Source organism: Patella vulgata, chromosome 1, assembly GCF_932274485.2.
Source record: "Patella vulgata chromosome 1, xgPatVulg1.2, whole genome shotgun sequence".
NCBI lineage: Eukaryota > Metazoa > Mollusca > Gastropoda > Patellidae > Patella > Patella vulgata.
The window spans coordinates 91,875,236-91,947,324 of NC_065879.2; the positions used below are offsets into that span (position 1 = coordinate 91,875,236).

A 72,089-nucleotide genomic window follows, 5' to 3' on the forward strand; every position below is an offset into this window, starting at 1 on the left:
CATGACAATATTCATCTACATCATCAGTTTTCTCTTCTTTAACATGACAATATTCATCTACATCATCAGTTTTCTCTTCTTTAACATGACAATATTCATCTACATCATCAGTTTTCTCATCTTTAACATGACAATATTCATCTACATCATCAGTTTTCTCTTATTTAACATGACAATATTCATCTACATCATCAGTTTTCTCTTCTTTAACATGACAATATTCATCTACATCATCTGTTTTCTCTTCTTTAACATGACAATATTCATCTACATCACCTGTTTTCTCTTCTTTATCATGATAATTTTCATCTACATCAACAGTTTTCTCTTCTTTAACATGTATTTTATTGTGTTTTTCTAAATCACCATATGGTAGAAAAATCACATCACATACAACACACTGATGGGGAATTTTTACATCATCAGTTTCCTGTAATATATAAAAGTTATAACATCATTAGTTTCCTGTAATATATAAAAGTTATAACATCATTAGTTTCCTGTAGTATATAAAAGTTATAACATCATTAGTTTCCTGTAATATATAAAAGTTATAACATCATTAGTTCCCTGTAATATATGAAAGTTATAACATCATTAGTTTCCTGTAATATATAAAAGTTATAACATCATTAGTTTCCTGTAATATATAAAAGTTATAACATCATTAGTTCCCTGTAATATATAAAAGTTATAACAAAATTAGTTTTCTGTAATATATGAAAGTTATAACATCATTAGTGCCCAGTAATATATAAAAGGTACAATATCATTATTTTCCTGTAATATATAAAAGTTATAACATCATTATCGTCCTGTAATATATAATCTTGTCACATACAACACATTGATAAAATGTTTTAATATCATTAATTTCCTGTAATATATAAAAGTTATAACATCATTAGTTTCCTGTAATATACAAAAGTTATAACATCATTAGTTTCCTGTAATATACAAAAGTTATAACATCATTAGTTTCCTGTAATATATAAAAGTTATAACATCATTAGTATCCTGTAATATATAAAAGTTATAACATCATTGGTGTCCTGTAACATATAAAAGTTATGACATTATTAGTTTCCTATAATATATCAATCAGGGGTATAAAAATCCACTAGCCAAACGTTACCAAAAATAACTTACAGGCTAGTGACCTATTTAGCCGTACTAGTCCTGAAGGGAAAAAACAAAATGCGTGGGAAAATAACAACAACATGGTGACCATATCTGTATTACATACAGGTGTTGATGCTACGCCGATGTAATTCTAAAATACCATTTTATAAAGAAAAAAATGTTTCAACATCACGAACTATGCTTTCATTTTCTGACTTATAAACGAACGGTATTTCGACATCACAATCTATGCTTTCATTTTCTGCCTTATAAACGAAGAAATGTAATACTGGAGGAATATTACTGACTTGGATTTGAAGCGAGTGCGGGTTGGTCGCTTTCATTCTATCGTGTAACTATAACACGTAATTTTGTAGGGATATTATTTACATAAGGGCGGTTGGATGGCCAAAAGGTTAGCACATTTGCGCTGTTTCATAAGGTCTGTCATTGAGTCAACTGGCGTGGTTTCGAATCCCTGGTTGTACGTAACAAGTAGTAGGGTTACCTGTCCAACCTCGTTGGTTTTCTCCGGGTCCTTCGGTTTCCTCCCACTATTGAAATAAAATTAAACCATATATTAGTCCCGAAATGAACTAGTCTGTGTCGAGTGGACGTTAAACCCCATTTCTCTCTCTCTCTCTTATAGACATAAACTTAAATACATACAGGAATTAAATATGACATGCTATATCAAGAACACATGCTATATAACAAAAATATTTCTAGTTGAAATCGATCAGAGGGAAAGGAAGCTTATTAATGTTATTTCCTGAAACTGACGACTTCTTGTGACCTAATTCTTGCCTCTATAAACCCGATGGGCAAAATTATAGCTGGAGGGAGAGAGAAATGTGGTTTAACTTCAGATGAAGATTTCAGTGTTCCACTATTTGTAACATAATTACTTATTTCCATGCAAACTGTGATGATATGTGTTTAAAATTTTGCAGCTGAATCTATTTTACGTGCGCAAAGCCTCAAATAGTGTATTAATTGTAGCCTTGAATAAGATAATTATCATGGCTCACAAATATTGCAGCTAATTAATAACATCATCAACACAATTGCCCACCCAGAAAATAGCATGCCGATTTTCAAATAAAGTAGTGAGTACCAGTATTAATTAATTAATCATTTTATTCATTAAATAATTACCTATCTTTCTTTGTTTTGTTTTAAAATAAAAATCGATACGTGTTGATTTGTTTAAATCAAAATCACCTCACCATCATTTTGTTAATAATTTCTGTTGTCTATTTGTTAAGCTGTTCTGACTGAATGTTTCTAATAAAAACAGATCAGAATCTGTTTTCACAGGGGTATTGCAAAAAGTCTTGTAGTGGCCTAGCTGATCAGTGTGATGTCTTCGCAATCTGTTTTACAGACCTAATGCGACATCCGTCTTTTATCTCTGTCCAAGATGACTGGCCTTTAAAAGGTCAGACCGCTGTAGTTCTAAGGGTGACGTCACATCACAATGTTTACCAACAAAGCAAGATGGCATCGATAACGCCAAAAAAGATTACTTCTGTGGCTTGTAAACAAACACGAGCAGGTCAATCAGATTAGACGGTAAAAAATGTACTTCTGAAAGAATTCCGAGTAAACAAACAGAAAAAAACGTCAAATTGATGGTCACACGTGCGTTGTTTACATCGAACGTAGTAATATGAACTGGTACGGGCAGAATTATATCGTTTTACCCATATTACGCCTCTGCGTACTATTTTCTGTACCTATTTACGCTAATTATGGAATATTTTTTATCAAGATATACTTCAAACACCTTTATTTATTTTTCTAATACTAAAATAAAATGTTTCAGAATTTAATTTGTCGAAAGAAAAAAGTTAATATTTTGTAGTCATTAAGTCGCATCGATGTCATCCTTATCAGTGATTGTAGTGGCCAAGTGAATATTCACTGCGGATCAGTGTGATGTCTTCGCTGCAGTCCAAAGAAACGTCCGTGAAAAAAATCGTTTACGGTAGCAGGTTGTATATTTAATACAGACCGGGATCTTTTCAACTCGAATAACTCACAATAAAATGAAATTCAGGGCGTTCAGAAAACAATGAATGGATTTAAATGGGGCTTAATGTCCTATCGTCTGCTCCGACTGGGATAATGAAGACAGGCATACGTCATACAGTGTCCTTGTCAGGCTCTCTGTCATGCACAACTGACAAGGGGAAACAACGCCGGGCAACACCGGGATCGAACACGCGACCTCCAGACTAGCAAGCCAGAGTCTTACTCACTTAGCCACCGTAAATGAAGGAATGAATGTCCTATTTTTCAGGTAACATGATGTACCCAAATCTTACCCAAATCCACCATTATTTCAAGTCATATCATAATAATTTATAGCGATATTTGTCTTGTTGCCAAATTGTTATTTTTAATATAACCAGTGGCTGCCAGGCAGGATACGCCCACATTTTCGAGAGATGGATAGAGAACAAGCTAAAAAGAAGGTGATTTTTCATACAATCAGGGGCCATAATTCAGGAAGTTACAGTCCGATATGCGCGAACATCGAAAGGGACCGAGATCTTTGGGTTATAAACTTATATTTTAAGTTTCAACAAAATCGGATAAAAAATTGTGACCTCTTTAGGGTCCACAACCTTGAAATACTATATTTTTACGCTATTTGAGAACGAAGGGCGGCCATTTTGCCTGTCAGTTTTGAGCCGATTTTCACGAAATTCGAACTCAGTCGTCCTTAGGGTGTAACAGTGATATAATAATACGTTTTTTTTAAATCCGATAAAAATTATGACCTCTATAGGGTCCACAAGCTAAAAACGTGATTTTTCGTACAATCAGGGGCCATAATTCAGGAAGTTACAGTCCAAAATGCGCGAATATCGAAAGGAACCACGATCTTTGGGTTATGAACTTACATTACAAGTTTCAACAAAATCGGATAAAAATTGTGACCTCTATAGGGTCCACAACCTTGATATACCATATTTTTATGCTATTTGAGAACAAGGGGTGGCCATTTTGTCTGTCAATTTTGGGTCGATTTTCACGAAATTCAAACTCAGCCGTCCTTAGGGTGTAACGGTGATATAATAATACGTTTTTTTAAATCAGATAAAAATTATGACCTCTATAGTGTCCACAAGCTAAAACGCAATTTTTTGTACAATCAGGGGCCATAATTCAGGAAGTTACGGTCCGATATGCGCGAATATCGAAAGGAAACGAGATCTGTGGGTTATAAACTTACATTTCAAGTTTCAACAAAATCGGATAAAAATTGTGACCTCTATAGGGTCCACAACCTTGATATACCATATTTTTACGCTATTTGAGAACGAACGGCGGCCATTTTGTCTGTCAGTTTTGGGACAATTTTCACGAAATTCGAACTCAGCTGTCCATAGGATTTAACAGTGATAAAATAATACTTTTTTTTAAATCGGATAAAAATTATGACCTCAATATGATCCACAAGCTAAAACTGCGATTTTTCATACAATCAGGGGCCATAATTCAGGAAGTTACGTTCCGATATGCGCGAATATCGAAAGGAACCGAGATCTTTGGGTTATAATCATACATTTCAAGTTTAAACTAAATTGGATAAAAATTGTGACCTCTACAGTGTTCACAAGCTAAAAACGTGATTTTTCGTACAATCAGGGGCCATAATCCATGAAGTTACAGTCCGATACATGCCAATACCGAAAGGAACCAAGATCGTAGGGTGATAAACCTATATTTCAAGTTTCATTGAAATCGGATAAAAATTGTGACCTGTAGACTGTTCACAAACAATTGTGGACGGACGTCCGGACAGACGTCCAGACGGACGGACGGACAGGGGCGACGACAATATACGTCCACATGAAAATGTGGGCGTATAAAAATGTAATTCTAGGGTACATACGATATTGTGTGTCTGGCATGTCGGGGGATTATTTTACAGGACCAATACAGTGAAACATGTTTTTTTTAAATGTTAATTTAAAGTAGCTAAGTCTCTAACTCAATATCATCCAAAGTCTTCCACATTGAAAACATAAATTATTTGTCAATTTAAATCAGCATTGATGTTGTGTCTTTTGCTCAATAGGTTGTCAACTCACTATTATACGTTCATAGGTGACATTCTCCCACTTCAAACTCATTTACACCGGAAATAATAACACAATTACCTCCCAATTAGCTCGCATGTTTTCTATTCTCCACCATGGAGTAGCTATCTTCAAACGTTGGAATTGGAAGTTGAAAATGATATTTTTGCCAATTTCTACACTGGCAATAGTGAATTATAGGATTAATAGGATTATTCTTTAACAAGGTAGGACTGTTTATAGATACCATCTATTTTAGGGCTTTATTTTAATATATTTTAAAAATATAACTTAAAAATATGAAATTGTAACTTTAATGGGAAAAGATGGGCTTCTGATAGTCAATATTTAAGAAAAAATAAACATTTTACCATTGGTACACGAATCATGTAAAATAACACGTTGTTATAAGGGACTCGAAGAATGAGGCTAGACATACTCCAGAAGGGTTAAATCTATTTGTTAAGGCCAGCTCATTTTTGGTCAAAGTCACTGAGATGTAAATAAGGTTAGGGCACGTGACTGTTGGCAAGATTGTAGGTTAAGGTAAGCATTGAGGCTAGGTCCAGGGTTAGGGTTAGGGTTGGGATTAGTGCTAGCCCTGTTTACATCTCGTGACCTGGCCTCATCATTTAGCACTAACCCCCACAAGTAATGTCAAACAGAGATGCCATATTCTTATCTGGAAAGCATACGTAATAGACTGGAATAACCAGACACTAGGTCCCATATATTAGCAATTTAGCTCCTTTAAGTAACAACAACTACCCAAAGTCAAAACATAATCTTTATTATTTATTTAAAAGGACTTGTGGCACATACATTGTATATATTCAAATAAATATATAAAATTCCAAAGTATGTTAACGTCAGACACCAATGTATTGGAATATAAAATATCTCTTCTATGGGTCTAGATTAATGCCGTATATACATTTGAGCCCAGCCATTCTCAAGAGGAAATGAAAGAAAAAAAGGAAAAGTCTTATATGTCTCACATGCCCATGATTTTGGTCTGTTTATGTTGAAAAATGCTGTCAGAAAGCACAAAAACATGAAAGCAGACAAAATACATGTCACTTACAAGCTGTCAATCAAGCAGGCTAACGATGACATCGAGAATTGATAACGGTCTAGATAAGTTAATTAATGTCTAATTAATAATTCAGATAACATTTCAGGCCTAAAGAAAGACCTGAAATAGGCAGATTTAGCTCTTGCATAATGTATGTTTAACTATTATAGTGAGAACTGTGAACTCTTTATCAAATCTCCCATGATGCTTCTTAAAATAAATTACCACATACACAGTTGACGGTAAAATTTGATGGCGAATTCTTAATCTATATAACGTTCACCTACGAACCCCAACATTTCACAAATATAGACTGACCAGAAGGCATAAAATCAGAACACTAAAATCGAGTCATAGAATAGTAGTTTCAAAACATGCGAAAGGGTACCTCGATTCAAAAGGTAAAATCTCAGTCAATATTAATGCTAGAGTCATTTCACACTGGGGGGTTGGATGGCCGAATGGTAAGCACGTGCACGCTGTATCATAAAGCCTGTCATTGAGTCAACTGGTGTGGTTTCGAATCCCTGGTTGTACGTGACAAGGAGTAGGGTTTTCTCCGTGTCCTTCGGTTTCCTCCCACTGCTAAAGACCCCTAAGCGCAAGCGAATTATTGGTCCCAAAATGACCTAGTTTGTGTCGAGTGGACGTTAAACCCCATTTCTCTCTCTCTTACTTAACACTGCAGTTTTACATAAGTTTGTATGAACTATAAGATATATTTTTTTCATTTTTATAGGAAGGGGTCACATGACAACCTTCTGAGAATTTTTGTCCACTGTTATGTATGTGGGGTTGAGTGTGTTACAGGGCTAATGAGTGGACTTTAAACCCCATTTCTCTTTCTCTCTCTCCTATGCCTCTATAGATGAATATTGGAAGTAAAAGATTTTCTACACACAAGACAAGCACAAGTTTTGTCACCAATATGAGTTCTCATGTGTTGGCATAACGTACCGTTTTCTTTGAATGATTTACTACAAACATCACATTTATATGTGTTTACGCCAGTATGATTTTTCATGTGATTCTTTATACCATAACTGTGTTTGAATGATTTATTACAAACATCACATTTATATGGCATCTCTCCGGTATGAATTCTCATGTGAATCTGTACAGTACAACGCTGACTAAATGATCTACCACAAACATCACAATTATAAGGTTTTTCACCAGTATGAATTCTCATATGTTTCTGTAGACCACTATTCTGATGAAATGATTTACCACAAACATCACACTTATAAGATTTTTCACCAGTATGAATTCTCATGTGTTTCTGTAGACCACTATTCTGATGAAATGATTTACCACAAACATCACACTTATATGGTTTTTCTCTGGTTTGCCCTTGTTGACGAACATGTATTTCACAGTGTTTTTCTAAATCAGTTTCTAAATTAAATTCTTCATCACACAAATTACACTGATAAACAGTTTCAATATCAGTTTTCTCTGCTTTAACATCAAAATTTCCATCTACATCATCAGTTTTCTCTTCTTTAACATGACAATATTCATCTACATCTTCAGTTTTCTCTTTTTTAACATGACAATCTTCATCTAAATCATAAGTTTTCTCTTCTTTAACATGACAATATTCATCTCCATCAACGGTTTTCTCTTCTTTAACATGACAATATTCATCTACATCATCAGTTTTCTCTTCTTTAACATGACAATATTCATCTCCATCAACGGTTTTCTCTTCTTTAACATGACAATATTCATCAACATTATCAGTTTTCTCATCTTTAACATGCATCTTATTGTGTTTTTCTAAATCATCATATTGTTGAAAAATCTCATCACATACAACACACTGATGAAGAATTTTTACATCATCAGTTTCCTGAAATATAAAAATGTTATAACATCATTAGTCTTCTGTAATATATAAAAGTTATAACATCATTAGTTTCCTGTAATATATGAAAGTTATAACAAAATTAGTTTCCTGTAATATATAAAAGTTATAACATTATTATTTTCCTGTAATATATAAAAGTTATAACATCATTAGTCTCCTGTAATATATGAAAGTTATAACAAAATTAGTTTCCTGTAATATATAAAAGTTATAACATTATTATTTTCCTGTAATATATAAAAGTTATAACATCATTATTGTCCTGTAATATATAAAAGTTATAACATCATTAGTCTCCTGTAATATATAAAAGTTATAACATCATTAGTTTCCTGTAATATATAAAAGTTATAACATTATTATTTTCCTGTAATATATAAAAGTTATAACATCATTATCGTCCTGTAATATATAAAAGTTATAACATCATTAGTTTCCTGTAATATATAAATGTTATAACATCATTAGTTTCCTGTAATATATAAAAGTTTAACATCATTTCAGTTTCCTGAAATATATAAAAGTCATAACAATTAGCTTCATGTAGAACCCATGTGGCTAAGTTGGTAAGACGATGGCTCGCTAGCCTGCAGGTTGCATCTTCGATCCCTGCATTGTCAGTGGTGCAGGATTGCGGGCCTGACAAGGACAGCTGTCTAGTCGTTCAGATGGGACTAAAAAGCGAGGTCCCGTGTACACATTGGCTTGCGCGTAAAAGATCCCTTGGCAGTTGGAATTCTATAAGAGTAGGCCATAGTGCCCGGGCAAAATTTCCATCGTAGCACACTGTATGGTGTATGCCTGCCTGTATCATCAAGTCTGTCATTGAGTCAACTGGCGTGGTTTCGATTCCTCGTTTGTACGTAACAAGGAGTTGGGTGGCCTGTCTAACCTTGTGGGTTTTCTCCAGGTTCTCAGGTTTCCTCCCTTTGCTAAAGACCTGTATGCGCAAGCGAATTATTGAAATAAAATTGAACAATGTGTTAGTCCCGAAATGACCTAGTTTGTGTCGAGTAACATGTTATAAATTGATCCACTATGAGCCGAGAAAGAAGCAGGTGAAATTTTTGCATAGTCTCGGGCATCATTACTAAAATCATTAATATAAACAGCATAGTCTCGATTATCCACTTTTTCTGATTTAATTATCAAAGGCCGTTAGCGGCATATAGGAATCTAATCCAGCCAACATCGATGGCTAGCCTTGACATCGAGAGTTTATTATGGTCTGGATAAGTTAATTAATGTCTAATTGATAATTTAGATAACATTTCAGGCCTAAAGAAAGACTTGTAATAAGCAGATTTTGCTCTTGCATAATGCATGTTTAATTAGTATGTTTAATAAGCAATAATTAACCTGTTGTAATTTAGCCGAAAGTAGATTGATTTATGATACCATAGTGGTTGGATCATTGTTTTAGTAATCGACTGGATTAAACATCAATCGGCTAACGCTGACATAAAACAACCAATTAAGAGAGAAAGAGAGAGATAGAGAGAGAGAGAAATGGGGTTTAATGTCCACTCGACACAAACTAGGTCATTTCGGGACTAACACATGTTTCAATTTTATTTCAATAATTCGCTTGCACGTAGGGGTATTTAGCTGTGGGAGCAAACCGGAGAAAACCCACGAGGTTGGACAGGCGACCCTACTCCTTGTCACATACAACCAGGGAATCGAAACTCCACCATTTGACTCAATGACAGACCGTATAATACAGCACGCACATGCTAACCATTCGGCCATCCAACCCCCCAGCCAATTAAGATCAGTGTATTCAAGCCTATATGGTAAACAAGCAAGACGGCGATGATCGGCAAAATATAGTTCTCATCAGAATTTAAAAGGTGATTAAAATAAAAAAGTTATTGATTTATTTGGTACCGGTAGAAATTTTCTAGTCTCTACAACCACAGGCCTGGTATAGGTGCGAAAGTAAATAGCACCATGCTGAAAAAACCCATACCAAATAGTTTTTCACACATAGCTGTTATTTCTTTTATAAAGAAACAACCCATACCAAATGGGGCGCTATTGTACTTTACACCTCTACTAGTCAGGAGCTAAATGAAATGAAATGAATGGGGTTTAACGTCCTACTGTTTTGCTCCTAAACTGGGCTAATGAAGACGGGCATATGTCATACAGTGTGCTATGAGGGAAATTTTGCCTGGGCAGCAGCGCTATGGCCTAGTCTTATATCGAATTCCAACTGCCAAGGGATCTTTCACATGCTAGTCAATTTGTACATGGGACCTCGATTTTTTGTCCCATCCGAACAACTAGACAGCTGTCCTTGTCAGGCCCTCTGTCCTGCATCACTGACAAGGGGAAACCACGCCAGAAAATCTGGATGAACTTTCTCGGCCAATGCAGGGATCGAACACCCGACCTCCAGACTAGCAAGCCAGCGTCTTACCCACGTAGCCATGTGATCCCCCAGTCAGGGGCTAAGTGAGAGGGGTGCTATGCCATGCTTTGCGCCATGGTTTTGAGTTTTGGCACCTCCTCGCAAATGGCAAAAATCATGCGTTTTATTAACACTGTAATTAAATTTGTTTGTCTTTCTCTTTAGGTTAGGGTTAGGTTTGGGTTAGATTTGCCATAGTGGAACTTTCAAACTATTTACTAACTTTCACTTTTATAAAATCGGCTGAAACACCTCAGTCTGTCAAGAAAATCCTGCTTTCAAGTGGCGGGAGGATTAAAGGAGCTAAATCGCTAATATTCTGGACCTAGAAATTGACACCAATGGGTCACAACGCATATAATAATGTAATATGAATGTATATAAACTGATTTACATTTAATCATTTCTCTTGTTACATTAAATTCTAATCAGTTATGTTCGGCGAATTACGCCAGAAGTCTCAATCAAATGGCAATCTCTAATGTCTGGTTATTCCAGTCTATACCAATAGTATTTATTGCGCATGGTCTCCAGATAAGAAAATGGCATCACCGTTTGACATGACGTGTGGAATATGTCAAGCCTCATTTTTTTAGTCCCTTGCTACAAATGGCACTAAAAGTCATTATGATACACGATTCGTGTACCAATGGTAAAATGTTTGTCTTAAATACTGGATACAAGAAACCTATCTCTTCCCGGTAAAATCACAACATCAATGTGGATTTAAATTGACAAATAATTCGTGTTTTCAATGTAGAAGACTTTGGATGATATTGAGTTATGCCAATACTCACCATTAATTTGTGTGTAAAGTTCTGCGACTGTTAGCCAAGTCAATCGGTGGTAAACACTCTGTGATGCATCTGTCCAATCTACAACCCTTAAAGCGATAATTTCATATTTTTAAGTTATATTTTTAAAATAAAGCCTTAAAATAGATGTTATCTATAAATAGTCCTACCTTGTTAAAGAATAATCCTATTAATCCTATAATTCACTATCGCCAGTTGAGAAATTTGCAAAAATATCATTTTCAACTGCAAATTCAAACGTTTGGAGATAGCTATATTCCATGAGGGGTATAGAAAAATGAGAGAGGTAATTGTGTTATTATTTTCGGGTTGAATGATTGTTAAGTGTGAGAATGGTACCTATGAGTATGATCGTATAAATCTGAGTTGACAACCTATTGAGCAAAAAAAGGCATAGAAATGATTATGTTTTGACTTTCGTAGAAAATATGAAATTCTCACTTTAAACGATACACCATACAAGTTATTTTATTTGTAAATTCTGCTACAGCAGGCCAAGTACATCGTCAAACTGTCTTTGTTGGTGGTGTAGTTCAGCTTCCACTGAGCTGTTATTTTTCAGAAAGAAAACAAATTGGAAAAAAATTCTTTAGTTGTTTCAGAAGTTCATTTCCGGTGAAGCCCGGATACGGAAATGAACTTTGAAAACAAAAATCGGAGTCCGGTTGTATATTGACTAAAGACCTAGATCAATTCAACCCAGGCAACTCATAAACGTCATAGATGTATATTCTGGGCACCAGTGGATCTAATACTATTTTTACCTACGGACGGGTTAAACATTCATTATGCAAGAGCTAAAAATGTCTATTGCAGTTCTTTCTTTAGGCCTGAAATGTTATCTAAATTATTAAATAGACATTAATTAAACTAGCTAAATCTCTAACTCAGTATCATCTAAAGTCTTGTACATTGAAAACACAAATTATTTGTCAATTTAAATCAACATTGATGTTGTGATCTTACCGGGAAAAGCTGGGCTTCATATATCCAATATTTAAGACAAAATAAACATTTTACCATTGGTACACGAATCGTGTACCATAATATCTTCAGCGCCATTTGTAACAAGGAACTCGTTGTAACAAGGAATGTAATCGGCAATTCATTCCAAGCCTTCGGTGCGCTGTGCATAAATGCTCTATCCCTATGTTTTATTGGACTTTCTAGTTGGCAAGTTGAGTCTGACAGCTTCTGATGATCTTGTTAAACGTTTCGGTGTTTGTATGCAAATCAGTTCTTTTAAATACACAGGAGCAGAAGGATAGAAAATTATTTTAAAAATGATTTTTTCGTTTGTTCATTTTTTGATCATTACACGAAACTTCATCTGGAAATATCAACTATGAGCTTATCAAGTTAGCCTTGAACAGTAGGGGTTCTCTCAATAAAGAAAAGATAAGGCTTTTGCCCGAGGCTTAGGGAGAAAAAGGAGAAAAAACATAGCTATAGCGGGGAACAGAGGTGTAACCGTGAAATATATTTGGGGGGGGGGGGTCCACAAATGAAATTATATAAAATGTTGACAATCTGTGATGTAGCGCGATAGGGAGAGTGTGGGAGGGTCACCCTCATAAAAAATTTCAGTCTTCTGTAAACACTGTTTTGGCATATTTTATGGGGTTAAAGCAGCGGACTAGTTCACCACTCTTAAATTCTATGTGTAAACGACTTCTTGGCCTATAAGATCTTCTATCACAGAGATTCGTGTATTAAAGTCCTGGGGCCTGTTTCACGAAATTTTAACTAAAATAAAATCCAAATTTTAGTAATTTGATTGGATAATATTAGATTGATTTTAGTGCTTAGCCAATCAAAATTGAAGTATCTACTAAAATTTGGATTTTATCTTTAGTTAAAATTTCGTGAAACAGGCCCCAGGTGTGTTACATTTGACTATCAAGGTGTGAAATGTTTAACGTCCTACTGTTCTTCTCCGATTGTGGTAATGAAGACGCGACGGGCATACACCATACAGTGTGCTATGAGGGAATTTTTTCCCGGGCAGCGGCACTATGGCCTACTCTTACATCGAATTCCAACTGCCAAGGGATCTTTTACATGCACGCTACTGTTTACACGGTAAATATCAACTTTTCTTACCTAACACTAAGGAAAGAATTTAAATAATCACTTGTCTTGATAAGTTGATTGACTGGGCAGATGATAATGATGATAATAATAATAAAATATAAGATGTATGCTTTACCATGACAGTGCTAAATTTATTAAAAAATGTTTTCAAAAAGAAAAGGTTTTGTCTCAACATATGAAAAAAAGCATGTCCTTAAGGAAGAGCCTAAAAAAATAAATAGAATTCATAGAATCAAAGTATATAATAGATAACTACAAAGTTTGTAAAGTGCCAAACATTGATTAGTGTACATTATGCATTAACTTCTAATAATAGTTCTCTAATAAACTTAAACATACATTATGCAAGAGCTAAATCTGAGTATTGCAAGTCTTTATTTAGGCTTCAGATGTCATAGAAATTATAAATTAGATCTTTATTTACACAACAAGCACAAAATCAACTCTGTAGACCCACGGATGGCTTGGATTCGGCTTGGATTTAAACAGGATTTCGTTGATTGATTAAATTTTTAAAGGGACAATAACACTCTTGCTGGCTTGACAGCTCCAGAAAATAAATAATAGCCTTATTCTAAGTATTAGATGTTTAAGTGTCCTACCTGTTGCGTAAATTATCCATTACATCCTAATTTACTTGTCCAGAGGGTTCGAAAATATTTTTAAATCCAAGTCACATTTGAAAAGGTTTACGTTAGGCGTTTCAAATCATTTAGTTGAATTTTTCTAATTTTTTAAATTAGGTGTGTTAAGATGAAATTTGTATCATCAATTAATTGGAATATTGTAAAATAGTACAATTTGTTGACCAGAATAAAGATTTGGACATATTATTCAGTTACAACAAGAGTGGTATTGAGCCTTTAAATGGCGTCGTAAGCGGAGATTAACCGTTACGTTGACGTCATACTCCCGGAAATAATTTTAAATCGAGGCTAAATGATAGATTGTACGAAGCGAGGCCGCTGTTGAGCTAGGCCGCATGTCAGTCAATTTGATTGAAAGTTCGATATGCATGTATACAGCCTTGATATTATGTTTAGTTGTGGTTAAAATGAGAGTTTGGATGTCCGTATTATAGGCTACACTCTTTTGTCACTTGCGTTTACAGAAAAATTATAGAAATTGATAAACATCACAGCTAACATCACCCCAGTTGAATTGCAGCTCCATTGGATCACTGTTCGGGAGTTACGCAGGCCTACCAGTTACAGTACAAGAGTACACGCAGGCTAACAAGAAGTCGGCTATAATTATGCCTCATTGATTTGGTCCATTCCTTTCAAACGTTCGCTTCTTATCTATATATTAAAAGGCTTATTTTTAATTTGTAGTAAAAATAAATGTGATACGAATTGAATTGCAACCCTGTCTCAAACCACAGCCATTAAAAAAGGTTACTTGATAATCGAGATTATGTAGGTGGAGTTAACACCTGTCAATCAAACGATCGTCCATTCTCGGAGAGGGTGAAGAGAGAGTTGACTCCCATTTCTAGTCAAAAATTACAATAGTGAAAAATAGCTTTTCTTAACTTTTTATTTTCTACTTTTAATTTCTCTGATCTACCTTTTAAACTATCAACTTTCATAATCAATTCGGATTTTGACATATCAGCATGTGTTTTTCTAGAAGAAACATTAAATGTTTTGTCAACAGCCATTTTTTTTCTATGCTTTGTTTTGCGGAGAGTTGATCTGTATATTAAACATTTTTTGCATCTTAATCCACTTGACACAAGAAATTCACATTGGACAGACCGAACAGTTGATGTATATTTTATATCACCTTCAAAGGCTCCCATGTCACACTCACGATATGCTGACGTGGATGTCATATTAAAGGGCAAAATGTCAATAAGATCACTTTCATAATTGCCCATACAAACATTCCACTGTTCAAGTTTCCGGAAAAGTTTAGCAATGTCATCAACAGTTTTATAAATATGGGGCAATCCAATCCAAAAAGTACTTTCCTTTGACAAGTCCCTTCGATGGATTTGGACAGTGACATTTAACGACATGTCAAGTATTACACAGGCCTTGAAAGATATGTTGCTGCCATTATAAAAAACTCACAAACTTCAAAACTAAGTCATTTTTCATATCATGGACAAGATGTGACAGTATTAGTTCTTTAATCAAGTTCAGATGACAAGACTAGTTTCAGCTTCTATTAATACTTTTATTCTGCTTCTAACATATTACATGTATGTACAAACATCGTAATGTTAAAGACACCCAGAACTAAACTACATTAGTTAACTACCAGATGTCGCCTAGCCTCCGACTGCTCCCATGTCCTGTCCGGACCTCTCTCTCTGTTTGTTTCTTAATCTGGGTTTATAAACCCTTTCAAACAAAGGATCTTATTAGGCATCTGGCTAATTTATCATATCAAGTTTAACATTCGATACATGCTAATCAAACAACCAAAGTTTAAATAAAACATGCCAGCAAGTTAACGTTTACATAATCATTACATAATCACATAGACCAAGAACTTCAGACATGTCGATAACGAACAGGTGTCAAGTTGGCAGGAAGCGTCTTTAACATCAGATAATCTGATTATGTAACAAAGAGTAAATTCTCCAAAATGTTCAAACGTTTGTAAATCTTGGGTAAGCTGATGAAACTGTTTAGCTCGGGATGATATTAAAACATTATCAACAAAAGCATCTAAATCTTGGGTAAGCTGATGAAACTGTTCAGCTTTGGATGATATTAAAACATTATCAACAAAAGCATCTAAATCTTGGGTAAGCTGATGAAACTGTTCGGCTCTGGATGATATTAAAATATTATCAACAAAAGCATCTAAATCTTGGGTAAGCTGATGAAACTGTTCGGCCCAGGATGATATTAAAACATTTTCAACAACAGCATCTAAATCTTGGGTAAGCTGATGAAACTGTTCAGTTCTGGATGATATTAAAATATTTTCAACAACAGCATCTAAATCTTGGGTAAGCTGATCAAACTGTTCAGTTCTGGATGATATTAAAATATTTTCAACAACAGCATCTAAATCTTGGGTAAGCTGATGAAACTGTTCAGCCCTGGATGATATTAAAATATTATCAACAACAGCATCTAAATCTTCGTTAGGGCTATATTCATAAACTCGATCTAAGATGACATAGAATGAATTTGCTCGATCTAAGATGACATGGAATGAATTTTCTCGATCTAAGATGACATGGAATGAATTTGCTCGATCTCCATCTGAATCAATAAATTCATCCTCAGGTCTTATTTCTGTCCCTTCATCAAATGTCGAACAAAAACCTTTCATAGCTTCAGGTCAACTTTCATTAAGTCTGAAAAAAAAATTATATCATTAATCTACAAACAATCTAAATATTAAACTACAAGCACATATCAGTATGTTTATTTTAAACTAATATTCCATAATCTAACTATAACTGGTTCCAATTGGAACCCGAGTCTTTAAGGGAAGAAGAAGATTGATGCATGTTGCAGTAATCGTGTACATGCAGTTTGTACAGGAAATTTGAAATATATGTGACAATTTGTACAATTAGATCTGCCGGTTTGGTAGTTAGTCTAAATCTGGATGCACGTGTATTTAGTAAATGATATTTTATGCAAAATAATATAAAAAATAAAAAAAAGAGAGGGAGAGAAATGAGGTTTGACGTCCACTCGACACAAACTAGGTCATTTCGGGACTAACATATGGTTTAATTTTATTTCAATAATTCGCTTGCGCGTAGGGGTCTTTAGCAGTGGGAGGAAACCGGAGAAAACCCACGAGGTTGAACAGGCGACCCTAATCCTTGACACGTACAACCAGGGATTCGAAACCACGCCAGTCGACTCAATGACAGACTTTATGATACAGTGTGCGCACGCTAACCATTCAGCCATCCAACCCCCCATAAAAAATAAAGCTTACCCTGTATTATTTTGCGTGGGTGTCGGTTTGTTGTATGGGTGTTCTTCATGATCAGGACTTAAAGGTTGATTTTTCTTCCTGTAATGATATTTTTGTTTACGAGCCAAGCAAGACTTTTTCCTTCTAGGCATGATCTAGAAAATCAAAATAAAAGATAAATAACAATGCAAATAAAAATAAGATTATTTTAAACAAAATTTCTCATTGTTATAATTTAAGTTATATTTTTAAAATTTATTAAAATAAAGCCTTAAAATAGATGGTATCCATAAACAGTCCTACCTTGTTAAAGAATAATCCTATTAATCTTATAATTCGCTATTGCCAGTTGAGAAATTGGCAAAAATAACATTTTCAACTTCAAATTCCAACGTTTGAAGGTAGCTACTGCATGGAGGCAATGGGAAAACAAGGGAGGTAATTGTGTTATTATTTCCTGTGTCAATGATTTTTAAGGGTGGGAAATAATGCCCATGGTCGTATAATAGTGATTTGATAACCTATTGTCAAAAGTGTTAATTTTCGTTGTTTTTTGGACATAATTAATTATATTTCACTTTCATAAAAATAAATTTTTTTTTTTTCCACTGCACCCCTTAGAATTACCTGTATAAGATTTATATCAGAAAAATATGATATATTTAATAGATTTTGATTGAAAGCAACAATCCCAACATGTGATGTGTTTTCAATTGTTCATAAAACAACAAACAATGCGAATTCTTAGTTTTAATAATTGATCGGAGATGTACTTTGAAGATGGTAATTACAAAGTTGTTTACAAATAAAATGTATACACATGCAACGGAAATTATAGTTAATAAGTTACCTTGTCAAACAAAAGTTTATTTAAGTAGAACGATGAAAAAGAGTGATTTTAGGTAATTTGCGAAGACGTTGAGTAATCTTCTCTCGCGTTTTCTCGCGCCAAGTCTCGTGCGGCACTCATTTAGCGGTATTCCTTCTCGTAACCAGTCCATGTATTATAAGGTCCATGATATTGTTATGTATTATACATTTAAAATAAATTAGTTTTGTGGTAGAAATCTGGGTTTTCGAAGTGCATTCCGGTTTTTTCGAGTGAATTCCGGTGATTGTAAATGAATTCCGGCTTTTAGTCTGGTCCTGGGCGGATGGTAATGTTATTACTTCCCGTTAAGTGTGCATGAAAGGGTCTTATGAGTTATTCGTGTTCGATAGATCCACGTCTTCTTTGATTATACAACTAACCCCAAGTTGTTCCGGAAGGATTCCCATTCCGGAAATGACGATAGGACAGAAAGGAAAGGCGGTTTTCTTTATGGTTACTTATGGTGATTTTCCAACACAGGTCCTGTTATTTATTTATTTTCTTGTTTTGAGGCGTTAAATCAACCTGAATTTCTATAGAGCTCGGATGTAAACTTCAACAACTGACGGGGATAACATCATAATGGTAAGTTGATCTTTTGGACCCAAAATTATCCCCAGTAATAGCATAAGGGTTTCAGGTCAAAGTTTCAAATGACAGAAAAAAAAAAAATTATAAAGACATGTAGAGGTAGATTTCACAAATTAAAAACACTTATATGGATATACTACTTCTGAATTTATTAACACGCTACGTTAATAAACGTTGTTTTTTATTTGTCATTATTATTTATTTTACAGGTAAGTACATAACAGCAAATCTTTATTACATGTCATGTAGTCAACAATAAAATATTCAATTACTCTTTATAACATCAACATTTTATAATGGGGGTTTGGATGGCCGAATGGTTAGCGTGTGCACATTGTATCATAAGGTCTATCATTGAGTCAACTGACGTAGTTTCGATTGCCCAGTTGTATATGACAAGGAGTAGGACCACCTGTCTAACCTCGTGGGTTTTCTCCGGGTCCTCCGGTTTCCTCCCACTGCGGAAGACCTCTAAGTGCAAGCAAATTATTGAAATAATGTTGAACCATGTGTTAGTCCCGAAATGACCTAGTTTGTGTCTAGGGGATGTTAAACCACATTTCTCTTTCTATCTCTCTCTCTCACCGCCTGTTTAATATCATTTTCCACAATGCCGCAATTGTAAATTATATGGCCAACCATTTTAAAACCTTTCTTGATGATGTTTGCGCAGAAAATCGATTGACCCAAATTATTTCATTAGATATTAAGAATCCTTTATTTCTTACAGAGTGCAAGGCTTTTATAAATGAAATGAAATGGGGTTTAACGTCCTACTGTTCTGCTCCTATACTGGGCTAATGAAGACGGGCATACACCATACAGTGTACTATGAGGGAAATTTTGCACGGGCCACGGCACTATCGCCCACTCTTATATCGAGTTCCAACTGCCAGGGGATCTTATACGTGCACGCTAATGTGTACACAGGATCTTGGTTTGTCGTCCCATCCAAACGACTAGACAGCTGTCCTTGTCAGGCCCTCCATACTGCACCACTGACAAGGGAAAACCACGTCGGAAAATCTGGATGAACTTTCTCGGCCAATGCAGGGATCAAACACCCAACCTCTAGGCTAGCGAGCCAGCGTCTTAACCACCTAGCCACCATGGCTCCCTTTTGATAAATGAACTAATAGCTGCTCCACTGTGGTGTATATGAAACATATTTATAAAAATTTACATGATTATTTTTGAATCAGCAAATTTACATGACTTCACGAAAGGTAAATGACACCCGTTTGAATCACTGATTAAAATTGAAAACAATTTGTCTTTGACCACCTAACAAAATTAGATTTTGATTCTGCTATTAATTCAACCCTGATCCATGTTTTGGAAATAATCTTAGTCGAGTTTAGAAAGTACATTTGAAATATTTTACATTGATATAGATTTACATCAGTCAAAAATTACAAATTGAATTATACTTTGCATATGTCGTTTGTGAGTCGTTCGCGTTAAAGATACATCCATGACTATATTCCTGATACAACTTGTATCCCATCTTCAATAGAAGGCTTTAACTACGTACATCTTATCAAGGCCTTCACGTAATACCCTCATATTTCAGCACTAATTTCGATTGGGTACAAGTGCAGCTTGTCAGCCTATCAGATTCCTCGATCGTCGTGAATACCAAATCTTGCGCTTTCAAGCTAAAATGTCTACCTGTGATAATCGAGTTGCAAAGTTCAAGGTTCATTCAATGTCAAGGTTTCTGTGGGGGTCGCGATGTCACAACCTCTGATTGGACGGTGCTGCGCACATATCTGTAGATAAAATAGTTATAAGTTCGGGAAATGTGAAGTAAACAAGCAATGTCAAGATGTTGTAAAACTTGCAGTCGTTGCTTCAGGAACATGCCTGCATTAATGCCATTCGTTGCATTAATTATACTGGTGTGCAGCTATTGGCTTATCATTTTAAAGTACTGGGTAGTGTATCACCATTTTAGGTCAACTGGGGTATATAACTTTTATATATTACAGAAACTAATGATGTTATAACTTTTATATTTTACAGGAAACTAATGGTGTTATAACATTTCATCAGTGTACAAAATGTGATGAAATTTTTCAACATTCTTATGATTTGGAAAACCACTTCAAAGTGCATGTTAAAGAAGAGAAAACTGATGATGTAGATGAATATTGTCCTGTTAAAGAAGAGAAAACTGATGATGTAGATGAATATTGTCCTGTTAAAGAAGAGAAAACTGATGATGTAGATGAAAATTGTCATGTTAAAGAAGAGAAAACTGTTGGTGTAGATGAATATCGTCATGTTAAAGAAGAGAAAACTTATGATTTAGATGAAGATTGTCATGTTAAAAAAGAGAAAACTGATGATGTAGATGAATATTGTCATGTTAAAGAAGAGGAAACTGATGATGTAGATGAATATTGTCATGTCAAAGAAGAGAAAACTGAAGATATTGAAACTGTTTATCAGTGTAATTTGTGTGATGAGGAATTTAAATCTGAAACTGATTTAGAAAAACACTGTGAAATGCATGTTAAAGAAGAGGAATCTGTTTTACAACATGGTAAACATTGGGAGGAAAGTTTTAACCAGGATAATGAAAAAGAAATACACAATTCACAAGAGTTTAAGAAGTGTGATGTTTGTAGCAAATCATTTAACAAATATTACCTTAAAATTCATTTGAAAAATCATACACGGGAAAAACCTTGCAAATGTGATGTCTGTAGTAAATCATTTACTAACCGAACGGATCTACAGAGACATATCAGAATTCATACTGGTGAAAAACCATTTACGTGTGATGTTTGCAGTAAATCATTTACTCTCAATTGCGATCTACAAAGACATATCAGAATTCATACTGGTGAAAGGCCTTTTACATGCAATATTTGTAGTAAATCATTTACTCAGTGTAGTCCACTACAGAGACATATCAGAATTCACAGTGGACAAAAACCATTTAAATGTGATGTTTGTTATAAATCATTTGCTAGAAATTGTCACCTTCAGAGACATATTCGAATTCATAGTGGCGAGAAGCCTTTTACATGTGATATTTGTAATAAACCCTTCACTGATAGTAGTGGTCTTCAACAACACAAGAGAACCCATATAGGAAAAAAGCCTTTTACATGTGATGTTTGTTGTAAATCATTTACTGAAAGTACTCATCTTCGGAGACATATCAGAATTCATACTGGCGAAAAGCCGTATAATTGTGATGTTTGTAGTAAATCTTTCACTGATAGTGGTGGTCTACAGCAACACAGAAGAACTCATACGGGATTAAAGCCTTATAAATGTGATGTTTGTAGTAAATCATTCACAGAGAGGGGTAATCTACAGAGACACATGAGAATTCATACAGGCGAAAAGCCGTATAAGTGTGATGTTTGTAGTACATCATTTACTGACAGCAGTACTCTCCAGAAACACAAGTGGATTCATATTGATGGAAAACTTTATCAATGTGATGTTTGTAGTAAAGCATTTAGTAATAGTACTAGTCTACAAACACACATGAGAAATCATAGTGGCGAAAAACCTCATAAGTGTGATGTTTGTAGTAAGGCATTTATATACCATAGTCATTTACAGAGACACATAAGAATTCATACTGGTCAAAAACCATATAAATGTGATGTTTGTAGTAAATCATTCACAAGGAGTAGTTTGCTGAAAAGACACATGAGAATGCATCCAAGTGAAAAACCATAAAAAAAAAATTACGGTGTAGTAAGAACTGGAGTTAATGTACATCCGACCTCTGAATATTCTGGCACTCTGTGAAATCTGACATCATTTTCATGTCTGGATTTATTTCCTGATTACTTCATTTAAAACATCTTTTGAGTAATCCATACTCTGAATATTCCGAATTACGACATCAATCAGCTGTCCCGTCACATGATTTGCATTGAATCAACATTGTATAATCCTGTAAATGTAAAATGTGTGATCGTCCTGCAAAGCGTTGAAGAATTCTGCATGCGCATTCCGACTCTTGTTGAAGGGTATTCTCCTGAAAACAATTTTGACCTGCCAGTCAATTGGTCGGCCAATCGCAAGGCTTGGATGACAAGTGGTAATTATTCTGATTGGCTCAAAAAACTCAACCGTCAACAACAGAAAGAATGACAGGTTATCAATGACAGTAAAGATAAGCGTGCAATCAACTGAAGACAGAGACGATGACGAAGATAAATTAACGACAGACTTGACCTATTCCAAATGCCCACGCATGGTTAATGAAATAAAAACATTTGCCCAGATTAAGGACAATGCGATGGTCGATTAGATTTGAGTGCTAGAGGATTGCGTCCAGGACTCGGCGTTACAGTATGCATCTGAAAATCAAAAGCAAGCGACTTTAAATGTTTACATGAATACATGCTTTGTTATTGTAGAGAGGGAGAGAAATGGGGTTTAACATCCACTCGACACAAACTAGGTCATTTCGGGACTAACACATGGTTCAATTTTATTTCAATCATTCGCTTGTGCGTAAGGGTCTTTAACTGTGGGAGGAAACCGGAGAAAACCCACGAGGTTCGACAGGCGACCCTACTCCTTGTCACTTACAACCGGGGAATCGAAACCCCACCAGTTGACTCAATGACAGACCGTATGATACAGCGCGCGCTAACCATTCAGCCATCCAACCCCCCAAATCTGTAGTAGAATTCTCTCTCTTTCTCTCCCATTATTTTAATGTGAAATGAAATGATATGGGGTTTAACATCCTATATATTAATGTAATAACATTTTGAATGTACAGAAAGATTTATCATTTTAAAGGAAATAACATTCTGGGGATTCAAAGCTACATTATAATAATACTTCCGGTTTTAGAAGTTACAATAATACTTGCAGTTTTGATAAAACTGGGTATTTCGACACTCTGCGCAATCCGACATATTGTAACGATCCCGTACTATGTCAGATTTGATAGAGTGCTAACATTTCTAAAGGAGACAAATTCTTATAATAAATTTTAATTATATATATTTAGCCCAGTTCGGAGCAGAACATTAGGACGTTCTGATTGTATATAAATTTTAATTGTATATATTGTATCATGGGTTGAGTTTTAAATATTTATATCTGTAAAGGATTTGTAATTTGTTTTATTGACATATATAAATACATCTCTGTGATATTGTTTTAATTTGTCTCGTTAAATTCAACATATGTTTGGTGCAATATAGACTCATTGTAGCTGTCGTGCCATCATACTCCATTTAAAATCTAGCTGTCACTCATTTGTAGGTAATGACTTCAATACATTAAGGGGTGGCCTCCCCCCTTAAGCAAAACACCATTCAGAGAACTTAAATAACCTATATAAACATATAGTATTATCATATTGGATGACCTCGGTTTTTCGTCCCATCCGAAGGACAGCTGTCTAGTCGTTCGAATGGGACGAAAAACCGAGGTCCCATGTACAAATTGGTGTGCACGTAAAAGATCCCTTGACAATTGGAATTTGATATAAGAGTAGGCTGTAGTGCCGCTGTCCGGGCAAAATTTCCCTCATAGCACACTGTATGGCGTATGCCCGTCTTCATTAGCCCATTTTAGGAGCAGAACAGTAGGACGTTAAACCCCATTTCATTGGCGTGCACGTAAAAGATCCCTTGACAATTGGAATTTGATATAAGAGTAGGCCGTAGTGCCGCTGTCCGGCCAAAATTTCCCTCATAGCACACTGTATGGCGTATGCCCGTCTTCGTTAGCCCATTTTAGGAGTAGGACGTTAAACCCCATTTCATTTCATTTTCATATAGGATGATTGTCAAATAATCGAGACTTTGTTAATGAACATTGGTAGCAATTGCCATGGAGACCACATTCTTCTTCAAGGGGTCATAACTCCGCTTGTGGCCACTCCAGAAGTCACTACAGTAGAACTTGCTCGGGCGTGCACTCCTAATCAGCGAACACTTGCTTCAACGAGCACCAAAAAATCCACTCGCGCTATTTTTAAGTAATTTAACCCCTACTAAACACGCACCTGTTTAACGCGTGCAACGGGCGGGCATCACGTTTAATTCCCCCCGTAAAAATTCTACTGTTTCAACGGTCACTATTTTACTAATAAATTCAACAAAACATCGCCCATTCAACGGCCATTGTTGAATGATACCATCTTGTCGTTCTTTCTTTGTAACATGCCCGCTAATCCCGTGAGTAGTAGTTAATTAATTGGACCCCCACTGATCAGGTAAAATGAAATGTAAAAATAACAATCACCCTGGGATTATTTGTTTATTAATCTTTTGTTTTATTAAATGACTAACCTGATCATTGTTTTCACGCGTAACGACACATTATTTGATACTGATTGAATAAAATGAAAGTACCAAGTTTTGTCACGATCATCTAGTATTTCTTTTCCATTGCCACTTTGTTGTTAAACAGACGTTTTAGCGCCCCCTATAATATTACATACAGAGTTACACCCCCAGTAAATCGGTGATAATATCAGCGATGGTTTTTTGTTCATGTGCTTTTTTGATAAAATAAAATTAATTCATCGATTTTCTTCACAAAAATGGATAAATATTATCAAATGCATCATAATGGTAGACAGTAGTATCGAAGGTTGGTACAAAATGGCAAGTTTACAGAAGTTATGTTCGAGATTTGAGTAACGTATTTTCGTTCGGCGCAAGATTCAGCGACGGTCAAATTTATCGATGCAAGTATTGATGTTCGCTCCCAATGCACCCAAGCGTAATTAATTTATGTCAGCACAAAAAGCACCGAGATTTTATTAAGTGGTCGCGTAATCGCTTAAATAGTTGGGGTGGGAAATCATCAAATTCACGGCATTTTGAAACGCTTTTAGACGCTATGATTCAGTATGATGAAAGTAAAAGAAATATTGGGGGCCAGAGATCCAGTATTACTAAACAAACATGTATACGCGACTACATTGTACTTTGAATTCACAACTAGATAAAAAAAAGTACATGTATTGTTATTGTTATACTACATGAATAAAAAATATATCTTTATTTTTTGTGGTAGGGGTTGGGGCAAAATTGGATACCTCTAGTCAAAGAGCACCTCCATTAAGCAAGCATTTTTAAATTTCCCTTGGGTGCTTGCTTAATACAAGTTCTACTGTATTTCTATCCGATTTTAATGAAACTTATGCCCCATTTACACTGAGCCGCGAAGTGGACCTGTTTACATTACTCTAAAATGACCAGTCTGAGAATCTTATCAGACACACCAAATGTGGAACTCTTCACAGAAAAGTTAATTTCGATACCTATACAAATTACTCGGATGAAAACAATTATGGTAGTTGACTTAGTTTGGGCAGTCATTTTGACAGAACTGATGACAACTATCAAAGTTTGCGTTGAAAAAAGGTCAAGGTGCATTTGGCGCATTCGCAGTAATCCCTATTGAGAACCGTTCTCAGACTAGTCTCGGGCATCCAGAACCTCCTAGTCTTCAACATGGTTGATTATCCAGTAAGGGGGGATTGGTTGGCTAAATGGTTAGCGTGTGCACGCTGTATCATATAAGTCTGTCATTGAGTCAACTGGCGGGGTTTCGAATCCCTGGTTGTACGTGACAAGGAGTAGGGTCGCCTGTCCAACCTCATGGGTTTTCTCCAGTTTCCTCCCACTGCTAAAGACCCCCACATGCAAGCGAATTATTGAAATAAAATTAAACCATATGTTGGTCCCGAAATGACCTAGTATGTGTCGAGTGGACGTTAAACCCCATTTTTCTCTCTCTCTCTCTTTGATTATCCAGTATTTTTGGCAATGTCAAGGAGTGGCGTCCCTTGACACAATAAATCCCATAATTCTTGTATTAATATAAAGAAACATGAATCGTGACGTCGAATTAGATAAGTAAAAAAAATTAAGAATGTTGGATATTGAACTGGCAATGCAATCAAATGGATTTTCTAAAATGGCATTCTTAAATTAATTTCATAGGTGTCAACATCTTGTTTTAGGCCTAGTTACCTCCCTTAGACTTTGTGATATTGTAAAATACCAGATAATCTAGAAAATGACCTATCATTCTCTAATGATGACAACGCATCCAGACTAATATTCTCAGACTGGATAGCGTTTATACTACGGAAATTTAAGCACACCGTGCCGAGACCACCTTACTTGCAAAATAGATTCAACCCTGCAGACATAACCAGTCTCGACAGATATAAATATAACTACTTCCTATCATGCGCAGACGGAAATATTATTACTTTCCGTCATGTGCGCACGTAATAGTCGTATGCTGTCAAGTGTCTAACATTATGAGTTATTCGTGTTGGATAGATCCACATCTTATTTCATTATACAACTATCCCAAAGTTGTTCCGGAAATGAACATGGGATAGTGAAGAAAGACAGTTTTCTTTGTGCGATCTCACTTCATGCGATATACACCGTCTGTTTACCACACGAGTAGTGTTTTATTGATACGTTATATCAATTTGTGTGATCTATAGAGGTCAGTTGTAAACATCAACAATTAATGATAACATGGTGAGTTGAATTATTGGACCCAAACCTATCAACCGTCAATATTCGCATGGATGTTACTATCACTAGGTGGGATGACATCGGGGCAAATGAATTAAGTTACAAAATAGACTTTTCTTAACTTTTGCGAATTTTTTTAAAATTGTTAAGGGCAAGGTAACGTGACAAAAATTGTCCGAACACCTGAAATCGGGGCGGGGGGGGTCCTCAAAATATCATTCACAACACCTTTGGTGTCTAAACGTGCTTGAGATGATACTGAACAGTAAGAAATGGATGGAAATCAAAAATAATGACTTTTGAATTTATAACTTTGGTAAATATGAAGCAAATATACCGTCCATTCAGTACTGAAAGATATCAATGGTCATTTTCGAGATTGAAAAAGAAAATGGCAGATCCCAACCCCGTGGTAGCATGGACGTGGAAATCTCATACTACAAGGAAATAGGGACGTGGAAATCTCACACTACAAGGAAATAGGAACTCAAAAATCTAAGACTCAACGACTGTACTACACAGATCAGGGTATAAATAGAGAGATAATAGCTGTCCCCAAGTTTTATCATTTTGTCTGTAGGTGTAACCGCAATTGGGAAAGAAAGTGATGAAACTGAAATTTTCCTTTACACGATAACACTCAGATGTACGAATTAAAGGGCTATTGACAATGAAATAGTGTATTGTGAGTAATAGAGTTTATTTTGGACTTTTGTATCCAAGGGCCACTATTTTGTGTTTGGAAATAATATCTTCAGGCATGTTGGTGTTGAGACTAGTATGCAACTAGATGGTGTCACTTTACCTTGCCCTTAAGGAGTAAGGTCGCCTGTCCAACCTCGTGGGTTTTCTCTGGGTCCTCCGGTTTCCGCCTACTACTAAAGACCCCTACGTTATAACTTTTATATATACTGTATTACAGGAGACTACTGTCTGTTCCAGGCAACACTACGACTCGAAAATTGCTTGCCATTTCTTCAATTTTTAATTAAAATGGTTAAAACTGAACGACCTACATGGAATTGTCACCCCTTTACTTTCTACCACACGTTAACTAATTTCAGATCAAGCTATATAACCTTTCTCTCTTGAAAAATCGTTGTTTATTTACTTCGCGGTATCGAAGACAGCCATGCTTGACCTAGTTATTTGGAATAAACCAAATCGAACAGGGGTGTGGATTTGACTTGGGGTCGTTTCGTCCTACTTGCATGTTTAAATAGTTGTTTCGGCTCAGTAGAATATAACTTGCTTTAATGAGCTATTTACGGGAGGTAATATAAATTTGCTATTTGGTTTCAGACCACAGTTGTTAACTCCACTGACTTAGATATTAAATTTGTGAAATGCCCCTAAGCAAGTGATAATACAACAGAAAACGGAACGGGGTAGTAGCCACACAAGGTCAACTCCTGATAGATCAAGTGCACGTAATTGCGTTTTTGTGTTCAGACCACGGGTGTTTTTTTTTTGTTTCACATTTAATTTATTCTTTTTGATTCATCTTGTACTTAATTCAATTTATGCAAGTCTACCTTTTAAACAAGAAAACGGAAAATAAACCGTTTTATAGAAATCATTTATTTACACAAATTCACAGAAAATGCCCAGACTATATACAATATATATTACAAAAGTTGCCTGGCCTACATTCACGCTATCTATAATACAATTTACGCACACAATCTACACACTTCACTACACTTGCGGTTACATCAATCTCTTTCCCAGTACTTTCACATGCATCCACCCTTCACACAAATCACAGCCCACCCAATCCACAATCGCATCCGATTCACTTCCCGGTGGGTTCTCACAATCACATACCCTACACACGTTTATATCATCATCACTCGAATCTTCATTCGCAACACCTCCGCCATCCATATTCTCAGCAACATTTTCACTATCACTCTTACACTGACATTCTCGCCCAAATCCTCAACCTCACATTCATACTTTCTGTCACTCCCGAATGAAATCACGACTGGTGGTACTTCCTCATTCAATCTTCCCGCTTCCCCAAACCGATCCTCCACCTTGTCTATGACGTGTTGACATGCCTTAGTCCAGTTTCCAGTTGTCACACTAGTATTGGCCTCCAGGAACAGACGCTTAACGTCTTTGATCTTAAGATTGGTGTTTCTTAGGGCGACATAGGCCTTTTCTTGTGCTAAAATGAAAGTATTTTTGATTTAATGTGGAGACACTTTAAAATATTATAAGGTGTAGTAAAAGCTTTCATAAATGAATGTTTTAACCCTTTTTAACATCGCAGATAAGAAAAGATTTATTATTCTTTTCAATGCCGTTAACTTGACTGCCATCCAAATTTCAGTGTTAAGTATTACCTTGAATTATCTCTATTTGGTTTAACTCGCAGTGCCTTACTGGTAACCGTAAGACTAAATGTCCATGCTGATGGGCTATGTCGTCGGTCATATATTGTTGAGGAGGACGATGTAAGGTCACCATTCTTAATAATTCTGCATGCATGTACAATATCTCATGTTATCAAAGCTGCAAACAAATTTCAATCCACTCACTGGTGGGGGTATTTCTTGGTGCTATGTTGACGCGTAGCGTCGTATAATGTTATATAGATAATCATTAAATCAAGTTTATTGAATGCAGAACATGTATGTATGAAAGTCGAATAGCAATGATGAAACATTTAAATGAACTAAACTTACATACTGGCCATTGTCGTGTAGTTTATGGATGGTCTCTCTTATTGTCATCAGGTCAAAATTATCTAATTTTGTTGTACATTTGTTAACCTTGCTTTTTCTTTATTAAGGGTATATTCAATGCGTAGGCAATCTCTTTTTTGGAACTTTTATATCGTCTATAATTCATTTTACTCTGTTTCTCAAAATAAGTAAATAAATGATTGATACATTGGTTCACATCTCGCGTAATCTTCATCTTGAAATTGTAAATAACAATAATCACTTACCCAGTATCCACCTTCTTATATACACGCATCATCGTGCACTTGCAAATGCATGTGATGAAAGGATGATCCATTATTCAAGGAATTATATTTTCTACGATTCGTTTTTTTCTATCAATTCTACGACAATATCTGAAACAAATCTTGTGTGCCTGTGAAACGCGAATATAAATAAAAATAGATACCGTTAATCAAAACTATTTAATTCCATACAATTATAAGATATTGTACAAATTTACACTTTATCAGAAAGGTTAACATGCCATCTAATGCTGAAAATAAGTGTTTGTTCTGTGAGGAATATTTTAGGAGACATGCAATACTATTAATATCTAAGGAATATTAAAATACCGGTAACCAAATAAACCTAGACACACACACACATACACACCCACACACACCACTCACACTGTCGCAAAACAAACGGGCGAATCCTCCCGCACAAATATTATTAACCGAATGCACCTGATTTGTGGAATACCTTATACCCCTACATGATATACGAGTGACCCAACTTACGCAAGCGCATTGGTAATGTTTATGTTCTGAGAAATTGATGGTGTCGAAAAATGTGAAATTTACAAGAGAATAAAGGATTTTATCTACCTTATTGGCGTTAAGGTTCGACTAAGAAAGTAACAGGGTGACAATTCCAGGTAGGTCGTTAAGTTTTAACCATTTTAATTAAAAATTGAAGAAATAGTAAGCAATTTTCGAGTCGTAGTATCGCCTGGAACAGACAGTAATGATTTTATAACTTATATATATATTACAGGAAACTAATGATGTTATAACTTTTATATATTACAGGAAACTAATGATGTAATAACTTTTCATCAGTGTACAATATGTAATGAAATTTTTAAAAGTTTTTGTAGTTTAGAAAACCACTACAAAGTGCATGTTAAAGAAGAGAAAACTGGTGACGTAGATGAATATTGTCATGTTCGTTTTAAAGAAGAGAAAACTGATGATGTAGATGAATTTTGTCATGTTAAAGAAGAGAAAGCTGGGGACATTGAAACAGTTCATCAGTGTAATTTGTGTGATGAAGAATTTAATTTAGAAACTGATTTAGAAAAACACTGTGAAAAACATGTTAAAGAAGAGGAGTCTGGTTTACAACATGGTAAACATTGGGAGAAAACTTTTAGCCAGAACAATGAAAAAGAAATACTCAGTTCACAAGAGTTTAAAAAGTATGATGTTTGTAGCAAATCATTTACTAACAAATATCTTAAAATTCATGTAAAAAATCATATTACAGAGAAACCTTTTAAATGTGATGTTTGTAGTAAATCATTCACATACAATAGTAAACTACAAAGACATATCAGAATTCATACTGGTGAAAAACCATTTACGTGTGATGTTTGTAGTAAACCATTCACTGACTGTAGTGGGCTGCAGCAACACAAGAGAACTCATATTAAAGACAAACCTTATAAATGTGATGTTTGCAGTAAATCATTCACATACAGTAGTAAACTACAGAGACATATCAGAATTCATACTGGTGAAAAACCATTTACGTGCGATGTTTGCACTAAATCATTTACTATCGGTAGCGATCTACAGAGACATATCAGAAGTCATACTGGTGAAAAACTTTATAAATGTGATGTTTGTTGTAAATCATTTACCAGAAATAGCCGTCTTCAGAATCATATCAGAAATCATTCTGGAGAAAGGCCTTTTACGTGTGATGTTTGTAGTAAATCATTTACTAACCGTAGCGATCTACAGAGACATAGGAGAATTCATACTGGTGAAAACTGTTTTAAATGTGATGTTTGTAGTAAATCATTTACTAATAGTAGATATCTACAAGAACATGTAAAAAGTCATACAGTAGAAAAACTTTATAAATGTGATGTTTGTAGTAAATCATTCACATACATTTGTAAACTACAGAGACATTTCAGAATTCATACTGGTGAAAAACCCTTTACGTGTAATATTTGTAGTAAATCATTTTCAAGACATAGTGATCTGCAGAGACATATCAGAATTCATAGTGGAGAGAAGCCTTGTACATGTGATATATGTAATAAACCCTTCACTGATAGTAGTGGTCTTCAACAACACAAGAGAACCCATATAGGAGAAAAACTTTTTACATGTGATGTTTGTAGTAAATCTTTCACTGATAGTGGTGGTCTACAGCAACACAGAAGAACTCATACGGGATTAAAACCTTATAAATGTGATGTTTGTAGTAAATCTTTCACTGATAGTGGTGGTCTGCAGCGACACAGAAGAATTCATACGGGATTAAAACCTTATAAATGTGATGTTTGTAGTAAATCATTCAGCAGGAGTAGTTTGCTGAAAAGACACATGAGAATGCATCCAAGTGAAAAACTATGATAAATTTATGGTGTAGTTAGAACTGTTGTCAGTACAACAGCTTTTTGCCCAACTCGGGCTATATGATGGAGTGCTAACATTTTTAAATGAAATGAAATGGAGTTTAACGTCCTACTTTTCTGCTCCTAACCTGGGCTAATGAAGACGGGCATACGCCATACAGTGTGCTATGAGGGAAATTTTGCCCGGACAGCGGCACTACAGCCTACTCTTATATCGAATTCCAACTGCCAAGGGATCTTTTACGTGCACGCCAATGTGTACACGGGACGTCGGTTTTTCGTCCCATCCGAATGACTAGACAGCTTTCCTTGTCAGCCCCTCCGTCCTGCATCACTGACAAGGGAGAACCACGCCGGAAAATCTGGATGAACTTTCTCGGCCAATGCAGGGATCGAACACCCGACCTCCAGGCTAGCGAGCTAGCGTCTTACCCACTTAGCCACGTGATCCCCAACATTTTTAAAGGCTACAAATTTTTATAATAAATTTTAATTGTATATATTGTATCATGAGTTGTGTTTTAAATATTTATATCTGTAAAGGATTTGATATTTGTTTTATTTACATATATAAATACATCTTTGTGATATTGTTTTAATTTGTCTCGTTAAATTCACCATGTTTGGCGCAATATAGCCCTGTTGGAGCTGACTTGACACAAACTACGTCATTTCGGGACTAACATATGGTTTAATTTTATTTACATAATTCGCTTGCGCGTAGGGGTCTTTAGCAGTGGGAGGAAACCGGAGGCCTCTGTCGATATTGGCATGTATTGGACTGTAACTTCATGGATTATGACCCCTGATTGTACGAAACATCACGTTTTTAGCTTGTGCACACTCCAGAAGTCACAATTTCGATCCAATTTTGATGGAACTTATGCCCCATTTACACTTAGCCGCAAAATGGACCCGTTTACATTACTCGAAATTAACCGGTCTGGGAATCGTACTAGACATACCAAATGTGGAACTCTTCACAGGAAATTTAATTTCGATCCCTATGCAAATTATCCAGATGAAAACAATTATGGTGGTAATGTAAAAGACCGGATAATCTAGACAAAGACCTATAATTCTCAAATGTTGACAACGCATCCAGGCTAATATTCACAGACCGGATAACGTTTACACTACAGAAATTTAAACGCACCGTGCCGAGACCACCTCACTTGCAAAATAGATCTAACCCAGCAGACATAACAAGTTTCTTCAGATATAAATATAACTACTTCCTATCATGTGCGGACGGATATGTTATTACTTTCCGTCATGTGTGCACGAAATAGCTTTATAGGACACAGCTCACCAAATATTTCTACCCCGTCGCCGAATGTAGGGCGAAAGTTATTTTTAGTCTTTCTCTCCCTTTCCCTTTTTCCCCCTTTGCATGGTGATTTTTGTTGATTTTTTGGTGTAGAATCGATGAAAAGGGTTTGTAAATACATTTTCTGACAGGTTTTGGTGAATATTCATGAATTTGAGGCGGAAGGATACAAGAGTTGTGAGGTTGGTTACGTTGAAATGTAGGGCGGAAAATTGCATGTTTACTTACCTCTACTTCCAGCTTGTGTATTTCAAGTTTTCTACGGTGAACCTCAAACATGCTTTTGGGCAAGAGTTTGCCACATATTGCTTCATCTGTGGCAGAAAGCGTTCTACCCAACGAAAATTTGGGGAAAAGTTAGAGACGGTCTAAGAGACGAGAATTAACATTAAAGTCAATGGGGGAAATAATTAGTGATTTGTGGCCTAATGCTGTCAAGCTTGTAACATTATGAGTTATTCGTGTTGGATAGATCCACATTTCATTTCATTATACAACTATCGCAAACTTGTTCCGGAAATGAACATGGGATAGTGAAGAAAGGCAGTTTTCTTTGTGTGATCTCACTTCATGCGATATACGCTGTCTGTTTACATCACGAGTAGTCGTTTATTGATACGTTATATCAACTTGTATGATCTATAGAGGTCAGTTGTAAACATCAACAATTAACGGTGATGACATCGTAATGGTGAGTTGAATTTTTGGTCCCAAACTTATCAACCTTAAATTAGCGACCGGCAGCTATTTTTAAGTATTATTTTCTTCTTTAGAAGCTTGTTATTTTCCGAAAGCTGTACATCTTAGTATTGTAACAACACCAAGTTTATGAAAATCTTAGCAGAATTGACTGAGTTACTGCCTATTTAGTAACGCAAACTGGCAGACCCCTTGTTCGCAAAATTGGCCATTTTGCTTCAATTTTCAACCCCACTTCATATCTCAGAAACCAAAAGTCCTAGAGACATAATTATTTCACCATAATAAAGCTAATTTACGCACCAACACAATCATGCAAACCCATTACACATAGGTTGAGATGTTTATTTTCTAATGTTTGCAATAACCGTACAGAAGATTAAATAATTACGTAAACTTGAACTAGCTACAAGCAGCTATTTTTAAATATTAATTTGTTGTCTATAACACTATTATTTTCCCAAAGCTGTATATCTCAGCATTGTAACAACACCAATTTGTTAAAAATCGGAGCAGAATTGACGGAGTTGCTGTCCGTTTAGTTAACACCAACTGACAGACCCCCCCTTTTCGCGAAATCAGCCATTTTGCTTCGATTTTCAGCCCCACTCCATATCTGAGAAACGAAAAGAGCTAGAGACATAATTATTTAACAAAAATGAAGCTTATTTATGTATCAACACAGTCATACAAGCACATGACACATACATTGAATAGTTTATTTTTTTGAGGTTTGAAACACCGATACAGAAAATTAAATAGTAACTTTAACTAAACATAAACATAATCAATAATGATACAATATTATCTCAAAATATTTAAAAACAAAACTTCGTAGTAAAGTATTCAAAACAGAATAAGAATAAACTAAGAATAAAAATAAAATGAAAATATTACACCCCCCCCCCCCCCCCAAAAAAAAAAAAAATGCTATCCTGCCAAAAAATTAAAAAAAACAAACACATTATTTATCAATCAGGATCATATTTATTTATCAAGCTAATTGTATTAAATAAATTGACATGAAATATATACTTTTCTTCCAAAGCTGATACCAAGCTGACACTCCCCTAGGTACCAAAACGCAGGTCTACCATACTACTGAAAATACAAAAGATTTTAAAACATTATGTCAATTAAAAGTTTATATAGCTAGCACAGCAATATTATTATGCATACCAAACTCTATATTCATGTATTTATGATTTATTAATCTATATATTTTAATCTCACACTCATCATTCATAAATACACAATCCTGCAAAATTAAATTAATACCTATATGCAACAGGTAAACATATTTTCTTCCCAAGCATTATGGAACACTAAATGCTGTCAACTATAATGGACTGTATTAATTCAATTTTCAAAAATTGCATCTGCATTTTAAATTACACTTAAAAATCTAATTATACATACTGAACGACAAGCAACATTTATTTTGTCAAAGTCAGTTGAGGTATTAACTGTGGTCTGTACCCGTATTGTGATGGAGTTGCATCCCTTTGGAATCCGACACGGTGCCAATTTCCAGGAATTGCCACTTTCCACGGGTGTTTCCGTCCTCAGCAATAGTTTAGATCACTAATTTAGTGTTTATTTTCATAATTGTAAGTAAAACTTTGAGCGTATCAGCGCGTATCAGACAATTTCAATAAAAAAGAAAACTTCAACAATTTATTAAAAGTCAACTTACCGCATGTCAACCGCCGTTAACCATTTTTTCAGACACGCTTGGATATTCTCTAAGAGAATCACTCGGTTTCCGATCCAAACTCCGTTAGGAAAGTCTGTACTAGCTCGGCGAAAATATGACCCAAAAACAGATGGAGTGGGGTTGAAAATCGTCCATAGCTGTGCATAACACTGTCTGAGCCCTCTAGTGGTGGCGCCGGTCGTTACTTAAATATTCGCATGGGCGCTACTATCTTAGTATCTATAAGGGTTTCAGGTCAAAGTTTCAAATGACAGAATAAATTTTTTTTAAAAATATTTTGTGAAAATATACATAAAATGCTACCCAATTTTTGTTATTTCATCAAAATATTCTAATTAGATCCAAAGTTATCGAATTTTAAAATCCGAGATCGACATCAAAGTTTCAAATGACAGAATAAATTTTAGATCCAAAGTTATCAAATTTTAAAATCCGAGATCGACGTCAAAGTTTCAAATGACAGAATAAATTTTTTAAAAAATATTTGGTGAAAATATACATAAAATGCTACCCAATTTTTTTATTTCATCAAAATATTCTAATTAGATCCAAAGTTATCGAATTTTAAAATCGGAGATCGACGTCAATAATGTAATCAATATGCTCTATACCAGTCGATGCGTGACATGGCACCGAAATAAGTGCTTTTCAGTCATATCTGAGTGACTTCATAAGCGGTATTTTCCCTTCAGAATTACTAGTACCAATTTTAAAACTGAAATCTGCATGTTATTGTCAGCTAAGATTATTTTAAAATCGTAATAATTTGAATGATAATATGTCAAATATTTATAATCTGGATGATACCACAAAAAAGTAGGCTATATTTAGTCGATATTTAGCAAATTTCAGTCAGCAAAACAGATAAATCTTGTTTTCTACAGCTGTAATTGCCAGATCTCGGGGTATCACGCATCATAATAATCATAAAAATGTTATCTATCATTTGATTGGCTCTATATATATATATTGAAATCACCCAGAAACTAAGTCACAGATTCACCAGTGAAGTGACCCGTAGCAATTCTCGTTGATGGAAAATCCCTGGATGCGTGATGTCAGAGTGATATTTTTTCCGCGTGTGTCTCCCTTACATTTTGCTTCCCTTACTGTCATCGAGCCTTAATAAAACACTAATTTTACTTAGCTTTTAATTGATTACCACGAATTTGTGCGACAATTTTCGGGCATCGATTATTATTTGTGAATGCAGCTGCAACAGTCTGATTTGATGGTTGGAATTCAGAATGGGATTTCGGTTACAAAACCATTGGATACTTTTGGAGTTGCTTACATGGGCTAGAATAGCAGAAAACGCACATGCGTTGGTTAAATTTTCAAAATTTTCTCCATGAAGGTGAGGCCCCCATACCCCGCGACGATTGATTGGTTGTTTGGAATTCGGGTCAGCCAGGTGGGCTATACTGGACCAAATTGAAATTCTGTCTTCGTGGACTGTAAATGATTGATCTTTTGATTGGAATTCGAGTCCGCCATCTTAATTAGGCTATAATAGTCCACTTTGAAGTTGCTTTGTTCACAGGCTGAAATAGCAGGAAAATGTGTTTGCAGCCGTCAAATATACCAAAATTTTCTTGGGGGGGGGGGGTCATACAAGGTAAGCTCTGCTTCTTCGCCTCTTGAGGAAGACCGGCGACGCTGTCTTTAAACCCAAAATTTTTTCGGGCATTTCGGGTTCTGCCCCCCTAACTGTCATCGAGCCCGTACGCCTATTACAATACAATTGCTTGTAATATATCTCAATCAAATATTAATTCAGAATCGGAGATTGAAGTGGGCTATATTTCAGTCAATGGCTGTCAGATACTCAGATTTCACGCTAAAGTCACTTGAACTGAAAACTAAAAAAAAAAATATACTCAGCCAAATTAAAAACTTGACACTGATGAATTTCAACAAGTTTTTCTTTCTGGTAAATCAAATAAATTTTAAAGTGTTTCTAACGATAGTAAGTAGTAAGACGCCTTCAATTTCATAAAATTGTAAAGTCACGTGGATCACGTGAGCAGTGGCGACGTCTTCCTCGGGTAGTGTTTACTAATGTTCTGAGATCCATGAGAAGACGTTGTGTGGCGGTACGAGACGCTAGAGGAGGCCACAACCGTTACTAAACACTTTATTCCGATTGTTCTCCAAGTCTGTGAATTTCATTTTGGGGGGTACTGTGACATCACGAACGTTATCAATGTCAAGGACTTTCGGTGAGACGTATTCTTGCTTTCTGTTGATGCCAAGGTCGTCTGTGCACAACATAACACTAAAATAGCTGCCTTAAACCAAATATTAAAAATCTAGTCCCAAAAATCCCGAGTGTCAAGTTTTTAATTTGGCTGAGTATATATAAGCTGAGAAATGTTGACAGATATTTCGATTGGAATAGTTACATGTAAGTAGTTAATTGTTTTACATGTAAGTAGTTAATTGTTTTACACAATAGAGTGTCCGTTCAGAGAGGAGCGCTATTATTTAGCAGATTTCACTCGCTCTATATCCTGGAGCAACGGTTGCTCCATCTGTATATAAGTCGAAATGGAGTATAAAACGAATGTCAAACTACTGCTAAAAGTGTCGACTTAGATCCCGAAAAATTTGGTAATTTTGGACAAATATTACTGCTGTGAATTTGATAAAAAGTACCTGTCCACAGTAATCGGCACACTTTCATTCTATCGTATGACGACAACACGTAAGTTTGTAGGAATATTACTGACATAAATTTGAATACCACATGGGAATTAAATATGAAAAAAAACCGAGGTGCACCCATTTTTTACTAAGTACGAGTTTGAATATTTTGTTGACATGTAATTTTTGTGGGTGGTCTGAAACCGCCTGCTTAAGTAACAATAAGAGTTTCGTCGCTTTATTTTCGGATAAAATGTCTGACAAGAAAAATTTTGAAATCCCAACGCTCCTAAAAATAAATTAGCGTGCACTCTGGAGTACGAGCGCAATCACTCTATTCAAGATTCAGACCTGAATACTGGGTATAACTTTTAACTTTTATATATTACAGGAAACTAACAGGATGCTAATAATGTTATAACTTTTATATGATTAAAAAGCACAAATGTAACTCTTCTCTAAAATGATAGAAGAATACTCAGTCCTTGTTTTTTGAGGCGCGCGATCGCTCTTGAGCGCCTGTCACGCACCCGAATGTCGACCGAGGGGAGGTTTTTCACCATCGCCTTAAAATTGAAAATCGCTCTCCATATTTGTAAGTCATGGACATGTATTTGGGTTTTTTTTCAAAAGAGTGTGAAAGACTCATATTCCGAGCGCCACCATGCTGTCATTGTGAACATTTATTTGGTGTATTCGATTAGTATAATGTGAACGCACAAGGTAATAAAATTCCGATGAATATGTTGCTAAAAATAGATGGCGCCTGTGCACCATTGGTTAATTTAACTGAAATGAAAAGTAAAACTCTCGCGAGACGTGAGAAATTACGAGAGATGACACGTGAAAATTTCTAATGAGAATAATTCTGGAAGAAATAGATTATATTTTGATGGAATTTTCAAGCGTTTATGATGATATTTTGAATAGGGGTATGTTTTTAAACAAAAATTATACAAGCTATATATATTTAGAAATGTCGACAAGTATTTATATTGGAATACCAAAAGGACTGTAGTTGTAGACGACAGTAGAAGTTTGACTTGACCGTACGACTACGACTACAAGTGCTATTATTTAGCAGACGATGTTTATTATCATTTATATGTAACCAAGAATGAGCCCTTACACGTAGTTATTGATCTTCAGAACCATTTCCCATACAAACAACTAATCACTCTCCTTAATATCAGATCATTCTCCTTAATTTCTAAATCACTCTTCTTATCAAAACTGGGAGAGCTTTTTTAGGGGAGCGATTTTTTTCAATTTGTTCTTTAAGGGGAGCTTTTTTCGGCTCTCCTCTAAAATACAAAAAACAACCACTGAATACTTATATTATAGGAAACTAATGATGTTATAACTTTTATATATTACAGGAAACTTATGATGTTTTAACTTTTATATATTACAGGAATTTAATGATGATATAACTTTTATATATTACAGGAAACTAATGATGTTATAACTTTTATATATTACAGGATACTAATGATGTTATAACTTTTATATATTACAGGAAACTAATGGTGTTATAACATTTCATCAGTGTACAAAATGTGATGAAATTTTTCAACATTTTTATGATTTAGAAAACCACTACAAAGTACATGTTAAAGAAGAGAAAACTGATGATGTAGATGAACATTGTCATGTTAAAGAAGAGAAAACTGATGACGTAGATGAATATTGTCATGTTAAAAAAGAGAAAACAGATGATGTAGATGAATATTGTCATGTTAAAGAAGAGAAAACTGATGATATTGAAACATGCTATCAGTGTAATTTAAATTAGAAACTGATTTAGAAAAACACTGTGAAAAACACGTTAAAGAAGAGGAATCTGGTTTACAACATGGTAAACATTGGGAGGAAAGTTTTAGCCAGAATAATGAAAAAGAAATACACAATTCACAAGAGTTTAAGAAGTGTGATGTTTGTAGCAAGACATTTACTAACAAATATTACCTTCAACTTCATTTGAGAAATCATAAAGGAGTAAAACCTTATAAATGTGATGTTTGTAGTAAATCATTTAATAGCAGTAGTAAACTACAGAGACATATCAGAATTCATACTGGTGAAAAACCTTTTATATGTGATGTTTGTAATAAATCATTTACAGAGGTAGGTAACCTAGAGAAACACATGAGAATTCATTCTGGAGTAAAACCTTTTACATGTGATGCTTGTCGTAAATCATTTACTAACCGTAGCGATCTACACAGACATATGAGAATTCATACGGGGGAAAAACCCTTTATATGCAATGTTTGTAGTAAATCATTTAGTAACAATAGCGATCTACAGAAACATATCAGAATTCATACTGGTGAAAAACCATATAAATGCGATTTTTGTTGCAAATCATTTGCTAGAAATGGTCGTCTTCAGAATCATATCAGAATTCATACTGGAAAAAAGCTTTTTACGTGTGATATTTGTAGTAAATCATTCACTGAGAGCAGTACCTTTTATAGACATATCAGAAGTCATACTGGTGAAAAACCGTTTACATGCGATGTTTGTAATAAATCATTTGCTGATAATAGTTCTATGCAGCATCACATGAGAATTCATACTGGTGAAAAACCTTTTATATGTGATGTTTGTGGTAAATCATTCACCTGGAGAAGTTCACTGAAAAGACACATGGGAATGCATCTAAACAAACCATAATAAATTTACGATTTAAATACATATGGAGTAGTTTGTTGAAAAAACACATGAGAATACAACTAGACGAAAAAGCATAACTAATTTACGGTGTAGTTAGAAATATTGTCTTCAGTAAAACCGGAAATTACATTGTAAATGATAAAAATAAAACTTTTATAAAATCTCAATTTTTAAGATTGTTTGTATGTAGTTTGAATTTGACTGTCTGTGGTAATGTTGATGTGATACAAGATTGGATGATACATGCTGTAGTCATCTGTATAGAAGTATAATATGGTACAAGATTATATAATACATGCTGTAGACATCTGTATGTTGTAATTCATGCTATGTATTGTTGTAATCATCAAATAGATACATTGAGTGTGATTGGTTTTTATTGCTACATCTGGTTGGAACAAAGGAAGATCAGCAGGATAATAATAATAATATTCTGTTGTTTTTGGAGCTTATACAATATCAATCTGTTTCACAGAGAATTACGAGTCTAGAGTAATATCTCTGTCAAAGATGACTGCCTTAACACGTGCCGTCACAGCACGCGGAGTCAATCATTTCCTTGAACACTTTCCAGGGCACTTTTACAGAAGGAAAGGCACGCCCATCCGCTATATACAGGTTGAAAATCAATCAGTCATTTCTGGTTTCTTTTCTTCTATTGCCTCTGGCCACTGTACTCGTTATAAAGTAAATCTATGTGTGTGTATTTCTGTACTGGCTTTACAATTTCATAGTTATATTGAAGAGGTCGATCTTAGCCATGTTTGAAAATTGCGTTTTGAAAAATATACTATTTTTATGGTGTGCAAAATGACCGATAGTTCAGATCTACTTTTAGTCATTTTCCGTAGCCTTCGGTCTTGACCGGCATATATGGCTGATGTAGAAACCATGCTGCATAAACATGGACCAGTAAGACCGTATATGATCATGACAAAGTTTCAGAATTGCTCCACCAAAATTTGGAGAGTGCCATTATTTTCTAGATTAGGGTTTACCGGATTAGTTTCTGAGGGGGATATCTCTCGTAGGCATGTGTCGGATACAGTTTATTATAGCAGGGAAGGTTATCCCGGTAGGTCGAGGAGATTCCCCTAGCTCCAATGCCGTATATGTCAACAGAGACGTGTGCCTCGTCAGCCCCTAGATATACCAGTACTCCTCATCCTTATGAGTCAGTTATAAACATAAATGTTTATGCAGGAGTGGGACCTAGTGACCCAGGTTATATGCCCCAGGGACAATATCCCTCTCGTCAAATTATGCGTAGGGAAAAGGAGCCAGATAAGTTTAATGGGGATAACGATGATTGGCCAGATTTTCTAATTCAGTTTGAGCAAGTGGCGGAATGGAACGAGTGGTCATCACTAGAGAAAGCCCAGCAGCTTGTAATGTGTCTGCGGGGTAAAGCCCTTCAACGTTTGAGTTAAAGGTTGTTCTCACCCGTAGGTTTAGCCCAGCGGAGCGACTTGCTACTCACAGGGTCGAGTATAGGAATAGACGCAGATATTGGGATGAATCAGTTGTAGATTATGGGTATAGTTTTAAAAGTTTGGCTAGGAAAGCTTTCCCTGAGTTTTTGGCCTTAAATCTGGAATCGTTGGTGGTTGATCAATACATTCATGGGCTAGGCAATCATAATCTTAAGAAACATGTTCAGTTTTGCCACCCCCAGACAATTGAACAGGCCATCGCCGTAGCGGTTGAATATGAGACGGTAGAGGGGCCTATAGACCGCATACGGAAGCCAAGTTATGAGGAGGCTAGGCCCAGAAATAGGGAATTTGAGGACTTCAGAGTGCAAATTTCCGATATGATTGATAGGAAGTTCAATGAAAATAGGGCCACGTAATGAATACCGAGGGGATAATGTAGGAGGAACTCGTAGGCCTAGGACCGGGAGTTACATTCCGATAGATGGTTGGAACCGGGGTGGGAATTTTCCGTCTCAGGATGTTAGAAATGACATGCAAGTTGATAGACGACCACGCTGCTTTTACTGTCAGGAACCCGGGCATTATAGGCCTGACTGTCCAAAGTTGAAATCTTCACAAACTTCGGAGGAAAGCCCCCCTTTAAACAAGTAAATGAAATGAAATGAAATGTAGTTTAACGTTCTACTGTTCTGCTCCTAACCTGGGCTAATGAAGACGGGCATACGCCATACAGTGTGCTATGAGGGAAATTTTGCCCGGACAGCGGCACTACGGCCTACTCTCATATCGAATTCCAACTGCCAAGGGATCTTTTACGTGTACGCCAATGTGTACACGGGACCTCGGTTTTTCGTCCCATCCGAACGACTAGACAGCTTTCCTTGTCCGCCCCTCCGTCCTGCATCACTGACAAGGGAGAACCACGCCGGAAAATCTGGATGAACTTTCTAGGCCAATGCAGGGATTAAACACCCGACCTCCAGGCTAGCGAGCTAGCGTCGTACCCACTTAGCCACGTGATCCCCCATTAAACAAGTAAGGACTGGTGATCTTGCTGCACCATCAGTCCTCGGTTCTGCTAGGCGGCCTGAAAATAAAAGTAAGATATCTGATGACACAGAAATGATTTGGATAGCATCACGGCAATAGAAACTAGTATTAATCATGATAAGGAAAATTATAAAGACACTCGGGTTAATATTAGGGAAAATAAGGAAAATCAATCGGAGATCATTGAGAAAAGTAATACATTCTGTGCATTTGTCTCGATGAGTGTTCCGGGCATACGGTTACATAAAATGTTGCTTGATACTGGATCAGCGTTCTCGTTAATATCTGTAGTAGGATATAAGGGAATAAGTTTACACTCACCTGTTTTACGGGAAACCGCTGTGGTATTGAAAACGGCAGATGGGCATCAATTGCAACCAAAAGGGGTGATAGATTTAGAGGTTGAAATTGATGGTCAGAAATATATGCACCCATTTCTGGTGGTTGAGTTGGGTACGGATGGTATTCTAGGTATGGACTTCATCTTGAGGCATAAATGTTGCATCGATTTTGAGCAAATGAGGCTCACCACTAAGCAAGGTATTGTCACTTTGCATGACAATGCAGAGACCCCTAATTGTGCACAGGTAATACTTTCCGAAACGGTGACCATTCCTGCAAAATGAGAAATAATTGTTAAAGGGGTCACTGAAACTAGATTAGGTGGGATGGCTATGCTGTTAGAGCCCAATCCAACAAGAAGTTATTGGTGACCGAGGTAAAACCCATGGCTAAGGATTTAGGTGGCACACAAATATTGCCAGAGCACTTAAAAATATTAGTAAACTAGAAGAATGCCCGGCTTCGCTTGGAGGTCATAACTCCGAAACCGGAAGTGGTAGACTAACGCCACCTGGCCTATGTTACTCCCCGGTCCGAGCTACCCCTATACCCCAAATTTCAGACTCGGGGTAGACCTAGTGTAGCCGCCAACCCCAAACAGACAGACATACAAACGACAGTCACAAATATTAATATAGAAGATGATGCTTCAAAGAATTTAATTCCCGCTGAGGTTGAACAATTACTAATTGACTTTCAGGATATATTCATGGGTCCAGACGGAAAATTAGGCCAAACGAATCTGACCGAGCACACGATAGACACTGGGGGGGGGGGGGGCACATCCAATTACGTTGCCCCCTAGGAGGGTTCCTTGTTCAGGCAAGTAATTGAGAAGGAAATAGCAAAAATGTTAGAAAATAATATTATTAAGGAAAGCGATGGGCCTTGGTCAAGTCCCATTTGCTTGGTGAAAAAAAGATTGAACCTACCGGTTTTGTGTGGATTTCCGGAAGATAAATGATGTCACTAGGATAGATTTTTATCCGTTGCCTAAAATTGGTCAGACTTTTGAAAGCATTGGTGGGTCTAGATTCTTTAGCACATTGGATCTGGCTAGTGGTTATTGGCAGGTAAATTTGGCAGAGTCGGATCAGGCAAAAACGGCTTTTACCACTCATTGTGGGTTGTACGAATTTAATCTGATGCCATTTCATTTGGATTAACTAATGCACCTCAACATTTCAAAGGTTGATGGAATTAGTATTAAAAGGGCTGCAATGAAAGCAATGTTTGTGTTATATTGATGATAAAATTGTCTTTGGACCTACCTTTCTGATTGCCCTGGAAAATTTGAGAATGGTCTTCATTCGGTTACGGGATGCAAATCTTAAGTTGAAACCCTCCAAATGTGCTCTTTTCCAGAATCGGGTCACTTTTCTTGGACATAAGGTATCTGCCATGGGCATTGAATGTGATCCCAGGAAAACGGCGATTGTGTCTAAACGGCCCGAGCCTGAAAATAGCAAGGAGGTGAAGCAATTTCTGGATCTAGTGGGTTATTATCGTAAATTTATTGAAAATTGTGCTTCCGTTGCGTATCCTATAACTCGTTTAACTCGGAAACATGTTAAATTTAAGTGGGATAATGAATGTAGACAGGCCTTTTATCACCTTAAAGAAAAATTAATAACTCCGCCTATACTCACCTTTCCCAACGAAACTGATGAATTTATTTTGGATACGGATGCTAGTGGTATAGCTTTAGGGGCTGCGTTGGCTCAAAAGCAAGGAGGTCAGGAAAGGATCATTGCTTATATTAGCCATAGGCTTGGTCAGACCCAGATTAACTACTGTGTGACAAAACGGGAATTGCTAGCAGTTGTGGTTTTTATTAAGCATTTTCATTATTATTTATATGGTCGGCACTTTATTCTAAGAACGGATCATGCGTCGTTGTAGTGGCTTCGGAATTTTAAGCAACCAGAAGTTATGTTGACGAGGTGGTTAATCTTGTTACAGACCTATGATTTTTCCGTGGAACTCCGCCAAGGGAAACTGCATGGTAATGCGGATGCCTTGTCACGGTTCCCACTCGTAAATGCATTAATGATGCATGTAGGGACTGCTCCTCTAAATCTGAAAATAAACAGGGTTATGATGAAACACAGGTAGGGATGAATGCTGGGAACTTGATGCAGGCAAGTACAAATTTGCCGCTTAGTCAGACTTCGGCACTGTCATATGGGAATAAAGAGATTCATGAAACTATCCATAGCTTAGGTGAAAATGAGGGATTACCGAGTACCGCTGATCCTAATTGGCTACCTACTTACACTGCTGTTGAAATTCAAGAAATGCAGAGAAGGGACCCAAGTATAGCACCCATTTATGAATTTAGGGTAGAGCAACTGGAACGCCCAGCACGAGGGCATATTAAGACATTAGATAACGAATCTAGGATACTTTGGGCACAATGGGATAATCTCGCAAAGGAAAAAAATCTCATGTATCGTAAGAATTGTTTAAAACCGAGTAGCACTAACCTGCAACTTGTGGCTCCCCAGGAAATCAGGGATGAGTTATTTTCACAATTCCATATGCAGAGGATAGTCAGACATTTTCGTAGGGACCGTACCATAGACAGTATTAAGAGGCGATTCTATTGGCCTGGCATGACTTAATCGATACGACGCTGGTGCGAGACATGTGACTTGTGTGCGAGGTGTAAACCTGGGCCAGGGTTGGGTAAGGCTCCTCTTAGACAGTTTCGGTATAGTGGTCCCATGCAATGCATAGCAATAGATATTTTTGGTCCTCTTCTGGTGACTGTTGATGGTAACTAGTATATCATGGTAGTGGGTGATTATTTCACTAAATGGGTGGAATCGTTCGCTATTCCCAAACACACTGCTCTGACGGTTGCTGATAAGTTGGTTACGGAAGTAGTCTGTAGATTTGGTTGTCCGTGTCAGATTCATACCGATAAAGGAAGGGAATTTGAGTCCCAACTTTTTGCTGCAATCTGTAAACTGTTAGATATTCATAAAACTCGCACTACCCCGTATCATCCCCAATCTGACGGGTTCGTTGAAAGGTTTAATCGGACTTTGAAACAAATGTTAGGGATCTTCTGCAATGAACATAAAATGAATGAATGAATGAAATATGGTTTTATGGCACGTCAGCTCCAACCGGGCTATATTGCGCCAAACATATGGTGAATCTGAGACAAATTAAAACAATATCACATAAATGAATTTATATATGTAAATAAAAACAAATATCACAGAAAATATATTAATTAGAAATAAATATAACAAATCTTTTACATATATAAATATTTAAAACGATATACATGATTAAATATATACAATTAAAATTGATTATAAAAGTTTGTCTCTTTTAAAAATGTTAGCACTTTGTCATATAGCTCCGGTTGAGCAAATAGCTGACGTACTGACTGGCAACGGTAATATTTAGATCTAATGTTCTTGAGATGTTTGCACTCAATCAAGATGTGTTTCACTGTCAAAGGAACATGACAGTGAACACATTCCGGTTGAGGCTCTCGCTTCAAAATGAAAATATGAGTTAAAAAAGTATGACCAATGCGAGAGCGACACAAAACAACTTCATCCCTCCTGTTGGTTCTATAGGAGTTGGGCCAATCTCCTAGGAGAGGCTTAATGTGATGAAGTTTCTTTGTGCCTGCAAAATCCCAAGACCGTTGCCAGCGGTCATAAATAAAATGATTTATACTCGAATTAAAATCTTTATATGGTATTAAAAAGGGTGATTGGGGAAGATCTAAAGCAGCTTTGGCAGCAAAATCTGCTTGATCATTCCCCCTTATATCTACGTGACTGGGGAGCCAGCAAAAGACGACGTCTTTACTGTTGAACTCGTATGATAATAGCAGATGATAAACATCTGCTACTAATGGGTGTTCAAGCTGTTTGTTGTTAATTGCTTGAAGCGAGGACAGAGAATCAGTAAAGATGATATACTTTAAAGATGAAGAGGATTGTATGAACTCCAAGGCCTGAAGAATGGCCTGGAGCTCAGCTGTAAATATTGAAGCAGCAGGTGGAAGACACACAGAAATGGTCTCAGATGGCGTCACGGTAGCCGAGGCTACCCGATCACCATCTTTAGAACCATCTGTGTAAATAGGAGCATAATCACCATACTTAGACCTTAACTCTCTAAAGAGAGATTGGAACACCGTAGAGCTAGTATCTCTCTTTTTATGTTGAGTTAGATCGAAATCGATCTTTGGGGGAGATATAGCCCACGGTGGAGTCCTAAAGACAGGGGTATTCGCAATACTGTCAAGGCTGATACCAGCCTCAGACAAAAGGGGTTGTATGCGAATACCGAATGATGGAATAACATTAGTCTTCACCAGATACAAATGCTCATAAAGAGGTCTAAATATGGTGTTAAATGAAATGTGATTCGGAAGTGATGCTATTTTCGTAGCATACTGCAGGGCCAGTTTATCACGTCTGTTGTGCAATGAGGGCTCATGCGCCTCGACGTATAAACTGTCCACTGGAGATGTACGAAATGCTCCTAAACTGATTCTAAGTCCCTGGTTGTGTATGGTGTCGAGCTCTTTGAGATAAGACTCGCGGGCAGACCCATACACAATACACCCATAATCGAGTTTTAATCTTATTAAAGCTCGATATAATCGGAGCAAGACCTTACGGTCTGCTCCCCAGTCAGTATTTGATAAGACTCTCAATATGTTGAGGGCTTTCAGACATTTCTTTTTTAGGCTTTTAATGTGGGGGATAAATGATAATTTCTTATTAAATATCAGCCCCAGAAATTTGGTTTCATCCACAACTGGAAGGCGGTTGCCATCCAAATAAAGTTCTGGGTCTGGATGCAAACCTCGTTTCTGACAGAAATGCATGCAGACAGTCTTGGATTTCGAAAAACGAAATCCATTTTCGGCTGCCCATTGTTGAAGTGAATTCAAACAAAGCTGCAACTTACGTTCGATTATCCGCATGTCTGTAGAACCATAGCACATCTGAAAGTCATCAACATAAAGAGCGCCGTTTGTACCTGGTTTAAGGCACGCTGGGATAGTATTAATTTTAATTGCAAACAATGTTGGAGATAAAATACTTCCCTGTGGAACTCCCATTTCCTCAGAGAATATTGATCCCAGTCGTACCTTAAATGACCTATCTTCCAGGAAATTTTTAATGAAGATAGGTAAGCGACCTCGTAGGCCGAGGTTTTGGAGGTCGCGCATGATACCGTGTTTCCACGTTGTATCATATGCTTTCTCCAGATCAAAAAATATTGCAACTAAATGTTGCTTCTGGATGAAAGCATCCCTGACGAACGTTTCAAATCGAACGAGATGATCAAGAGTGCTCCTTTGGGACCTAAATCCACATTGGAGGTCAGTAATGAGGTTGTTGGACTCTAGGTACCAAACAAGCCTTCGATTGATCAATCTCTCCATGGTTTTGCAAATACAGCTAGTTAAAGCGATCGGACGATAGTTGGTAGGATTCGTATGATCTTTACCGGGTTTAGGGATGGGAATTATTGTGGCTTCATGCCACGAAGGGGGGAATTTCCCATCAACCCAAATCCGGTTAAAAAGATCCAGTAAAATTAAGAGAGTGGAAAAAGGTAAATGTTTAAGAATTTGGTAGTGTATTTCATCTGGCCCAGTTGCAGTATCTCGAGCTCGCTTTAGCGAATCCCTGCAATGGAAAAGGTATCATTATAGCATTCATCATAATACGTTTTTTTTTAAATCGTATAAAAATTATGACCTCTATAGGGTCCACAAGCTAAAACCGCGATTTTTCGTACAATCAGAAGCCATAATTCAGGAAGTTACGGTCCGATATGCGTGAATATCAAAAGGAACCGCGATCTTTGGGTTATAAACTTACACTTCAAGTTTCAACAAAATTGGATAAAAATTGTGACCTCTATAGGGTCCACAACCTTGATATACCATATTTTTACGCTATTTGATAACGAAGGGCGGCCATTTTGTCTGTCAGTTTTGGGCCGATTTTCACGAAATTCGAACCCAGCCGTCCTTAGGGTGTAACGATGATACAATAATACGTTTTTTTAAATCGGATAAAAATTATGACCTCTATAGGGTCCACAAGCTAAAAACCTGATTTTTCGTACAAACAGGGGCCATAATCCATGAAGTTTCGATCCGATACATGCCAATATCGAAAGCAGCCGAGATCTTTTGGAGATAACCCCATATTTCAAGTTCCGTCAAAATCGGATAAGAATTGTGACCTGTTGAGTGTCCACAAACAATTGTGGACGGACGAACGGACAGGGGCGACGACAATATACGTCCACATGAAAATGGCACGTTTCCGTTTCTCAGAATTTCACGCTTCTTGCGAGATGTCTACTTTAAGTTTTCAGTAAAATTAACCAATCATACTATACTGCGTTGTTTTATTTTATTTTTAGTAACATATTTTATAAACACGTGTGATTATAAATACGGAGTCTACATTGTCTTAAAGTTATCGGATATATTGAAATAAAATCAAATGAATCAAGACCACAACTTGGAATAATAAACATTTATAAACTGATTGTTGATTCGTAGACCTATTTTGTTTTATGAGCCAATTTTTTTTTTGTTTTTTTTTTGGGGGGGGGGTGTACACCGGCACAGTATTATATTACACTAGGAGTAGGATAACAGTCCCGTAACTTAATAATAGAGAGAGAGAGAGAGAGAAACCGGGTTTAACGTCCACTCGACACAAACTAGGTCATTTCAGGACTAACATATGGTTTAATTTTATCTCTTTAGCAGTGGGAGGAAACCGGAGGACCCGGAGAAAACAAACGAGGCTGGACAGGCGACCCTACTCCTTGTCACGTACAACCGGGGATTCAAAACCACGCCAGTTGACTCAATGACAGGCTTTATGATGAAGCACGCACGTGCTAACCATTCAACCATTCGGCCATCCAACCCCCGCCCCCCTATATAGTAGATTGCTGCCGTGGAGTTGACAAATGTACCGCTTCGACTTATATACGGAAGGCCTGACAAGGTCAGCTGTCTAGTCGTTCAGATGGAACGAAAAACCGAGGTCCCGTGTACACATTGGCTTGCACGTAAAAGATCCCTTGGCAGTTGGAATTCGATATAAGAGCAGCTAGGCCGTAGCGCCGCTGCCCAGGAAAATTTCCCTCATAGCACACTGTATGGTGTATGAAATATACAGTACTCTGCTTGGCCTCACGTAGTCTGGCGCCAACTAGAAGTTAATATAATTTGCAAAATATTACATAATTTTTTTTAAAAATCTCATTGCCCAGTCTGAATGTCAATTTATGGGAAGCGTATACGTCTATGCCTACCATGAATGTGGATAGTTTATAATCAATTTAATAAATTGACTAACTTCCACAATAAGCAAATATAAATTATCATACTGCAGCATGAATTTTAATGATTTAGAGGCCTACATATTTTTGTAAGTGTATTTTGTATTACAATTAATAAAACAAAATATATTATGTAGTCAAAGCTTATAATATTTTATAATCTTGATTTTTTTTAGTCTTAATACCCGGTCCTCCAAATTCCCCATGTTTCAATGGGGTTTTTTTAAAATAAAAGCAAAAATCAGCTATATTTGGTGAAATACGGTGCTTTTAACTATTATTTGCGGTCCATAATTCAAACATGTACACATGTACATATGTCTTACATGTACGTGCCTTTCGGTCCAAATTTACATAAATTTAGATATTATTTTCTTATCTTATATGTATGTACAGTTTGTTCTGTGTAGAACAAACGTTTTTTAAACACTTAAAATATATTTAATTCAGTCCTTATATTAGTTATAACAGCCTTCACAAGGTACAGTGACCAGTTGTCCAGTGGAACGAATATGTTGTCCTTTGACCTATATAAAGACTCGGAAAAGTATAAAAATAAACAATGCCGATAAATTTGAAGTATGGACCCATTCGCAATGTAATAGTAATTACTATACATATGATATTACGTAGTTATAGTCTAAGTATCACAATATCAAAAACGTATTATAGCGCCATTTTGGAGGGTGAACCACGTGATAAAGGGTCAGGAGGTCATGGAATTAGATTACTGTTGATTTCGCCAACATCGATATATTATGTTATTTCTGTTGACAGATTTAAATGTTATCGGGTCTACGTGTGTTGTCTGTTTGAGTATATTGTCGACATTGATTGAACTCAATCATTATTATACTTATTTTCATTGGTTTATTTGTACTCAGCTTTCACAACTCTTGATCCGGAAACGGGGTATGCTGGGAATGTTATTTTAACAATATGGCGCGCATGTTGAATATAATTCGCGGATTGCGAGAAAAATTTACAATTTACAGCTACTTGGATTACTTAGATTACTTGGATTACATAGAGCAGAACAAGATATATTATACCAGTTATAGTTGAGCGAGTTATATTTGAAGGTAAGTTACTTTTTATATAGATTACAGATCTAGATAGGCTACAAATTCAGCGATGTGAAATTATCAAAACATCGTTCTACCCAAACTAGTGGATCGATGTTCTAAGACAATTTTTAAGACATTATTTTCAGATGTTGCTGGACCAGAATTAGAACTCCCAGCATCACTTAAATTGCCTATGAGTACAATCGTAGAATGTAATGATGTAATGATGTCGCTGAAAGACAAGAGCAAAAAAGAGAGTTTGGTAAGTTTATTTTGTTCATTAAAATTTTCACGAGTTACATTACCGGTAATTTCAATACACCTAGATGAAAGCAATACCCAAAATATAATAGAGAGTGATAAATAAATGCGATAGTAAAAGCATTATTGCTATTAGCCTGCATTTGAATATTTGTTCATACTGTCATCCTCTTTACAGTCTCTAATTTACAAGCAATTGCTGCCAGTGAAAAATTTAAACATTTCTATATAAAAGAAATATCACTTTTGTTTTTACAGATCTTACATTTGAGTACCATTGGGGGTACAAATGCAAAAGAAGTGACGAAAAGAATTATGAAAGTTTTGTTTACCGATACACTCGCTACTCATTACAATTGGAAGGGAAAGGGGGACAAAACAGCTTTTTCTACGCTGATTTTTTAAAGACATTATTGAAAGTAAGTAACTAGTTTTACAATCATCACCCCTCTCTGCTTACAGACACCCTAGCTGCTAAAATTAATACCAGCTTGGCTTTAAATTTATAAAGGTCCTGAGATGATAAATATAGTATGTAGGTGTTTCAGTAGAGTTTGATTCACAACGATGCATACAGAACACAGATAGTGCAATATGGGAGAGAGAAATGGGATTTAATATCCACTCGACACAAGCTAGGTCATTTCGGGACTAACATGATTTAATTTTATTTCTATAATTCGCTTGCGCGTCTGGGTCTTTAGCAGTGGGAGGAAACCGGAGAATACCCACAAGGTTGGACAGGCGACCCTACTCCTTGTCACGTACAACTAGGGATTCAAAACCATGCCAGTTGACTCAATGACAGGCCTTGTGATACAGCATGCACGTGCTAACCTTGCCCCCCCCCCCCATTATGTGGAAGAGTGTTAAATTATTTCATAAATTTTTTTCAGGGGCTGTACGAAAAAATCCTATGACCAGGCATGCAACAGATTTAGAAATAAATGAATGCATAAAAAATTGGCTGCGTTATGCGCCAGAAAGAATGAAAAGGGGCATTTTGTAAATATGTAATTTTTTTCTGCATGTGTATTTTGTTTTCAAGTTATGATGTTGGTAATTTTTATTTTTGGGAAATATGTACATTCACTAGCTCTGATTATCTCCCTTGCGCTTAGTAGCTGCACTTGAGAGCTCTATCTAATATTTTGAAAGAAATACTGTTCCTATTGGTGTGATGATTAGCAAGGAAGTGTTTGATGGTCTTAATATATTGGATAGGTGCAGTCTAGATTTTCAAATCTGTGTATATACCGTTACTTTTTATATTATGGATTCATTTTTTATTTTATTTTCGTAGTTTAATTTTGGGTTTGGGTTTGGGGGGGGGGGGGGTCCTTTATAGTGCTAATTGTTACCCTTTTTTGCTTTTTGATATCGATGTATGTTTGAATGAAATTTCTCTGTAATGATGTTGTTATTTTATGTGAACATGTATATAGTAATGGTTTGTTCATCACAGTGCTTGTATTCTTGTTATTGAAGTTTTTTGTTATATGTTTTATAATCCATTTTCATAAGGGGGGCGAATGGCCGAATGGTTAGCACCTGCGCGCTGTATCACAAAGCCTGTCATTGAGTCAACTGGCATGGTTTCGAATCCCCGGTTGTATGTGACAAGGGGAAGGGTCGTCTGTCCAACCTCGTGGGTTTGCTCTGGGTCCTCCGGTTTCCTCCCACTGCTAAAGACCCCTATGCGCAAGCGAATTATTGAAATAAAATTAACCCAAATTGGTGTCATTTATGGTTAGCACGTGCACGTTGTATCATGAAGCCTGTCATTGAGTCAACTGGCGTGGTTTCGAATCACCAGTTGTACTTGACAATGAGTGCTGTTATACTTTAAAATATATTTTTATATCTATTTTCTAAATAAAATTTAGATACTTTATTGACAGTGTTTGTTGTAATTAAGTTTCAGAAGGGAATGGGGTGTTTGATACCCAAATTGTTAGCATGTGTGGGTTATATCATAAGTGTGGTATATGGTTTCAATTCCCTGGTTATACATGACAAGGAGTCGTGTGTTTTTTCCAGGTCCTGTGAATTACTCCTATTGCTAAAGACCCCAAATGTGCAAGCGAATTATTGAAATAAAATTGAAACATGATGTGTTAGTCCCGAAGTGGGAAGGGATTTGAAAAGACTATATGTGCATATCTTTTAGTTATTGGATTAATGTAGGGATTATTGTATAACATTTAAATGGTTATATTTCCATCTCAAAAGTGATGTTAATTTAATGTTTGTTTTATATTTTTGGTTTTTCGTACCATCTGAACGACTGTACGTTATCCCTTGCCGGGCCATTGTCCTACACCACTGACGGAGGGAAACACACCAGAAAGTCCTAACTGAGCCACTTGGTTCCGATGAACGTCAAAAGATAGTTATATTTATGTCAGATTTACGTTAAAATGGTCGGTCAGTTTACGATCATTTTGCTCATCTGTTTAACGATAATTTAACGTCAGCAAATGACGTTAATCTAATGTAAAGTTTACGTCATATTTACGTCATTTTCTGACGCAATTCTAACGTAAAGTTTACGTCATTTTCTGACGTAAATGTAACGTAAGTGACGTAAACTTTACGCAAATTTTACGTTAGATTTACGTCAGAAAATGACGTAAACTTTACGTTAGATGTGCGTCAGAAAATGACGTAAATATAGCGTAAACTTTACGTTAGATTAACGTCATTTCCTGACGTAAACTTATCGTTAAAAAGATGAGCAAAATGATGGTAAACTGACTGACCATTTTTACGTAAAATTAACAACAGTTTGTTATGTGAGTATCTTCCAGCCGCAGGGGTGAAACTTTCGCTGGGATGGACGGGTCCCTATCTAATAGTAGATAAATTAACGGAACTTACTTATATTATACAAAAAACGGAGGCGAGGCCTAGAATTTCAGTGCATATAAATCAGTTGAAGGGTTATTCAGGAGTGAACGCCCCTGAAAATTGGCTAGGTACATCGGATGAGGTGGAAACCATTTATGAGAGTGTCGAGTCTGACATGTCTGGGGTTGAGCGGAGCAATTTGGTAGTTGAGGAACCGCTGCCTCTGGTTCGGACTCGTACTGGTCGGGTGGTAAAACCTAAAGTGCCTTATTCACCTGCGGAAAATGGATTAAGTGTCATAATTACTGGGGGATCGATCCCTGCATTGGCCGAGAAAATTCATCTCGATTTTCCGGCGTGGTTTCGCCTTGTCAATGATGCAGAACGGAGGGCCTGACAAGGACAGCTGCCTAGTCGTTCGGGTGGGACGAAAAACCGAGGTCCCGTGTACACATTGGCGTGCACGTAAAAGATCCCTTGGCAGTTGGAATTCGATATAAGAGTAGGCGGTAGTGCCGCTGCCCCGGCAAAATTTCCCTCATAGCACACTGTATGGCGTATGCCCGTCTTCAATTAGCCCAGGTTAGGTGCAGAAGAGTAGGACGTTAAACCCCATTTCATGTCATAATTACTTAAGACGTGTAGCATTTGGAAATGATTAGAATTACGCTGTTTTTCTTACCTGATTTTGTAAAGAAATGTAGTTTCTCTCTCGTAGTTATTTTGTTGGTAGTTTGGTCCGAATTTTATCAAGTTAACGTAGGTTGTACTCTTATCATTTCAGTCGTATCATTATGGAGATCTCTGGGGACGAGCAGGAACTTCAGGAACTCCAACATAGGATTAGGGAACCCTTTCCGGAGGATGGGATGGCATGCCCTGTGGCAGAGTGTGATAGCACCCTCTACTTAACTTATAGACAATATAGACAACATTGAGAGTGCATACATACGGCCACTTGTATAGTCTTTAGGTGCTCCAGATGCCGTGTCGTCTTTAACACTGCCTCCCATGGTAGACGACACTTGAGGCTCCATCATCAGGGACGGGCTACCCTCCAGGAGAGGGAAGTAATTAATAAGAACTTTTTATAGCCAGGTGGTGCGCTTCCGCCAACAAGAAATAGACGATCTTAGGCGTCTAGGGCACGGGACAGGGTGGTCCCGCACCCGTCTCTAGCACTAGGAAACAACAGCATACCACGGGACAGTCGACTAAAATTGGTGGAAACGCGTGAGGGAAGTGTAATCTTACAGGATGAGCCTGGGCGGCCTGTCCCGCCACCGGAGAATGAAATCGACAGTTTAGAATGGTTTAGTGTGTAAATGGTTTTGTAATATATATATTTCAATAAGGATATCATAAAAGAATTAGTTATCAATTACTTTAGCTTAGTTGTTATTTCTTTATTTGCCATGGTTAGTTCCGGTGAGGGTCTCGTTTTCACGCCTTTCTGTTGGTCAGGCGTTCAGTCTTAACGTGGGGGTTTTGTATGTGAGAAGCGTTGAGATAAACTTTGACTCACTTAATTTCTGCCCCATACATAGAAATGGCCTATATTACGTCAAACTTGAATTGCCGGTCGTACCACGTGGAAATTCTAGAGAAACCCGCCATTTTGTTGAATGGCTGGAAATGGGTAGTTTGGAGCTTCTGATTGGATAGCGGGGATAAAAAAAACCGGCCAATGGATAGCGGGTTCTGAATTTGGATTACAAGTCGGGTCAAGGTTCATGCACGTGCATTCTGTCGTGCAGAGGGTATATAAGGCCAGTCAAAGTCAGTCTTAGTGGAACGGTCGGGGGGATGCGAACCTCGCAGGAGTGATTATTTATTCCGCTGGAGGTAAACATTCCAAGGTGACACTTTGTCTCTGGTGGCTTGCAAGTCCCGCCGGAATGATCAATCGTTCCGCTCGGGACAAGTAAGTTGCTGGAGCGGGGTTTTGTATTTTTGAGTAACGTGCAAGTCCTACAGGAGTAACTAATTACGTCGCTTAGGACGAGTACGGGCTAAGACGGACGTTTCAAACTATAGGGAAATGGTTGGAGTTAGGTTATAAGCTTCTAGTTATATTAAGGGTTCCGTTTGGGTGATGTAAGATTTGTTTGCTTTCCTTTGAACGAATATTGTAAGTTTGGGCTGAGGCAGGCATCAAGCCGTGATTTTTATGTTTATTTGTGGAATTATTAGCTCTAGCTTCTAGTTATATTAAGGGTTCCGTTTGGGTGATGTAAGACGTGTTTGCTTTCCTTTGATGAATATTGTCAATTCAGACTGAGGCAGGCGCCAATTATTGTTAATCTCTTCCCTAAGTTTGATTCATTTGTGGGGTTTCATTCGGAAGATGTAGGATTTCACCGGGATTGACCCACGTTGTGCAGTGTCCTTTACACAAAGTTTAATATAATTGCAGTCCTCTACGCCAGGGACAAGTTGTTTTGACGATGTGGCTGGCTCTTCACCGGCTTTGTCAAAACAACTTCGTCTTCCAATACGGAGTGCAGTCTAAATAAAATAAAACCAAGTACGAACAATCCAAACCATTAGACAAAATTCGAAGTCCTAAAAAAACGGTATAGGCAAAATAGTGTAATAAGGCAAAATAGTGTAATCAGGATATGGACTGTTCACCGTGTACAAAATACACGACAAACACGTTTTACGCTCAGGGTAACGCAGCAAGACGCACGTGTAAATACTACTCAGGTCGTTTCTCCACTGCGAAATCAGTCTACCACGAATTGTAACGTGAGGCACAGAAAGGGATAAATGAAAGAGCAGAAAGTATTTGTCACATTTCGCTTGACACGACTCGATAATAAATACAATTTTTCACATCAAAATATTTGATCGAAATGTGATGTAAGTGACTTATTAGCACACTTTCCTCGGTGTATCGGTGAAGGCCCGACCAAAACTGTCCTGATCTTCACCGATACTACTACTTATGCAACAGTCTCCGGCCCCCGCAGATGCACTTTGTGGAGAAGACTGTTATAATGTATATTTATGTATTTCAGGAAACGACGGCCCAAACCTAACCGGGAATTTCACCATTCTCGGCTATGAAAAAGGAGAAACAGAATATATTTTAACCATCACCAAAGAGAACGAAGGTGATTTGTTTGACATTAAATGCTCTCTTTCAACCTTAAAGACATATTTTGGCGATGACAAAGACCTCGTGCGCGAAATAGAGCAATTCTTTCTGAAGGAAAGACCCATTGATATGAAAATCGATGGAAATATATTGACTGGTAAATTCTTACTTTAGCTAAATGTTAAATAAATCCAAATGTTTTGACTTGGCAGACCATAATCAAATTTTAATGTTATGAATTTTACTGCTATATGAATTATTAATTACCAAGAGCATGATCACCGCTCAATACTCGGATGCTCTAGATTTGGCATTAATGATAAATGATAATTTATAAATATATAATCGAGAGTGTATGTATTATCGTACACGGTGGCAATGACAATCGTGACTACAGTATGCCTTTCTGTAGTTGACGAAAGGTCCACTTAGAATGAAGTACATATTCCCTGTACATTAACTATTATAGCACTCTCTATTACTTAATGCATTTTTACAGTTAAGGCATTTATTGTAACTGTTTCTATTTTTGTTTTCTTTTCAGAACTCCAATAAAAGGCACGACCCGTCAATATGTAAATATTTTATAGGTATTTTATTTTATTGTTCAATTATTATTTCGACCTTTTCGCGTAGGACAAATCTATGGAAGGCCACAATCAAATGGTAGAATGACACAATAGTGATATCTCATGCTACATTTGACTGTTCTTCCATATATTAACTTCTGTAAATATTATGTAAATATTTTATAGTTGGTAACTCATACTTTTTGTTTACAATTCTTTCGATTTTTCGTAGAGGACCATAACATATGTGTGAAATAGCTTTATTTAACTGCTTTAGACAACTGTGTAATATTTAATTTACTTTTATTTTATACATTTCAAAAAACATATGAAACTAACCCATAAACATTGCTATTAGTACGGAGATCGTGAAAGTTTGACCAGACACGATTATCGTCTCGTTTTTTGTTGAAATTGCCACGATAACGCCACGATAAATAACTCGGTGTAGCAGTCGATATCGTGTGCCACGATAGTCGTGTGACACGATAGGCCTCGGTGTAATTTGATATGTAAAATTAACGATATTTATCAGTCATAAACAACTGATGTCAAAAAGATATACTGCCACGATATTTGAAATGTTGAATAGTTTCGTCAATAATACGCTGTATAGAAAGAATGTACATATGCAGTTATATTTCAACGGAGTCACGTAAAGCGGCATGTCTAGTGAAGGACACGTATGCGTAGCTTTACAGAACGACTAAATTACATTTTCAACATTTATATTGCGTTTGTTTTTTGTTGTTTTTATTTCCGTTTTTCGTGTATACACTTTTTTACTGTATTAAAGTATGATGGTTAAAAATTGCTGTAGAATCACGGCACGATATATTTTTAAATTGCAAACTACAAAATTATTTTGATGATCGATCTTGATGGTAGTATATTCGAGTGCGGTTTCCAGTTAGGCATAAGGTCGTACTTACCGCAAAATGAAATGAAATGAACGCATCGCAGGTCTACGATCTACTTGAATTTGTTGATTGGAACCGCTTTCAAATCCACACAAAGATTCTGGGCACTAGGTTTTATTAATGTATTTCGATTGAAGGACCTATTTGTCATGAATGAATGAATGAATGAAATGTGGTTTTATGGCACGTCAGCTCCAACCGGGCTATATTGCGCCAAACATATGGTGAAAATCACAAGACAGGCTAAACTATATCACAGAAAAACATTATATGCATAAATAAAAACAATATCACAGTTAATAAAATTAAAAATAAAATACAACTTTTATGCATATAAATATTAAATACAAAAATAAAATGATATATATACAATTAAAATTTATTATAAAAACCTGTCTCCTTTAAAAAGTCTAACACTTTACCATATAAACCCGTTTGGGCAAACATGTGCTGTAGTGACTGACAACGGTAAAAATTCGATCTAATATCCTTGAAATGCTTGCACTCAATCAAAATGTGCTTAACTGTCAAAGGAAGATGACAGTGTTCACATTCTGGTTGAGGCTCTCGCTTTAAAATGAAAATATGAGTTAAAAAAGTATGACCAATGCGAGAGCGACACAAAACAACTTCATCTCTCCTGTTAGTTCTATAGGAGCTTGGCCAATCTCCTAAAAGAGGCTTAATGTGATGAAGTTTATTTGTGCGTGCAAGATCCCAAGACCGTTGCCAGCGGCCATAAATGAAATTATTTATAATAAATTTAAAATCTTTATATGGCGTTAAAAATTCAGATATGGGAAGATCTAAGGCAGACTTGGCAGCCGAGTCTGCTTGATCGTTCCCTTTGATATCCATATGACTGGGGAGCCAGCAAAAGACAATGTCCTTGCTGGTACACTCGAATGATAGTAGCAGACGATAAATGCCTGCCACTAATGGGTGATCAAGCTGTTTGTTGTTTATTGCTTGTAGGGCGGACAAAGAATCAGTAAATATTATATATTTAAATATAGATGATGAATGAATGAACTCCAAGGCCTGTAGAATGGCCTGGAGTTCAGCTGTAAAGATGGAAGAAGCAGGTGGAAGGCGGACAGAAATTGTCTCAGATGGTGTCACAGTAGCCGAAGCTACCCGATCATCATCTTTCGAACCATCTGTATATATTGGAGCATAATCACCATATTTAGACCTTAGCTCTCGAAAGAGAGACTGAAACACCGTCGAGCTAGTATCTCTCTTTTTATGTTGCGAAAGATCGAAATCGATCTTTGGGGGAGATACAGCCCACGGTGGAGTCTCAAAGAGAGGGGTATTCGCGATACTGTCCAGACTGATACCAGCCTCAGACAAAAGGGGTTGAATGCGAATACCGAAAGATGGAATGACGTTAGTCTTAACAAGATATAAATGCTCATGAAGAGGTCTAAATATGGTGTTAAATGAAATATGGTTTGGAAGTGATGCAATTTTCGTAGCATACTGCAGGGCCAGTTTATCACGTCTGTTGTGCAGTGAGGGCTCATGCGCCTCGACGTATAAACTGTCCACTGGAGATGTACGGAATGCTCCTAAACTGATTCTAAGTCCCTGGTTGTGTATGGTGTCGAGCTCTTTGAGATAAGACTCGCGGGCAGACCCATACACAAAACACCCATAATCGAGTTTTGATCTTATAAGTGCTCGATATAATCGGAGCAAGACCTTACGGTCTGCTCCCCAGTCAGTATTTGATAAGACTCTCAATATGTTGAGGGCTTTCAGACATTTCTTTTTTAGGTTTTTAATGTGGGGGATAAATGATAATTTCTTATCAAATATCAGCCCCAGAAATTTGGTTTCATCCACAACTGGAAGGCGGTTGCCATCCAAGAAAAGTTCTGGATCTGGATGTAAACCTCGTTTCTGACAGAAATGCATGCAGACAGTCTTGGATTTCGAAAAACGAAATCCATTTTCGGTTGCCCATTGTTGAAGTGAATTCAAACAAAGCTGCAATTTACGTTCGATTATCCGCATGTCTGTAGAACCATAGCACATCTGAAAGTCATCAACATAGAGAGCCCCGTTTGTACCTGGTTTAAGGCACGCTGGGATAGTATTAATTTTTATTGCAAATAATGTTGGAGATAAAATACTTCCCTGGGGAACCCCCATTTCCTGAGGAAATGGGTCAGAGAAGATTGATCCCAGTCGGACCTTAAATGACCTATCTTCCAGGAAATTTTTAATAAAGATAGGTAAGCGACCTCGTAGGCCGAGGTTATGGAGGTCGCGCATGATACCATGTTTCCATGTAGTATCATAAGCTTTCTCCAGATCAAAAAATATTGCAACTAAATGTTGCTTCTGGATGAAAGCGTCCCTGACGAACGTTTCAAATCGAACGAGATGATCAAGAGTGCTCCTTTGGGACCGAAATCCACATTGGAGGTCTGTAATAAGGTTGTTGGACTCAAGGTACCAAACAAGCCTTCGATTGATCAATCTCTCCATGGTTTTGCAAATACAGCTAGTTAAAGCGATCGGACGATAATTGGTAGGATTCGTATGATCTTTACCGGGTTTAGGGATGGGAATTATTGTGGCTTCATGCCACGAAGGGGGGAATTTCCCATCAACCCAAATCCGGTTAAAAAGATCTAGTAAAATTAAGAGAGTGGAAAAAGGTAGATGTTTTAGAATTTGGTAGTGTATTTCATCTGGACCAGTTGCAGTGTCCCGAGCTCGCTTTAGCGAATCCCGAAGTTCTGCAATGGAAAAAGTATCATTATAGCATTCATCATTACGGGACTTGAAATTAAGTCGCCTTTTCTCCTGCTGTTGTTTAATGCCTAGAAAGGCATTGGAGGAGAAATTGGATGATGAATTGTATGAAAATGTACTGGCCAGAGAATTAGCAATATCAGGAAATGTTGTTAAGGTGGTATTATCAACATTTAGATGGTTAACTGATAATGCACTACTTTTACCTTTAATCCTACGAATCCTATCCCATACCGATTTTGATGTTGTACGGGAATTGATCCTAGAGACGTAACCTTCCCATGAAGACTTCTTTGCTTGACGTATGGTTCTACGGGCCTTCGCCCGGACCATCTGGTATGCCGCAATATTCTCCATGGAAGGATGGTTCTTTAGTCGTCTTAGGATACGATCACGCTCTTTTAGAGCGGATTTGCAATCGTCATTATACCATGGTTTATTGAAACGTTTTGGTTCAGTCGTGGTTTTTGGAATCGCCTGCTCAGCTACATCTTGAAGAATTGAAGTGAATAAGGCCATGGGCTCAACTGCATCTTCTAACTCCTTTATATCAAAAGAGAAGAGACACAAAGATTCAAACAGAGCCCAATCAGCCTTATGCAACTTCCACCTCTGGGGTCTTTCGACCGGAGAGGGGCCATTATTATCAATCAAGATAGGAAAGTGGTCACTACCACACAGATCTTCATTTACTCTCCATGTAAAATCCTGAAACAGGACCGGAGAGCAAATGGTGAGATCTAGGGAAGAAAAAGAAGCTGTGGCAGGATGTAGATATGTAGGCGAGTCGTCATTTAATAAACACAAATTATTAAGGTTAATGAAGTCCGCTATTTGTTTACCTCTGTTGTTATCATCTGGACTACCCCAGAGCGAATGGTGACCATTGAAATCTCCCGTAATAATAAATGGGAGAGGAAGTTGTGCAACAAGGTCATCAAGATCTCGGGGATTAAGATGTAAACTTGGTGGAAGATATACAGAGCAGAGTGTTATAGGAATATGCAAAGTCACCCTTACTGCAACTGCCTGTAAAGGCGAGTTGAGTGTGACTTTACTTTGAGGGGTATCTCCATTAAGAATAATAGAGACACCCCCATGAGCTCTACCATCACCAGCTGAATGATGATGGTAACCAACAAATTGTCTAAAAGACAAAGTGTCAGAATTCCGTAAAAAAGTTTCCTGTAAACAAATAGCTAAAGGATTGTGCTTTTGAATTAATAATTGGACTTCATTAAAATTTGGTTTTAAACCACGACAATTCCATTGAATAATGGAATTTACCATTGTCAGGGAATTTTATTTTTTGACGGCTTACCATGTGGGTCCGTATGGACATCCACGACGGCAATACCGTCCATCAGATCATCCCCATATCTATTATAGAGAGAGATTGGGTCTTTTGAACCCTTCTTCCCTCCCTCACGAAACTTTGCTAATTTATCTTTCTTTGAAGAATTACCCTTTAACTGCGATCCTGATCCAGTAGAACTGGAATCAAGGAAAACAGCTTCAAGGGGAGGCGAGGGAGATGACCCCTTGCCATTCTGAGAGGAAGTGTTAGGAATGATCCCAACAACTTCGGATTGAGGCAAGGAGGATGAACCCTCGCCAGTCAAAGAAATAATAGTTTCGGTCGAGCTCTCATTTGTTTGAGAGGAGCTCGATACCCCTTTATTATGATCTGATGTTATTGTTCTAGGCATTTTCTCTTTTCTAGGCCAGGTTATATCTGTCTGAACAGAAATAGATTTTGTAGATGCTTTGACTGCACTTGAGAAAGTTTTCCCTTGTGGTGCAATGGGAAAAGGTGCAGTAAGTTCTACCTGTTTCTTGGCATCGAAGTATGATATCTTCCGCTCAGACATAATCTGTTGAATTTTCTTCTCTTTCTGCCATACTGGACACTCGCGGGAATAAGCAAAATGCTTACCCTTGCAATTTACGCAACAAAACTCAGCCTGGCAGGTAGCGCTTTCGTGGCCATCATGGCCACAACGAGCGCAGGTGTCCTTACCTCTGCAGACAGTTTTGCTGTGTCCAAACTTTTGGCATTTATAGCAGCGAAGAGGATTAGCTATATAAGCATCAACAGGAATATTCAAATAACCTGCCTTGAGAGTCTTTGGAATGTCGGGACGATTAAAAGTGAGGATGTAGGTGCTTGTTGCAATCACCTTGTCTCCTCGGCGTACACTTATTCTTTTAACATGTTGGACGCCTTGAGATGAAAGGTATTCCACCATTTCATCCTCACTGCTGCCTTCAAGATCCCGACAACGAATAACTCCTCTACTTGAATTCAATGACCTATGTGGAGACACCTTGATAGGGATGTCTGCCAAAGATGTTGATTTAAGCAGCATGGTAGCATGCTGCTCCTTGGCACATTCTATCAATAATGTTCCATTCTTAAGTTTTTTGATAGCCTTGGGTTCACCGGCCAAGCCAGCGATACCCTTGGTTATCAAAAATGGGGAAACTTTAGAAAGGTCGGTAGAGGGACTCTCAATCAAGAGAAACCTCGGCCATGCCTTTGATATTTTTAATTTATTTGTAAATAAGTCAGAAACGTCCTCAGTATTAGGACGTTTCTGCTTTATTTTATTTTGTTTATTAATAGGTGGTGTGGGGGGGATTGGGGAATCCATGTATAATATATCTTTGTTTCACCCCTCGTCGTCCCCCAGGTTACTGCCCTGCCTACTAAGGGGAGGACTAGCGCGGATATCCGGCGCATGGCCTCAGGGCTCGACGAGGGGTATACTCAAGCCAGAAAGTAAAAATACTTGTCTAACCTGATTGACCCAAGCCGCTGCTCTGTAGAATGTACTCAGGACACAAAGGTAAACTTGCTGAGTGAAAACAACAAAGCAATGAAATTGGAAAAATATACATTCTACAGAGCTAAAAACGACCAAAGCCGATTGATCAGAGTGGGCCACTCTGACCTCCCGTCTAGGTGAACCATGGGCCAAAGTAATGTGTTGCAGAGAAAGGGCTCGCAAGCCAAATCCCCACTCAATTACCAGGATTCCACTCTCCACCGACACGGGTCGCAACGCACGGCAAACACGTTGCCCCATTACAGGGATCCTTTTAGTCGCCTTTTACGACACGCAGGACATACGAAGGGTATATTCTTATCACCCCCTACACCCCAGGGGGGTATTTGTCATGAACTTTTTGTTTAAAAATTTTACGTCAAATACATTCGTGCATGTTACAGTTGGTCATTAACATGAAACCTTTTTACTGTTTATGCGATTCACCAATTAAAGGTAGTATTGGCACATTGTTTATCCAGATCAAAGAACATGTCGTTACAACTCGTCTTATCACAAAGGAAAGGAATTCAATTTGATGGAATATCTCAGAATCACAATACTCAGGAATATACTTTTCCGGTGTGATTGACCCTTTTGTGGCGTTTGCCGCATGCGCTTGTGTACATACGTAATTGTACTCAATCAGTGAAATTACTTTTTAACCTTTGTTGATCACCTTGTCTTGTATCTACTGTTCAACTTACTTAATCCATTAAAATCACACCAGTATTCGGTTCATTCTTTGATGTTTTATCGTTTTTATTATTTATATTTTCAAATATTGGCTTGTATTGGAAGCCAAACTAACTCGAAACGAATATATAACACAGAAACGAACGAACGAAAATCAGCTCTTCCTGAATTATTTCAACATGGCAACAAGGACATGTCGTATAGGACATGATTATGAAAGAATATTTATTCCCAATTATATTTCCATTTATATTTTTGTCTTTTTCTATGTCATTTTATATATGGCTTTTGTTACGTCCTCGTATTTCGCCTTTCGTGTAAGATTATGAAAGAATGTATATTTCAATTTTGCATTGCACTCTTATATTATATTTATTACAAAAGTGAAATGTTCATGGCTAAAATATCCATTTTTAATGTTACAGCATTTCAATGTTTTTCATCTGTCCATTATTTATTCTAGTGGAAACGTAATTTTTGTCGAATTCTGTATTATTATAGTGCTGCATGTAATTTAAAGCATTTTAAAATATCCAAATATGTTCAAATTTATTTACCCGAAATAAATGTATGAGATTTAAAAAAAAAAGACATTAATACGAGAGAGTACGCACTTTTTAGTGCAGTTCCAGGACGACGATACAACTATGGTAGTATCCCGATCAAAGGTATTTACTGAAGTGAGAGTGGGTGGTGTATATATGGTTCAGTATGGGGAGAAGAAAGAGGATAGCTTTAATGCTGAAATTTTGGACGAAGGGCCATTGATAGAGCTTCAGAAGAAAATGCCGAGGAAAGCAACCACACCAGTGACCGTAAAACCACCAACCGTTATTGTTTCGTAGACCTATTTTGTTTTATGAGCCAATTTTTCTTTTTTTTTTGGGGGGGGGGGTGTACACCGGCACAGTATTATATTACACTAGGAGTAGGATAACAGTCCCGTAACTTAATAATAGAGAGAGAGAGAAACCGGGTTTAACGTCCTCTCGACACAAACAAGGTACAGTGACCAGTTGTCCAGTGGAACGAATATGTTGTCCTTTGACCTATATAAAGACTCGGAAAAGTATAAAAATAAAAAATGCCGATAAATTTGAAGCAGGGACCCATTCGCAATGTAATAGTAATTACTATACATATGATATTACGTAGTTATAGTCTAAGTATAACATCTTCTAGTGTGTACAGTCCATAGTCGGACATAATCCATTATCACAATATCAAAAACGTATTATAGCGCCATTCTGGAGGGTGAACCACGTGATAAAGGTTCAGGAGGTCATGGTCAAGATAAATTAGTCAATACAATTAGATTACTGTTGATTTCGCCAACATCGATATATTATGTTATTTCTGTTGACAGATTTAAATGTTAGCGGGTCTACGTGTGTTGTCTGTTTGAGTATATTGTCGACATTGATTGAACTCAATCATTATTAAACTTATTTTCATTGGTTTATTTGTACTCAGCTTTCACAACTCTTGATCCGGAAACGGGGTATGCTGGGAATGTTATTTTAACAATATGGCGCGCATGTTGAATATAATTCGCGGATTGCGAGAAAAATTTACAATTTACAGCTACTTGGATTACTTAGATTACATAGAGCAGAACAAGATATATTATACCAGTTATAGTTGAGCGAGTTATATTTGAAGGTAAGTTACTTTTTATATAGATTACAGATCTAGATAGGCTACAAATTCAGCGATGTGAAATTATCAAAACATCGTTCTACCCAAACTAGTGGATCGATGTTCTAAGACAATTTTTAAGTCATTATTTTCAGATGTTGCTGGACCAGAATTAGAACTCCCAGCATCACTTAAATTGCCTATGAGTACAATCGTAGAATGTAATGGTGTAATGATGTCGCTGAAAGACAAGAGCAAAAAAGAGAGTTTGGTAAGTTTATTTTGTTCATTAAAATTTTCACGAGTTACATTACCGGTAATTTCAATACACCTAGATGAAAGCAATACCCAAAATATAATAGAGAGTGATAAATAAATGCGATAGTAAAAGCATAAGTGCTATTAGCCTGCATTTGAATATTTTTTCATACTGTCATCCTCTTTACAGTCTCTAATTTACACGCAATTGCTGCCAGTGAAAAATTTAAACATTTCTATAAAAAAAAAATATCACTTTTGTTTTTACAGATCTTACATTTGAGTACCATTGGGGGTACAAATGCAAAAGAAGTGACGAAAAGAATTATGAAAGTTTTGTTTACCGATACACTCGCTACTCATTACAATTGGAAGGGAAAGGGGGACAAAACAGCTTTTTCTACACTGATTTTTAAAGACATTATTGAAAGTAAGTAACTAGTTTTACAATCATCACCCCTCTCTGCTTACAGACACCCTAGCGGCTAAAATTAATACCAGCTTGGCTTTAAATTTATAAAGGTCCTGAGATGATAAATATAGTATGTAGGTGTTTCAGTAGAGTTTGATTCACAACGATGCATACAGAACACAGATAGTGCAATATGGGAGAGAGAAATGGGATTTAATGTCCACTCGACACAAGCTAGGTCATTTCGGGACTAACATGATTTAATTTTATTTCTATAATTCGCTTGCGCGTCTGGGTCTTTAGCAGTGGAAGGAAACCGGAGAATACCCACAAGGTTGGACAGGCGACCCTACTCCTTGTCACGTACAACTAGGGATTCAAAACCATGCCAGTTGACTCAATGACAGACTTTATGATACAGCGCGCACGCTAACCTTGCCCCCCCCCCCCCCCATTATGTGGAAGAGTGTTAAATTATTTCATAAATTTTTTTCAGGGGCTGTACGAAAAAATCCTATGACCAGGCATGCAACAGATTTAGAAATAAATGAATGCATAAAAAATTGGCTGCGTTATGCGCCAGAAAGAATGAAAAGGGTCATTTTGTAAATATGTAATTTTTTTCTGCATGTGTATTTTGTTTTCAAGTTATGATGTTGGTAATTTTTATTTTTGGGAAATATGTACATTCACTAGCTCTGATTATCTCCCTTGCGCTTAGTAGCTGCACTTGAGAGCTCTATCTAATATTTTGAAAGAAATACTGTTCCTATTGGTGTGATGATTAGCAAGGAAGTGATTGATGGTCTTAATATATTGGATAGGTGCAGTCTAGATTTTCAAATCTGTGTATATACCGTTACTTTTTATATTATGGATTCATTTTTTATTTTATTTTCGTAGTTTAATATTGGGTTGGGGGGGGGGGGTATCCTTTATAGTGCTAATTGTTCCCCTTTTTTGCTTTTTGATATTGATGTATGTTTGAATGAAATTTCTCTGTAATGATGTTATTTTATGTTGTACATGTATATAGTAATGGTTTGTTCATCACAGTGCTTGTATTCTTGTTATTGAAGTTTTTTGTTATATGTTTTATAATCCATTTTCATAAGGGGGGCGAATGACCGAATGGTTAGCACCTGCGCGCTGTATCACAAAGCCTGTCATTGAGTCAACTGGCATGGTTTCGAATCCCCGGTTGTATGTGACAAGGGGAAGGGTCGTCTGTCCAACCTCGTGGGTTTGCTCTGGGTCCTCCGGTTTCCTCCCACTGCTAAAGACCCCTATGCGCAAGCGAATTATTGAAATAAAATTAACCCAAATTGGTGTCATTTATGGTTAGCACGTGCACGTTGTATCATGAAGCCTGTCATTGAGTCAACTGGCGTGGTTTCGAAGGAGTAAGGTCGCCTGTCCAACCACGTGGGTTTTCTCCGGGTCCTTCGGTTTCCTCCCACTACTAAAGACCCCTACGTGCAAGTGAATTATTGAAATAAAATTAAACCATGTTAGTCCCAAAATGACCTAGTTGGTGTCGAGTGGACGTTAAACCCCATTTCTCTCTCTCTCTCTCCATTTTCATAATGTAAAAGAAAATAATAGTGCTATATAGACTATGTATATGTATGAGTGCTGTTATACTTTAAAATATATTTTTATATCTATTTTCTAAATAAAATTTAGATACTTTATTGACAGTGTTTGTTGTAATTAAGTTTCAGAAGGGAATGGGGTGTTTGATACCCTAATTTTTAGCATGTGTGGGTTATATCATAATGGTGGTATATGGTTTCAATTCCCTGGTTATACATGACAAGGAGTCGTGTGTTTTTTCCAGGTCCTGTGAATTACTCCTATTGCTAAAGACCCCAATGTGCAAGCGAATTATTGAAATAAAATTGAACCATGATGTGTTAGTCCCGAAGTGGGAAGGGATTTGAAAAGACTATATGTGCATATCTTTTAGTTATTGTATTAATGTTGCGTTTATTGTATAACATTTAAATGGTTATATTTCCATCTCAAAAGTGATGTTAATTTAATGTTTGTTTTACATTATTGGTTTTTCGTACCATCTGAACGACTGTACGTTATCCCTTGCCGGGCCATTGTCCTACACCACTGACGGAGGGAAACACACCAGAAAGTCCTAACTGAGCCACTTGGTTCCGATGAACGTCAAAAGATAGAGTTATATTTATGTCAGATTTACGTTAAAATGGTCGGTCAGTTTACGATCATTTTGCTCATCTGTTTAACGATAATTTAACGTCAGCAAATGACGTTAATCTAATGTAAACTTTACGTCATTTTCTGACGCAATTCTAACGTAAAGTTTACGTCATTTTCTGACGTAAATGTAACGTCATTTTCTGACGTAAATGTAACGTAAGTGACGTAAAATTTACGCAAATTTTACGTTAGATTTACGTCAGAAAATGACGTAAACTTTACGTTAGATGTGCGTCAGAAAATGACGTAAATATAGCGTAAAAATGACGTAAACTTTACGTTAGATTAACGCCATTTCCTGACGTAAACTTATCGTTAAAAAGATGAGCAAAATGATGGTAAACTGACTGACCATTTTTACGTAAAATTAACAACAGTTTGTTATGTGAGTATCTTCCAGCCGCAGGGGTGAAACTTTCGCTGGGATGGACGGGTCCCTATCTAATAGTAGATAAATTAACGGAACTTACTTATATTATACAAAAAACGGAGGCGAGGCCTAGAATTTCAGTGCATATAAATCAGTTGAAGGG

General features: G+C 36.8%; 4 protein-coding genes and 1 long non-coding RNA gene across 7 annotated transcripts; 3 read left to right on the forward strand and 2 right to left on the reverse strand.

The window, feature by feature from the left end:
• Positions 1 to 289: 289 nt before the first annotated feature.
• LOC126818676 (zinc finger protein 239) lies at positions 290 to 11,993 on the reverse strand. 3 transcript variants are annotated; one of them, XM_050546226.2, is made up of 3 exons: positions 11,837 to 11,993; positions 11,378 to 11,463; positions 5,990 to 8,146 (listed from the first exon to the last, which is right to left on the reverse strand). In XM_050546226.2, the coding sequence occupies exons 2-3, from the start codon at positions 11,378 to 11,380 to the stop codon at positions 7,154 to 7,156; spliced, it is 996 nt and encodes a 331-aa protein (XP_050402183.1). In that variant the 5' UTR covers positions 11,381 to 11,463; positions 11,837 to 11,993; the 3' UTR covers positions 5,990 to 7,153. The 3 variants fall into 3 exon arrangements, 2 of the variants coding, with proteins under 2 accessions (XP_050402183.1, XP_050402190.1); XR_007679313.2 differs by lacking the exons at positions 5,990 to 8,146; positions 11,378 to 11,463 and adding an exon at positions 290 to 430; XM_050546233.2 differs by lacking the exon at positions 11,378 to 11,463.
• A 2,571-nt stretch (positions 11,994 to 14,564) lies between these two features.
• LOC126831477 (uncharacterized) lies at positions 14,565 to 17,541 on the reverse strand. Its single transcript, XM_056101012.1, has 3 exons — positions 17,411 to 17,541; positions 15,209 to 15,468; positions 14,565 to 14,587 (listed from the first exon to the last, which is right to left on the reverse strand). The coding sequence occupies exons 1-3, from the start codon at positions 17,539 to 17,541 to the stop codon at positions 14,565 to 14,567; spliced, it is 414 nt and encodes a 137-aa protein (XP_055956987.1).
• A 1,149-nt stretch (positions 17,542 to 18,690) lies between these two features.
• LOC126817336 (gastrula zinc finger protein XlCGF26.1) lies at positions 18,691 to 25,850 on the forward strand. The gene is made up of 2 exons (XM_050544220.2): positions 18,691 to 18,845; positions 20,877 to 25,850. The coding sequence occupies exons 1-2, from the start codon at positions 18,843 to 18,845 to the stop codon at positions 22,554 to 22,556; spliced, it is 1,683 nt and encodes a 560-aa protein (XP_050400177.1). The 5' UTR covers positions 18,691 to 18,842; the 3' UTR covers positions 22,557 to 25,850.
• A 464-nt stretch (positions 25,851 to 26,314) lies between these two features.
• On the forward strand, positions 26,315 to 33,268 carry LOC126831367 (zinc finger protein 28-like). The gene is made up of 2 exons (XM_050561928.2): positions 26,315 to 26,329; positions 31,128 to 33,268. The coding sequence occupies exons 1-2, from the start codon at positions 26,315 to 26,317 to the stop codon at positions 32,685 to 32,687; spliced, it is 1,575 nt and encodes a 524-aa protein (XP_050417885.1). The 3' UTR covers positions 32,688 to 33,268.
• Positions 33,269 to 68,819: 35,551 nt separating this feature from the next.
• LOC130012215 (uncharacterized) lies at positions 68,820 to 69,916 on the forward strand. The gene is made up of 3 exons (XR_008787598.1): positions 68,820 to 68,922; positions 69,180 to 69,339; positions 69,818 to 69,916. It is a non-coding gene; the product is annotated as an uncharacterized LOC130012215 (long non-coding RNA).
• The last annotated feature ends 2,173 nt before the right edge of the window (positions 69,917 to 72,089 follow it).

Bases quoted from the DNA above. Each gene is read 5' to 3' on its own strand.
- LOC126831477 (XM_056101012.1), bottom strand. From the start codon at position 17,541: ATGCCTAGAAGGAAAAAGTCTTGCTTGGCTCGTAAACAAAAATATCAT. The intron at 15,469-17,410 runs GTAAGCTTTATT...AAGGGACTTGTC, and splicing joins CCCACGCAAAATAATACAGG to AAAGGAAAGTACTTTTTGGA. The intron at 14,588-15,208 runs GCAAAAAATGTT...TGTAAACGCAAG, and splicing joins TGTGTCAAGTGGATTAAGAT to TGACAAAAGAGTGTAGCCTA.